General features: G+C 45.6%; 2 protein-coding genes across 9 annotated transcripts in view; both read left to right on the top strand.

Annotated features, from left to right (window-relative positions):
- The first annotated feature begins 17,993 nt into the window (after positions 1–17,993).
- Positions 17,994–42,361, top strand: KPNB1 (karyopherin subunit beta 1). Its single transcript, XM_059046511.2, has 22 exons — positions 17,994–18,454; positions 18,558–18,616; positions 20,789–20,971; positions 23,438–23,638; positions 24,541–24,693; positions 26,339–26,398; positions 26,957–27,046; positions 27,402–27,512; positions 28,253–28,354; positions 29,820–30,044; positions 31,354–31,545; positions 32,340–32,470; positions 33,526–33,673; positions 34,017–34,088; positions 35,315–35,459; positions 37,065–37,147; positions 37,785–37,892; positions 38,277–38,420; positions 38,534–38,639; positions 39,295–39,409; positions 40,288–40,449; positions 41,164–42,361. Coding segments are annotated over exons 1-22 (2,631 nt in total). The 5' UTR covers positions 17,994–18,414; the 3' UTR covers positions 41,165–42,361.
- A 9,564-nt stretch (positions 42,362–51,925) lies between these two features.
- The window catches only part of TBKBP1 (TBK1 binding protein 1), a 17,444-nt gene continuing 8,421 nt past the window's right edge, over positions 51,926–60,948 (top strand). The window contains exons 1-7 of one of the 8 annotated variants that reach the window (XM_067021021.1): positions 51,926–52,053; positions 53,965–54,224; positions 54,708–54,773; positions 55,008–55,112; positions 56,146–56,326; positions 56,937–57,109; positions 57,283–57,344. In XM_067021021.1, the coding sequence (XP_066877122.1) occupies positions 54,000–54,224; positions 54,708–54,773; positions 55,008–55,112; positions 56,146–56,326; positions 56,937–57,109; positions 57,283–57,344 (812 nt within the window). In that variant the 5' untranslated portion in view covers positions 51,926–52,053; positions 53,965–53,999. Of the gene's footprint in view, positions 52,054–52,627; positions 54,225–54,650; positions 54,774–55,007; positions 55,113–56,145; positions 56,327–56,936; positions 57,110–57,282; positions 57,345–60,948 lie in introns of those variants that run through there. The other 7 variants (XM_059046520.2, XM_067021020.1, XM_067021018.1 and 4 more) reach the window with 7 other exon arrangements.

Raw genomic sequence — 60,948 nt, 5'->3', positions numbered from 1 at the left:
AGGGAAAAGTGTTCTAGGTGGAAGAAACAGCACATGCTACGCAAGGCCTATGGCTGGAGAGAACCTGACCTACTTAAGGAACTCAAAAGAAACCCAGAATAGCTGGAACAAAGAGAGGTCTTGGGAAGGTAGTGAAAGAGGGATCTGGAGAGGTAGGCAAGGCCCAGATAGGGAGGGACTTAAGTCACGTTGAAGATTCTAAACTTTAGCTAAAGGACAATGGAAAACCATCAGTTTCCTTATCTGTAAAGTGAGAAATAATAATCTGAGTTACCAGGAAACAAAATGAGAAGAATGCAAGTGAAAGGTCTTGTAAGTTACAAAGCATGATAGGAATATTACTAACATTATGATACTACTAGTAGTAATACGCAGTGCTGCTTTCTTAAGTAACAGAAGTAACAGTTCAAATCTTCTAAGTGGGAATATGAAATTGTCTTTTTTTTTTTTTTTTTTAACCGTGCCATGCAGCTTGCAGGATCTTAGTTCCCTGACCAGGGATCAAACCTGTGCCCCCTGCAGTGGAAGTGAGGAGTCTTAACCACTGGACAGCCAGGGAAGTCCCTGAAATAGTCTATAACATATAAAACTCTGACTTAAAGGAACTGATGGAAAGGTCAGAAGTTTATTTCAGTTGAAACTTCCAGTGTGAGGGTCACGAAGCCAGGCATGAGCTGAGCTGTTTGGAGCAGGGTCATGCCATTTATGGCCACATGTATTTCTCAACTCCACACTGACTCCTCAATGCCACTTCCAGGAAAGATCAGTGTTCTGCCTCCTTCTCAAACCCACCAGAGCACAACGGCTGACACATTCTTTCCCCTTCATTTCTTCCAGCCACAGCTGGGGCCCAGCATCTCCTAGGTCAGCTTTTGTAGAAGCTGTTCCCAAAACATTACACTCTTCTGAGCTCTTCACAGCAATATAATTATCCCAGTTTGCACCTGAATTACATTTTAGGAGAAATTCAACACCTTTCCAAATCTGTGATGTTTTATTCTTACAGCGGTTCTGTGAAGCAGGCACAGACGAATCTCACAGAAATGACTTGAAATTGGGGGCCCTCCTCTCCTGTCTGACTGGCACAGATATGCTACCAGGAGAACTTAATGGTTCATTTTAGGCCATTTCCTCTTTGCCTGTAACACATTAAACTTTACCCAAGGACAGAGGTTGTGCAGGTACAGGCATTTGATTTAGGCCCCATTAACCTCTTCCCAGCCCTGGCCAAACAAACCAGACACAATTCTTCCCCAGAGGTCACTAACTACTATAATGTCCACAGTACCACACACCAGAGGTTGCAAACTTGTATTTTGTCTTTGATTTACACAATGCCTTTTAAATCTTTTTGAAAATTTAAATGCCAGCTTTAAAAAATCATGGTATTTCACATAAAAATCCAGATTGCCAGGGCTTCCCTGGTGGCGCAGTGGTTGAGAGTCCACCTGCTGATGCAGGGGACACAGGTTCGTGCCCCAGTCTGGGAAGATCCCACATGCCGCGGAGCGGCTGGGCCCGTGAGCCATGGCCGCTGAGCCTGAGCATCCAGAGCCTGTGCTTTGCAACGGGAGAGGCCACGACAGTGGAAGGCCCCACGTACCGCAAAAAAAAAAAAAAAAAAAAAAAAAAAAAATCCAGATTGCCAGCTTTTCTTTTTTTAAAAAAAAATTTTATTGAAGTATAGTTCTTATAATGTTGTGTTAGTTTCAGGTGTATCTAGTTTTTCTTGAAAAATCAAGATCTGACATCAATGTCTGGAGCTGAGTACAGACTTATGACCAGCATACTCTACCACGGTCCCCACTCTGACTAGATCCTTTATGAAGGTCCCACGACAGGCCCAGAATATCTGAGTTTGTGCACCCACCCCTGTACAGACCAGGTATCATGAATACCAAATCCCTCCTTTGTGACCCTTTCATATGAACAGGGCTTATTTACTCTGTTTGAGTGCAACTTTGGGAATGTTTTGGAGACCTTTATGTAGATGAGAAAACAAGCTTTGGCCACTCCAGTCCATCTCTGGTGGATCTTAATTATTTGCAGCTACTTCCCAAGGGTAAAGGTAAAAAGCTTTATTCTACCAGACTTCTCATAGGCCACTCCTTTCTGTTGTCTCCTCTGTTCCATTCTGGCCCCTTTGTTCATTCATTAGAAATTCAGAACTTTTTTTTTTAATACTTATGAAGGTGCTGGGACAGTGGCCTCAAATCATTTTTGGAATGAGATGGAGAATTTAAAAAATGCATTACTGGAATCTCACTTCCAAGTATATATCCAAAAGAACTGAACACAAGATCTCAGATACGTGTATACCCATGCTCAGAGCAGCATTATTCATAATAGGTAAAAGGTAGAAGCAACCTAAGTGTCCCTTGATGGAAGAATGGATAAACAAAATGTGCTACAAACAATGTAATACTGTTCAGCCTTAAGGGGGGAAATGTATCAACCTTGAGGACATATGCTAAGTGAAATGAGCCAATCACAAAGAGACACACACCGTGTGATTCCACTTACAGAAGGTATCTAGAATACTTAAATTCATAGAGACAGAAAGTAGAATGGTGGTTGCCAGGGGCAGGGGTGAGGGGAAAGTAGAGAGTTGTTCAATGGATATAAAATTTCAGTTTTGCAATATGAGTAAGTTCTAGAGATTTGTTACACAACCATGTGACTATACTTAACACTACTGAACTATACACTTAAAAATGGCTGATGGTAATTTTTTTTAACCACAGTTTTTAAAAAAGTATTTTAATGCATCACTGGGTGTCAGGAGACCTAAGTTCTGCTAGAGGCTCCAACGCTGACTTGTACAACCTTCGGCAAAGCACTCTCTGGAACTCAGGTCATCATGTGCAAAATGGGAGGGTAGAAGAGAGAATACTGAAAACACCAACCTCAGTATGGGGCAGACGGATGTGACAGTGTTGTGTGAGCAACAGAACGCTTTGCAAGTATTACATGTGGTCATCAACTCAAACTGTGGTCTCTTGTGGTGACTTAAAATTAGATTAAAAAAAAAAAAATCGAAGGTCTGTGTCAAGTGCCAGAACCTTACAGAGGAAAGAATAAGAAAGAACCTGCCCTCACACTGCTCACTAGTGGAAAAAATAAAAACAGAACTAGAAAAAAATTTACAATATAACGTGTCACAGGTCAACCTAATATGTCAGATTCAAATACATACAACTAGGGCTTCCCTGGTGGCACAGTGGTTGAGAGTCCGCCTGCCAATGTAGAGGACGCGGGTTCGTGCCCCGGTCCGGGAAGAGCCCACGTGCCGCGGAGCGGCTGGGCCCGTGAGCCATGGCCGCTGAGCCTGCGCGTCCGGAGCCTGTGCTCCGCAACGGGAGAGGCCACAGTGGTGAGAGGCCCTCGTACCGCAAAAAAACAAAAAAAACATACAACTTAACTTCCCTATTTAATGGGATGAAGGTTGGGTATACACTACATGTTGTTTGGGTAAATCAAAAGTCTCAAATTAGTTAGAACACAAGTTTAAAGCTTGATAATCTTTTCAAGGTGTTTAGCCTAAAATAAAAAAGAAAAAATGTGTGTCTGTATTGCTTAGACTCATTTTTTACTGATATTTTAATTCAACAATTAATCTATTAATGTATTAATTTACTAATTGAATTTAATTAACTTAACTCCCATTTAAATAAAAGAAGCCCTGGGTAGTTGGAACAAAGAGCACTCCTGCTGGCTGGAATGTAGTCTACAAAGAGGAAAGGCCACAAGTGCTGGGGTTGGTGGAGATCAACATCCATACTCTGTTGACACAATTATGCCTCCATAAATATTATCCACAGCCAAGCTAGTGTACTATGATTAAGCTTTGTTTCTTTCTCACTGTTTTTTTTTTTTGCGGTACGCTGGCCTCTCCCTGTTGTGACCTCTCCCGTTGCGGAGCACAGGCTCCGGACGTGCAGGCTCAGCGGCCATGGCTCATGGGCCCAGCCGCTCCGCGGCATGTGGGATCCTCCCGGACCAGGGCACGAACCCGTGTCCCCGCATCGGCAGGCAGACTCTCAACCACTGCGCCACCAGGGAAGCCCTCTTAGTTTTTTAAAACATTTTTTTTCCTGGAGTTAATCATTAATTCAAAACAAAACAAAAAAAATTTTCTTTGCAAGTATAATTTTTTAAGATTTCACCCATCTGAAAATATGCTTACTTTACTGAATTCACAATTTGGCTAATTCATAAAGTTATAGGTCATAAATAATTCGAAAACATTCCTCCACCATCTTCCAGCATGGCTGATGGGAAGCATGGTACCATTCTGACGGCTGTTCCCTTGAACGTTAACTGCTTTTCTTCTGGGAAGCTTTTAGTAACCTTCCTCTATTTACTCAATGACCTGAAATTTCTGATTTCTTTTACATCCATTATGTTGGGCACTCAGTGGGCTTCTCATTCTGGAGATGTAGGCCATTTAGTTTTGATCTGATTTCTTGAATTATTCCTTCAATGATTGCTTTCCCTCCACTTTTCTCTATTTCTCTGTAACTCCTCTTAGTTGAATGTTAATCCTCCTGGGCTACTTCTATCTTTTAAAAATCTTTTCATGCCAATTTTCCAGGTTATTTTTGGGGGGAGGGCCAGGCTGTGCAGCCTGTGTAATCTTAGTTTCCCAACCAGGGATCGAACCCGGGCCCTTGGCAGTGAAAGCACAGTCCTAACCACTGGACTGCCAGGGAATTCCCCAGCGTTTTTTTTTTAAAAAAAGGATATTATCTCAATTTTATCTTCCAACCCTTTGAGGTTATTGGTTATCATATTCTTAAGATCTGTTTTATTCCTTTTTAAAATATACATACACTTCTGTTCTTATTTCTTGGATGTAACATCTCTGTATCTGAGATTATTTATCTTTTTATAAATTTATTTTTATTTATTTATTTATTTTGGCTGTGCTGGGTCTTCGCTGTGGCACATGGGCTTTAGTGTGTGGGCTAAGATGCAGTATGTGGGATCTTAGTTCCCCAACCAGGGATTGAACCCGGGCCCCCTGCATTGGGAATGTCGAGTCTTAGCCACTGGACGACCAGGGAAGTACCTATCATCTTTTTTTTTTTTTTTTTTTAATATTTATTTATTTTTGGCTGCACCGGGTCTTAGTTGCAGCATGCAAACTCTTAGTTGTGGCATGCATGTGGGATCTAGTTCCCTGACCAGGGATTGAACCTGGGCCCCTGCATTGGGAGCTCAGAGTCTTAGCCACTGGACCACCAGGGACGTCCCCTATCATCTTTTTTTTCTTTTGTGGTACACGGGCCTCTCACTGCTGTGTTCTCTCCCGTTGTGGAGCACAGGCTCCGGACGCGCAGGCTCAGCGGCCATGGCTCACGGGCCCAGCCGCTCTGCGGCATGTGGGATCTTCCTGGACTGGGGCACGAACACGTGTCCCCTGCATCAGCAGGCGGACTCTCAACCACTGTGCACCAGGGAAGCCCCCCTATCATCTTTTTAAGTTATACTTTGTTTTGTTCTGGTCTCTGTGGTGTTTCTGTATCCTCTAAGTTCCTTTGTTTTTGTTTATTTGTTTGGTCTTTGTCTTTCATGTTAGAGATTTTCTTCAACTACCTGGTAATCTCTGACAGTCCATTCATGTTTAAGACTGAGGCACTAAAGTTTTCTGGAAGCTCTGTGTTCTGAGACAGGGCTTTGCAGTTAGACATACTATAGTGGGTTGACTTTCACTTGGGACTCTCAGCTCTTAGTGGGTTGGATAGTGTCCCCCCCAAAAGATATATCCACATCCTAATCCCCATAATCTGTGAATGTGACCTTATTTGGAAAAAGGGTCTTTGCAAATGTAACTAAGTTAGGGATTTTGAGATAAGACCACCCTGGATTATCTGGGTGGGCCCCAAACCCAATAACAAGTGTCTATAAGAGATAACACAGAGGAGAGACAGAGAGTAGAGGAGAAAGTTATGTGAAGATGGAGGCAGATTGGAGTGATGCTGCTACATGCCAAGGAACACCTGGAGCCACCAGAAGCTGGAAAAGGCAAAGAAAGAAAATGCTCCCCAGAGCCTCCAGAGGGGACGTGGGCCCTGCTGACATGTTTTCAGACTTGATTGATTTCAGACTTCTGACTTCCAGAACTGAGAGAGAATAAATTTATTTTGTTTTAAGCTACCAAGATTTTGGTAATTTGTTATAACAGCCCTAGGAGACTAATACAGTATATATAGGTATTTCTTCTTGAGCTGGTCAGTTTTCCCAAAGGATCCTCCAATCTACTGATTGTAGGGTATTAGCCTGGCTAGGAGAATCTTAGGGCCAAGTGTGACAAGGGGGCAAGGTCACACCGTCTGTTATGTAGGCTTGTTTCAGCTATACTTAGCATCCCAGAGTTCAGATTCTTTCTAGATTAGATTAACCTTTCTTTCTTCTTTAAAAAAAATAATAAATTTATTTATTTATTTCTGGCTGCGTTGGGTCTTTGTTTATGCATGCAGGCTTTCTCTAGTTGCGGCAAGCAGGGGCTACTCTTTCTTGTGGTGCGTGGGCTTCTCATTGTGGTGGCTTCTCTTGTTGCGGAGCACCGGCTCTAGGCATGCGGGCTTCAGTAGTTGTGGCACGCGGCCTCAGTAGTTGTGGCACACGGGCTTAATTGCTCTGCGGCATGTGGGATCTTCCCGGACCAGGGCTCGAACCTGTGTCCCCTGCATTGGTGGATTCTTATCCACTGCGCCACCAGGGAAGTCCCTAGATTAACCTTTCAACAAGGTGTATTAATCGTGTTTTTAAAAATTTTCTGTATTTGACATCTTGGGGCTTTGCTAGCCCTGGACAGACTGGCCCTCCCAACACTAGCCAATTCTTAGAGACAGTAAACCATTCTCCTGCCAGTGCACCTTTTATATATAAACCAACGGATCTAAAACCCTTACTCCAACCACCTACTTTATCAGGCTCTCACAATCAGAGTCACTATTCCTCTGCCCTCATCACCCCAGGGCCAGATACCAGACAACTAGAGACAGTCATTACACCCAAATGTCCACTGAAATTATTAAACTAGCCAATCCTAAGCCTGCTTACCCAGCTTCACCTGTTCCTTCCTGTGGAAACCAAACTAAAGGCTGTGGCCAAGTTGTATATCCATACAATGGAATACAACAAAAAGGAATGAACTACTGCTATGTGCAACAATGCTGATGAATCTCAAAAAAAAAAAAAAAAAGCTGAGCAAAAGAAGCTAGGCACAAAAGCGTATATGTTGCCTGATTTTATTTATAGAATTCTTTTCTTAAAAAAATTTTTGGCCACGCCAAGCAGCATGTGGGATCTTAGTTCCCTGACCAGGGATGCACGGAGTCTTAACTACTGGACCGCCAGGGAAGTCCCTAGAATCCTTTAAAAATGCAAAAGAAAGATGGCAGAAAGCAGACTGTGGTTGTAAGATGGAGGGTTGACTGCAAAGGGGCATAAGCTGTGGTACTGGTAAACTGGTTCTAAAAAAAAATTTTAAAGCCCTGATTTGTGGCACTTTACCAATTTCTGTGGTGTAAATACTCCCACCATGGTCAATTTTGAGCTACTAATGTGATATCATTAAATGTAGATTTGAGAAGAGATGTACATAAAATTGGTTCTTCTGAGCTGGTACTAGGGTACTAGCCAGCTTCAGCACGCCACTACAGAAAGAAACAAAGTGATGAAAATATCCCATATCTTGTTTTGGTCGTAGCATGGGTTTATACCTTTGTCAAAATTTATCAAACTGTACCCTTAAAATGGATGCACTTTATTGTCTGTAAATTATACTTTAAAAATTGATTATAATGTTTCAAATGAAATATCCGCAATAATCAAAATGCCCAATAAGGGACTGGTCATGTTATTGTCTGTCTTCTTGACAGAATATGATGTAGCCATTCAAACAATTGATAAAATTTCAGCAACATGGCAAAATACGTTGCTATATTATGTTTTGTGAAAACGGCAGAATAGAAAATTTCATTTTTACCATGTTTGCCTATGCAAACTCTGTGGGCAGAGGGATAATGTTCGGCTCTTCTTCCTTTTGGCCACGCGGCATGCGGGATCCTAGTTTCCTGACCAGGAACTGAACCCTTGCTCCCTACAGTGGAAGCAAGGAATCCTAACCACTGGACCACTAGGGAATTCCCTTTTGGTTTTTTTTCTTTCTTTTTTTAAAAATGAGTTTATTTTTTTCTTTGTATTTAAAAGCAGTAGATAGCAAAATGGTTGAGAGCCCAGAATCTGCAGCTGGACCGCCTGGGTTAGGCAAATCCCAGGTGTTACTTCCCAGGTGGGTGACCTTGAACTTACCTAACCTCTTTTGAGCCTTAGTTTCTTGACTATAAAAAGGGCATAATAATAGTACCTATCTCATAGGGTTGTTGTGAAGATTAAATGAGTTAATATATGTAAAGAGAATAGAACAGTACAAAGAGTAAGGGCTTTATAAATATTAGCTATTATTCTTATGAGGCAATGATACTGTTTGGACAATAAACTTACTATGTCGAACATAGAATTTATAAAACATCTGACCTCAAGAAGCAGTGGTTCTCAACTGCGGGAGTAGGAGAGTGATTTTTGCCACGAGGGGAAAATTAGCAAGGTCTGGAGAGATTTTTCTGATTGTCAGGGTTTGAGGGGGTGTGCTACTGGCAAGCATGCTGCTAAAGAATCCTGCAATGCACAGGACAGCTCCCCACAACAGAGAATTATTTGGTCCAAAGTACTAATGGCACCAAGGTTGAGAAACCTCGAGTTACAGTCTAATAGGGGACAAAAGATACGTGTATACAAAATGTACAAATGTGAGATAACAGAAAAAACATATATACATTAATCTCTGCCCCCCATTCCTGGCACATTTACCCCATCCCTGACACAGGGCTACTGAAACCCTTGTAAATTTCAAGTGTTAATACTAGGAGCATCTTTTGTTCTAATAAGGTGACTCTGGCTGGGCTCCTGGATGGCAGCTGGTCACCAGAAAGACCAAGCCATAATTAGAAGCTTGGAATTTTCAGCCCTGCCTCTTACCCCCAGCTTCTCTGAAGAGGGGAGAGGGGTTGGAAATGGAGTTAATAACTGATTATGCCTACATGAGGAAACCCCTATAAAAATCCTAATAGGGACTCCCCTGGTGGCGCAGTGGTTGAGAGTCCACCTGCCGATGCAGGGGATACGGGTTTGTGCCCTGGTCCGGGAAGATCCCACATGCCGCGGAGCGGCTAGGCCCGTGAGCCATGGCCGCTGAGCCTGCGCATCCGGAGCCTGTGCTCCGCAACAGGAGAGGCCACAACAGTGAGAGGCCCGTGTACCGCAAAAAAAAAAAAAAAAAAAAAAAAAAAAAAAAAAAAAAAATCCTAATAGTAGGGAGTTCAGGAGCTTCCAGGTGAGTGAACACGTGGGGGGCGATGCACCCCAACTCCATGGGGACAGCAGCTCCTGTGCTCAGACCCTCCCAGACTTCACCTTATGTATGTATCTCTTCACCTGGCTGTTCATCTGTATCCTTTATCATATCCTTTAATAAACTGGTAAATGTGTTTCCCCGAGTTTTGTGAGCCGCTCTAGCAAATAGACCCCAAGGAGGAGGTCATGGAGGCCTCAGATTTGTAGCCAAGACGGACAGAAGTTCTGGGTAACCTGGGGGCCTGCTACTTATAATTGGCATCTGAAGTTGGGGGCAGTCTCATGGGACTGTGCCCTTAACCTGTGGGATCTATCTCCAGGTAGACAGCATCAGAATTGAGTTAAATTGACCCTCAGTATCAGAGAATTGCTTGGTGGGGGAAAATCCCCATATATCTGATGTCAGAAACTGTTGTGAGAATAAAGGAGACACACGACAGGAAGAGAGCTGGGTTTTCCCCAAAACAACAAAGCGGATAATCAAAATTGAGTATGTACTCAATTAAATAAAGAAAAAAAGAACAGAAAGATTAGAGGAGCGCTGGCCCAGAACACAGGATTCCCTGTAACACCTGGCCAGGAAGAGAGGCCTCAGTGATCCTCAGGGTTTGTGACCCACTGGGCGTACTTCAATGATTTTCAATTTTTACCTTTTTCTTTTTTTTGTGTGTGTGTGGTAGGCGGGCCTCTCACTGTTGTGGTCTCTCCCTTTGCGGCGCACAGGCTCCGGACGCGCAGGCTCAGCGGCCATGGCTCACGGGCCCAGCCGCTCTGCGGCATGTGGGATCTTCCCGGACCGGGGCACGAACCCGTGTCCCCTGCATCGGCAGGCGGATTCTCAACCACTGCGCCACCAGGGAAGCCCTACCTTTTTCTATCGGTACTTTTTAAAAAGCTTACGTCGTTAAAAGGCTTCACTTACTTCTCCATTGCGCTACCAGTATGAAAAACCATTCAGAGCCAGTCCAAATATGTTTAGTTCATACTAATTTTTAATGCAACCTGACAACGAGTTGAACCAATTTAAAATTCTTGAAAGTACATTTTTTTTGGGGGGGTGACAAAAATGTTACATAATAATACTTCAATTTTCATTTAAAATTGAACTACGTTGAGAAGTATGCCAATATTTCAGTGGTGGATATAATTTGGGATTACAGGTGATTTCTGCTTAACTCTTCACGCTTTTCAAACTTCTCCAGTGAGAAGCATGTATTACTTTGATAATTAGAAAAAGAACAAAGGAAGAAAATAAAGGAGGACTGAATAAATGAAAGGAGAAAACGGCTGAGGGTGTCTGGTCTGTCTCCAGACTCTTTGGCAAACACAGAAGGGGGCAGGGGTAAGACTAGACAATCTGCTCCACCTCCTTCGCATCTCTTGGAGGCGCTCCTAACTCAGGATCCAGGAAGCTTTTATCTCTATATTCTTGCCTTTTTTCTTCTTCTTCTTCCTTCTCTCTATGTCCCCAGTACTGAGTCCCTTTCTGCTTTGGGGTGGAGGGGGATACAATTTTTTAAAAAATCACCTGTTGGGACTTCCCTGGCAGTCCGGTGGTTAAGACTCCGCGCTTCCAATGCAGGGGACGAGGATTCGATCCTGTGTCGGGGAACTAAGATCCCACATGCCATGAGGCATGCCCCTGGTACCTCGGCCAAAATAAAATCACGTATTTTCAGAAAATTGTTTATAGAGGCTTGGTTGTGCCAGGTGCTGCAGGGCCCTTGCCCTTGAGCTTGCAAATCCTTCTCCAGACTTTCTCCCTACCCCTTTCCCTTGATTTTTAAAACCTAATTTTTAAAATATATTTTTTGATCAAAAAAGTAATACGTGTTCGCTGAAGAAAAATTGGAATACACAGAGAAGAATAAAAAATGAATATAAAATTCATCTGTAATCCTACCACCCAGAGACAGCCATTGTTAACATTTGGTTTATACATTCCCAGTCTTTTCCCTATTCATGAATACACAGGTATAATACATGCTTCCCTTCTTTGAACCAAACAGGACATCTATGTGCAATCTGCAAAACTTTTTGAGGTATACCATACATACAGTCAGTGCAAAAAATGCATGACTCTTAGGTATACCTCTTGATGAATTTTTCACATAAATACCTACAATATTTTAACTTGTTTTCTGTACTTGGCAATCTACTATGAACATTTCCCACACGATTAAATTATCTTCTATAGCATAATTTTTAAAGGCTAACTACAATTATAATAGTCCATCAGACTAATGTATTGTAACTTATTTAACCAATCCATCACTGTTAGGTATTTAGGTTGTTTTCAGTTGTTAACCACTGCAGTAGTTTCCTATCACTACTGTAACAAATTACTACAATTTTAGTGCTTAGAGCAACACAAATTTATTCTCTTACAGTTCTGAAAGAAGTCTAAAATGGGTCAGCAGAACTGTGTTCCTTCTGGAGGCCCTAAGGCAGAAACTGTTCCTTGCCTCTTCCAGCTTCCAGAGGCTGCCAACATTCCCTGGCTCATGGCCCCACATCACTCAGGCTTTTACCTCTGTCATCACATCTCCTTTTCTGACTCTCATCCTCCTGTCTCCTTCTTCTAAGGACCTTTGTGACTACACTGGGTCCACACAGACAATCCAGGATAATCTCCCCATTGCAAAATCCTTAATTTAACCACAGCTGCAAAGTCCCTTTTGCCAGGTAAAGGAACATATTCTTGGTTTCCAGGGATTAGCACGTGAACATCTTTTGGGGAATGTTATTCAGACGACCATAGCTATGAACAGTCCACTCTCCCACTTCTTTTTCTACCTCTGCTCTTCCTTTTCTCCCTCTCACTTTTAGTGTCTACTAGTTTGTAACCCCATTTCCAGTTCCAAAATCTTTTGCTTTTCTTTCTCTCTTTATAGAATATTAAGACATAATTTATCCTTGGGAGCTCAGTGATTGTTTCTGATCTATTGACGTCTAACTTCTTCTTTCCCAAGCACCAGCCTTTCTCCCAAATCCCAATCAAGAATGTACAGTTTCTGGGAATTCCCTGGTGGTCCAGTGGTTAGGACCCAGAGCTTCCACTGCCAGGGGCCCGGGTTCAATCCCTGGTCAGGGAAATAAGATCTGTCAAGCTGGGCGGCCCAGCCAAAAAAAAAAAAAAAAAAAGTACAGTTTCCCTTGATTGTCCCCTTATGACCTGAAAGACTAAATGTTTCTAAAACTGGACACACACGACCCCTCCCCTAACCTCTACCCCACCTTCCTGCACCAACTCAGCTCCTATACATGATCTTGTTTTTACAGTGATTACTCTCAAAAATACTCAAGGCTGGAGACCTAGGACTCACCTTTCATTCTTCTCTCTCCTCTGTCTCTAATCAGCCGCTAAATCCCATCAATTATTTTGTAACTTAGCATTCCTCTAATGTTCACCTAATATCTTGGCTATTGCTAGAGTGTGTAATCAGAGGATTTTCTCCCCATCCAAACCATACTGGTTGTATGGGGGTGGATTATCCTCTCCTCCAGGAAGCCCTCTTTGACCGCCCCTTCCTGGGATAACATCTCCTCCTTCTACAGAAAAAAACCCATAATTAAGTGTCCACTATGTGCTCAGCTTTTCAACCATCTTAAAATTTAATCTTTAAAGTATGATTTTAATGTTTACAAATGAGGAAACTGAAAAGCTAAGTAACTTATGCAAAGTAACAGAGCTAGTAGATGGCAGAACTTGAACCCCAGCCTGACCAACTCCAATGTCAAGCTTTTTGCCTCTATTCCACATGACATCCCTGGAGTTATGCCCGTGGTTTAAAACTTGCCTGTTCATTAAAATCACCTGGCAGGGGTACTTCCCTGGTGGTTCAGTGGTTAAGACTTCACCTTCCAGTGCAGGGGGTGTAGGTTTGAGCCCTGGTCGGAGAGCTAAGATCCCACGTGCCTTGTGACCAAAAAACCAAAACATAAAACAGAAGCAATATTGTAACAAATTCAATAAAGACTTTAAAAATGGTCCACATCAAAATAAATAAAATCAACTGGGGGACTGATTCTGAAGCTCCACACCAGAGCTACTAAGATTCTCTGAAGGTGGAACCCAAAAATCTATTTTTAGAAATTTCTATACTCATCATATGACATATTTTATTATTTATTACTAATCAGTATGCTTAAAATACATGCTTTATTCTACCAACTAGGGGAGGAAGTACTGTCCTATTCATCTTTGTGACCCATCCAGTACCTTTATAGAACAGGCACTCAAAAATATCTGTTGGTTATTTAAATGCTAAATAAACTATGAGGTATACTGTGAGCTACACTGTAATAAGAGTTCAGAGGATAATAACAATAATAACAGCTAGCACTTACTGAACCCTCATCACATGCCAGGCCCTCACTGTTCTAAGAAATTTAATGTATTAACTTCTTAGGACTTTGCAATAATCCTACAAGGCAAGATCAGGACACAACTTGCAGGGCCCCTAGTTCAAAAATTATTAAGAATTTCAACATGGTGACAGCAGAGCATTAAACCAAGTGAGGGGCCAGCATTTCTAAGCACCTGTGTGACTGTATAGGTCTCACACCTATAAGCCAACCCTGGCTAAAACGATTATCTCCATTTTACAGATGAGGAAACTGAGACACAAAGATATCAAATAAGCATTCCCAAGATCACACTGTTAATAAGTGAAGATATAAATGTGCACTACCTTAGTTACAGAAGGCTTCATTGCAAACTATATTTACGAAGTTCTCCAGTCCTTCAAGGTTCAGCTCAAAGCCCCCTTGTCTACTAAGTACTCTCACAAGTCAGGAAAAAAATCTCTCCTTCTCCTCTGATATTTTAGCTCCATTACAGCATTTGGTTTGAACCTTTCTTATGGACTTTATCACATCCCCATGTTATACCTGAAATAACCTGGGAGGTGGGGGTACATCTAATAAATTCATGTAGCTGAATGAATGAACAAAGAAACAAACTTATGCATGACTTGAAGACTGGGAGGGACGAGGAGGGATCCTAGGCAGGGGACAGGCCTAGGATAGTGCTGAGCACTTATGCAGGATGAAATGATATGACCAGCTTGACTGGACCAATGGTACACATGGGTGCTGGTGTGGATAACACTGGAAAAGACAGTGAAGTTTTAAAGTGCCTTTTACAAAGCTAGACCATCACTTCTCACGGGCCATAAGGACGAGTTGCATGTACCCCTCTGAGGTCAGCCAGCTTTGCTCAGGAGGAAAAGGCATCAGGTCATAGCGTGATTGCTTCTCCCCTCGCAGCCAGTCTCCTCACACATAAGCACCATGGGTTAGTGAGGTGACTGAGCTGGAGAATGCCATCTGATCTCATCCATTCACCAATTCATTGTTTAACAGATACTGGTGAACATCTCCTGTCATAAGACACTTGCACCGAGCACCTTCCCTACTCCCATTCATGCTCAGATCACCCAATGGTATGGAAGAGATTCTCCCATTTCACAAGACTAAGACGTTAAGTAACTTGCTCAGGATCAGACACCAGGAAGTGGCAGAGTAAGACTGAAATCCACTTTCTCTTTTTAATTTCAGAATTTGTTCATTGGACATGAATATTCCTGTTATACAGAATAGCATATTAAAACCCATGGACTCCATACACAGCTCAAGAAATACAACCTGAAGCCCCTGTGTACCTCTCCACATTCACTAAACCACATGGCCTCCAATTCCTCCTACTTGGGAAACACTGCAAGTGGCATCACCATCCGGAAATCTAGCAGGCACCAGTGACACCTCCCTCTCCTTCCAATCAATTACCAAGTTCAATACCTATCTCTATTTCCACTATTCCTTCTACCTTTCTCCTTTCTACAAGTATCAGCTCATATCTGGATTACTGCAATGGCCTCCTAACTGGTTTCCTTGCATCTTCTCCTCTCTCTTTCTGGTCTTAATCTTCACATTGCAACCCACAACCTTTTTAAACCTTTGAGTAGCTGCCCTCTGGTCTTAGGATATAGACAAAAGCATTGGCATGCGAGGCTCTCAGATGGTCTTTCCCTTACTCAACACTCTAGCTTTATCTCAGTCCCTTGTTCCCTGTATTTTGGGTGTGCCAGCTCTCTTGCAGTTTCTTATAATCCCCCCCCAGCTCCCTCCCACCACAGGGCCTTTGCACATGTTTGTTCTTCCCTTCTCCACCTGAATAACTCTTCCCTTTCTCAAGTATGCTTTCCCTGAGCCTCCTGGCTGGGTCATTCTTTGGTAGCTCTTTTACAACTTTACATCTGTTTGTGAGATTAACTGACTGAAGTTTTTCTTCCCTAATAAGCCAAGGGCCAAGAACCACTCGCTCAGTACAAAATACATGCTAAATAGATAATAGCCAATGTATAAACAACATATACAAGATGCCAGGCAGTGTTACTAGCTCTTAACATGTATCAACTCACTAAGACCTCCTAAAAGTTGTGTATGAGGCAGGTACAATTATTAGCCCCACTTTACATAAAGCAAAGAAAATCACACAAGCTTAGAAGTGGCAGAGTTGGGTTATGAACTCAGGCAGTCAGTTTCTGGAATCTGAGTGCTAAGCACTCACATTATAGCGCCCAGTAGCATCTGCTGAATGCATGACAGTGTTGGCTGTTTTTGATAGGGACTACAGAGCAACGATCTTAGCTCAACCAAAAAATCATTTCAGTTGGCTGTGGTAGGACCTTATGCTTGACTGGAACTTTGCTGCAAAACATTTATCTTCCCAGCATTTTATTCCTGCTACTTTAAAAATCCATTTCCCCTCACCGGTAGTATCATGACTGATGTTGAGCAGAGGTGTCTCAGCAAACTGATAAAAGGACAGGAGAAACTTGGCTTGGAGTGAAACAATTGCAGATCATTTGTAGTATGGGTAATCCTCATAAAGACAATACAAAGATTTTGATGGACATCATCTCACTTAATCTTCATTGATTCCTAATAAAGTTACACACACAGGGCAGTTCTTCATCAGCTGATAGATGAAGCAAAAGGCTGAGATTAAAAGGACTGCTAAGCCACAGGAAATCAACTCGTCACAGGATGGGTAAGGAACGGTGTCCCCACACTTCCAGCTTTAGAACTCCAGATATTTCTGGCAGAGAAAGATCTCGTCTTCCTTTAAGGAATAAAGGTAACTGGCCAACCTTTCCTAATTCTTTTTGCGTGTGTGCGCTGCGTGGCTTGCGGAATATCAGTTCCCCATCCAGGGGATGAACCCAGGCCACGGCAGTGAAAGCGAGGAATCCTAACCACTAGACCACCAGGAAACTTAATTCTTGGTTGGAACTTCTCAGCAAGGACAGAGTTGCTCTTAGGTTTTCCCAGTATGGCTAGAGTAGGGCAATTATTCCACAAGCTGAAGCTATATGGTAAAAAGCTCTATAAGTTAGCTGCATCCAATTAACCCTAGATCAATATGGTGAAAATGTAACAATTCTGGAAATTCTTGACCTGGAGCCCCTGTACCAATATAAGGGGAAGTCAAGAAACTGTACGCACATTTTCTTTATGTGCATTTTGCGAAGAAAAGCTTTCATTAGTTTCTTTGAGGGCTTATAACTAAAAAAGGCTAAGAACCACGATCCTTTATGCCTGTACACACATTCTTTCTGGTTCACGGTTGTGCCTTTATAAAAGGGCCACGTTCGCAGCATGAAACATTTCTATTCTTTCAAGTACCTAATAGCTATGAATGGGAGTAAGAGGAATCCAATTGTCCAAACCACAAAAGTTAGACCTTATAACAGCACAGGCCTCAAACTATAAATAGGTCTAAAGGAACTGCATTAGCATTCACCTCCTTGGAGGAGATGCGTGTTAAGGCCAAGAGCAGTCAGGAGCGCTTGAGTCCAGCCCCAATAAGGCCACTAACCGGCTGAGTAACCTTGGACAAGGTGCATACCCTCTCTCGGCTTCAGTTTCCACATCTGCAAATTGGAAGTTGAACCGCATGGTCTTCAAGGTCCTTCCCAGGCGAAAGCCTGGTACCAAGTAGACCTAGCCATTAAAGCAGCTTCCTGTGGGCGCGGTGCAGGGTTTTAACGGTCCCCCCTCCCCCGCTCGAGCCCGCGAAACCCTCTTCAACACGCCCCTCGAAGTGACGGCACTTTCCCAACCGCAGCCCGGACACGGCTCCGCCCCTTCCCGGGGGCGTCCCGTCGTGCACTGCGCCGGGCTTCTATAGCGGTGGGGCACCTCCCGCCTTTCCGAGGCCCCGACCCCAAACTCCTCTCCCCAGTTTTTTAGGGTGCCCTATCCTATCAACGTCTAGTGTCCCAGCCAATCAAGCGGGCCCGGAGTCTTACCTTCGGTCCACCCTCCTCCCAGCGCCCAGACGGCCTCTGCTCACGGCCTTTACCAGGCCAACCCAATCAGCGGCCGGCTCTGGCCGGCCTCACCCCAATCTCCCGCCCCTCGGCCAATCCGCGCCCCCAGCCCGCTGCTCGCCCAGCCAACCCCGGGCCTTGAAACCAGCGGGCGAATGGGCGCAGGGCGGTCCTTCAACGCTGACCGCCTGGCCAATTGGGGATTCCGCGTGGCCACAGCGGCAGCCAATCGACATGTAGCGCGGTGCCGCCGCGGAGAGGTCCGGCCCGAATATCCCTCCGCCTTCCTCCCTCCCCCTCTCTCCCTCCCTGCGAGCCGCCGTTCACTCACCGCCTCCCTTCCCTTCTTTCTCCCTCCGCCACCCGAGCACCAGCCGCGCTCTGAGCTGCCCCCGGGGTCCCTCCCCCGCCGTCAGAGGAGCAGCTGCCGCCGCCGCCAGTAGCAAATTAGGAGGGAGGAAAGACGGAAAGGAGGAAGGAAGGGGAGCTGGAGCGACTACCAAGAGGGAGCCGGTGAATGGGCTTGTGGTGACCCCCGCCCCCCACCCCACCCTCCCTTCCCACCCGACCCCCAACCCCCATCCCCAGTTAGAGCCGCCGCCCGAGAGGCCGGGCCGTCGTCCTAAGAGGAGTCGCCGCCACCACCTCCGCCATGGAGCTGATCACCATCCTCGAGAAGACCGTGTCTCCCGGTAGGACGCGGGGGCCGGGGGTCGAACTGAGGTGATTGGGTGGGGGGAGGGGAAGCCCTGGCCCCTCTGACCCTGTCCCCTTTCCCACTTTCCTTCCCCCCAGATCGGCTGGAACTGGAAGCGGCGCAGAAGTTCCTGGAGCGTGCGGCCGTGGAGAACCTGGTGCGTGCCACACCGCCGTCCCCCATCCCGCCGTCTCCCCATCCCCTGCATGCGGGCCTTCCCGCCCTCCCGGAGGCCCAGGCCTCGGGAACCCACCCCGCCCCATCCCGTCCCCCTCCCCCCCCCGTCCAACCTAACCCCGCCATCGGGAAGCCGGTGGGTGTGTCCCGCCCCGGGCCCGGCAGCTGGCCAATGGCGCGGCGCGCCGGGGTGACTGCCACCCAATCGGCGTGCAGCCTGAGGGCGGCGGTGCAGCAGGAGGGAGAAAGAGGGAGGGAGGGGAGGTTAGGTTGCGCGGCGCTGCGTGTTCAGCAAGGGTGGGGGTGGGGGAGCCGGGCCTAGGGGCCATGTGGAAGCTACGAACCCCGCCGCCCGCCTTGTTGGTACCGGGGCCGGCTTCTCCTTCCTGTCCCATGGCCCCTGTGATTGTCCGCCTACTTCCCAGAGCTCTACCGTTTCCAGTCTCCCTTGGTCTGTGCTCATGGCCAGGCCTGCACCCGAATGCCTCTTAAACCATTTCCGGCAGTGTTTCTCCCTTTCTTGACTGGGTATTCCTCACCCGGGTTTTTGTATTTCCCCCCCGCGCCCCCCCGGATCAGTAGAGACTAAATCTGCACCCAGATAACAGGCTGAGGCTCATCCTTGAGATCGGGCCTGTTTCCAGAGGAAAGTTCCTCGTTTTTCATATTTTCAAATTTAAAGGGTACAGAAGAAATGAATGTTAAGTCCCCTAGAGACTGGATCTCTGTATAAAATTGTGAGATGTATTGATTGGTTGAAACAGCCTATGTGCCAGTAATGTTTCTGTTTGGATTCCCTCCTGTTGGGGGGATGGGGAGCAGAGAGAAGGGTGAATGATACTAGACATCTTTTAAAGGTAATAGTTGTAAATAACACTGTAACCAAATGGGTTCTTTTGTGTTACCTAGGCAAAATAACGCAAGAAAAAAAAGTGACAAGGCGTATTTTTATTTTATACAAACTGCCTTTGAATGGTTTTTGGTTTTTGTGTGTTTTGTGGAGTTTCGTGTTTTTTGTGTTTTTTTGCCTTTCTGTGTCTTAGTTTTTACTACTAATCTTTTTATCCTTAACTTTCCATAGAAAAGATTTTTATCCACTAGTATAGACTGATAATATTTCCACTTGGTATATATTCCTCTTTTCTTCTTTTGCTAAATTTGCAAGGAGCCTTTTCTCTTATTCCTAACATTTTATCTTATTCCCAACATTCCTAACATTCTTTAGTGGTATATAATTAATAAAACTTTTAAGAATTATTTTCCACTGTGATTGCAGGACTTGTTACTGGTAAACTATCTGCTTTTAGTTTTTCCTGTTAGCTTTTCCATTGGAGAGAGGTTTTTGCAGGAAGACTAGTGTGTGTGAAAATTTTTAAACCAAATTTTTAAACCAAACTGGGGACCTGAGCAGTACAAAAGATTGAGTATACTTTTCAAGAATCTACCGTAATGTTTAAACAACTCAAGACTAGGAACAGCTCAAGGAATAGGAACCTTTAGTGTGTCATTTTCCTTGACATTTTAATCTTTTCAGTTGCCCCCTATTTCTAAATATTTGTTATCACTCTTTCCTTATAAATCTTTTTTCACTGTTACCATTTTGCTGAAACACTGAAAACTAAACTAGAGAACACTAGCCTCCTAAGTCTGTGTTTTACATTTAGAAGTACTTCCCTCTCTTATACCTGCTTCCACAAGATCAAAAGCCACCCTGGGTGTCATTTTTTTTGGACTAAGATTTTTTTAATCTAAATTTTAAAAGTAACAATTTTACTTTCTACCCTGTCATAACATATTCATTTAACAAATACAATTTACTGAGTACCAGGTTTTGTTCTAGGTATGAAGAAGAATCCTCTACCACATTGTCAAGCTTGCTTTAATTCTGGGGGATATAATGTGAAGATTTGGGCACTCTTAGTTGATGTTGATAGGAAAACCTGTAACTCCTTGTTAAGCTGAGTCTGTGTGAGAAGATGGATGACTTCCTCATGTGCCAAATAACATTTTTATAGGAATCTTGAAGTAGATATTTTGGCATTTTCTGAAATATTATGATGTGTCCTAAAAATTTCAGGGTTTCCCCAGTTTTTTTGGTACTATTCTCAATTGATGAAATTCCTAAGAGGTATTTTCATTCACATCTTAACAGCCCACTTTCCTTGTGGAACTGTCCAGAGTGCTGGCAAATCCAGGAAACAGTCAGGTTGCCAGAGTTGCAGCTGGTCTACAAATCAAGAATTCTTTGACATCTAAAGATCCAGATATCAAGACACAGTATCAGCAGAGGTGGCTTGCTATTGATGCTAATGCTCGACGGGAAGTCAAAAATTATGTAAGTAGCTTTCATCTCCTTTTGGTCATACTAGCCTGGGGAATGTCAGTTCTTTTGTCATCTACATGGGAAAGAGCTGACAGTGGAATAGATGTCTGGGATCTAAACTTAACTTGAAGGTAAAAAATGTATTTGATATAAGTCTTCTTTCTCAAACTGTCTTTCTCCAAGTGATTCTTCCGTAGTTAACTAGCACTTAGCTCTTGCTGAACTTCTGCTGTAGATAGTTCTCATTGTTTGGTGCTTTAGGCATGGCACTGTGTGGAGTCGGAAGGGGAATTAAATGATCTCCTGGGCTTTCAAGCCCAAAGAGTTTGTGAAATAATATTATGACATTAATCGTGTTTTTATCTACTTAGCAAATAATGAGAAACTTCTAGAAACATCGGGCTTTTTGTCAAGGTGTTTAAAAAGTGAGCTGATGGATTTTTAGTTTTTATTTATTTATTTATTTTGAGGAAAATTGAATGTCACTTGTTGCACTGCATTATGGAGTTCTTGTGATTTGCTTGCTGAATTAGAAATCCATAATTCTTGCTGCAGCAAAGAACTCAGAATATATGGACGTATATGCTTAATTTTTTAAATTGGGTTCTTTAGTGGCCTGTGTTACATGGATAAGGTGCAGAGGGTAGTAAGTTGAACATCTGTGCAGTCATCAGTTGGTCCTTGGTATTTGAGGAGAAACCAGTGGGGGGATTTCTGCGTCTGTACTTGTGCTAGTCGTGGTTCTGCACATCAGTCTTCTGTTTCCTGGTTCTGGGTGTCAGCATTAGGTAAATTAGTGCTCTTTACGGCAGTAACTTCTCTTTCTAATTATGTACCTCCTTCCCTCTTCACTCTTGCATGGAGGAACTCATGACAGGAAACTAGCTTACAAAAGCCAACTTATTTTGAATCTTCTTTGGAATATGTAGAACTGTTTCTATCCACATTGGGTTTCCTTATATAATAACATTTTAATCCTCCTCTCAGTAATTTGATATAAATGAAGTTTATTCCATTAATCACTGGAAATCTTTTGTTGTTGTTTGTTTGTTTGTTTTTGTTTTTTGGTGGCATGCGGCACCTTAGTTCCCCACCCAGGGATTGAACCCATGCCCCTGTAGTGGAAGGGGTGGAGTCTTAACCACTGGACCACCAGGGAAGTCCCATAATCACTGGAAATCTTGATACTTAACTGTATTCATTCAATTTCTCGTTTTCCTCAAATTACACAATAGTAAATGAGAGAAGACATGATTGGAACTGTAGTTGACTTTGGAGGGGGGCACATCAGTCTTAACACCAAATTTTTTAAAATTTTTGAGTAAGAATTTGTATAGACATTATTGAGTTTTCATGCATGAAAAAAAATAGCAGTTATCTTGGGCTTTTTTCCCTTTCATAGCACATCTGGTAATATTTTCTCAGTGCTGGTGGTTATTTTTTAAAATGTGGGTCTGGACACAGTTGAGAGCTAATTTCTTACTCCTCTTATTTCTGATAATTGACTGTTATCATTAGGGTCACCCCTACTTTTAAAAAAATAACTTTCAGTACTCAGGATTTAGACATTTGTAATCTCTAAATCCCCTCAAGTAATATTAATTAATGGTCTTCTAGAAGCAATTTAAAGGAGAAAAGTTAAAGATAGAGTGGGATTCATTATGGTCACGTATGTACTAGGAGATGGTGCAATATAGTATAAAAGCACCCTGGATTTCTTAGTCAGACTTGGATTAATACCTGTTCAGCCCCTGCCCTTTTGGACAATTCATCTCATCCCTGCTCCCTGCCCGCTTCCCCATAACAGTTTTTGTTAAAGTTCAGTCTAGCTCTGGTAACCCTAGGGAGCAAAACCTTCATTTAGAATCAATCAGAACTGTTATTGGGTAGAGCTGTTGGGAGTGGGCAGGGTTGATGATATACCGTATAAGGGGGAAGGATGGGTATTTCATTATTATTAGCTACAAAGCAGGATACTAAGTGACCTGACCTAGTCAGCAGAGCTGGCCTGAATATCTGGCAGCTACTCTTTGTCCTGTGTTCATGCCAGGAACAGTTAACTGTTTGCCTTTTGAGTGGACTGGTTATTCTTAGTGAGTTCATTGACAGAATTAGCTGATCATGGTAATGATTAACCCAGGGTCAGTTGTGGTTTCATTCTTTACCTGTACCCATGCCTTTGCTGCTTTCTTACCTTGTGTTGAACACTGAGGTGAGGTATCTGGCTTTGGAGATTCCATTTGGAACTAGGAGATAATTGGTTTCATTTCTAGGCTCTGGGGCAGTGTTGATTGTGCTGCTGTTGGTATTGAGGCTGCTGTTTTCCCAACAGGTGGCCTATACTGTATATGCCTTTTCCGACTTTTCTGTATTATAGAAAATTCAGAGACTGATGTAAGGTATGCTGGTAGGCAAAATATATTCAAGTAGTATTAAAATTGATACCTTTTGTCTTTTTGTGTGTTTACCTGCGTACAGGTTTTGCAGACTTTGGGCACAGAAACTTACCGGCCTAGTTCTGCCTCGCAGTGTGTGGCTGGTATTGCTTGTGCAGAGATCCCAGTGAACCAATGGCCAGAACTCATTCCTCAGCTGGTGGCCAATGTCACAAACCCGAACAGCACAGAGCACATGAAAGAGTCGACATTGGAAGCTATTGGTTACATTTGCCAAGATATAGTAAGTGCTGTGTCTAACTTACATACCTCTGATTCCCTCTAGTTGTAACATGCATGGTATTAGAATTATTCTTTATCATCATGAAAAAAACCAAGCTATTGCAGAGTGTTTTGAAAGTAGGACTGCTTTATTTGTTATTTTAGACTTCTATATTTAGGTAGTTAATTTATCCTCATATTGCTAAGCATGCCCTAAAGGAAAGAGACTTAAGGTTTACAAACTCAAGATGGAAATCCCTGTATGGAGGGACATAGATATGCTCTCCTCTCCTTGATCTGATCGCTTTCTGAAGATCCTCAATGTACCAAGGATGCTGTGTTACTTTTTCAGTTACTATTTTACAGAAACAGTTTGCCAGCTTTTGCTGTAGTGGTTTAACCACTGGAGCCACAACACAGTATGTTAAATGCAGCCCTTCTTGGACTGTTGTTGCTGCTGAGGTTACTACTCTTGGTGTCTGTTTTGATATACAGATTTGATGAAGCAAAGAAGTCCACAGCACTTGACCTGGACTTAGACTCCATAGATGTGCCCAGGTGTTGATCCTTGGTCCTCAGATGTTCTGAAGCTTTACTTCAGTTGGTACAGATGGCCTGGAAAAAAACACCAGACTGCCATCTCCATTTGCACAGAAGGGGAAAAAAAAAGCCAGCATTACTTCATGCCCAGAGTCATTATGCTAAGAAGCAGAGATGAAGTTGATGAGTTTAACTTGTTTCAGTTCAATTTTGGACTACCAGACCCTGGGATATTTTGCAGGTGGTTTGTCCCTAAATGGAAATGTGTGGGAAAAGATCAGGAAAGTCTCATGATACTCTCTCAAATAGATTTTACAGTTGAAAGGACTGCTGATTAGTCATGAGCTCAATTATTATATTCACTGCACTTCTCTGCTGTTTCAGGACCCAGAGCAGCTACAGGATAAATCCAATGAGATTCTGACTGCCATAATCCAGGGGATGAGGAAAGAAGAGCCTAGTAATAATGTGAAGCTAGCGGCTACTAATGCACTCCTGAACTCACTGGAGTTCACCAAAGCAAACTTTGACAAAGAGGTAAAAGTGTCTCTTGATTAAAAGGTGTAGGTTCAGAGGGTGAGGCGTGAGAGAGAGTTAAATGAAAGTTTTGTTTTGTTTTGTTTTAAGTTTATGACTTAGAAGGTACCATCTTGTTTAGAAGCATTTATTTCCCGTCTAGTTAAGATTTGTGTTGTGTGAAATGGCCATGGAGTAGGTATTTGCCATTTCTCATCAGGCTTTTGGGAATAATGTGATCTAAAATGTTTCTAGGTTTAGGTTTTCCCTTTTGCAGTCCAAAGTGTGATTATGCTTTGGGATTTTAAAAAAAAAATTATGCAAATTGGGCTGTTTCATACTTCCTTAGGAAAGTGCTTTTGAAAATTAATACATAAAGTTTATTTTGCCTGAAAGTATTTCCCCTTATTATTTATTTTTAGTTGTGTTAAAATGTACAATAAAATAAAGTTTGCCATCTTAACCATTTTTAAGTGTAAAGCTCAGTAGTGTTAAGTATATGCACATTGTTTTGCAACAAATCTCCAGAACTTTTTCGTCTTGCAAAACTGAAATTATATTATTAACTCCCCATTTTCCCCTTTACAATCCCTGGCAACCACCTTTATACTTTCTGATTCTATGAGTTTGTTTACTCTAGACAGTTTATGTTAGTAGAATCATACTGTATTTGAATTGTCTTTTTGTGACTGGCTTATTTCATTTAGCATAATGTCTTGGGTTCATGCATGTTATAGCATGTGTCAGAATTTCCTTTTAAAGGCTGAATAATAATTCCATTATATTCGTTTGTTGATGGGCACCTTGTGACTATTGTTAATAGTGTTGCTGTGTACATGGGTGTACAAATATATCTTTGAGAAGTTGTTCCAGTTCTTTTGGATTTATACCCAGAAGTCAATTGCTGGATGATATAGTCTGAAAGCATTTTTGCATGTTTGTTGATGCTTTAGTTGGGAATTTTGCCTTTTCTTGGCCTTAAAGTGGACAAAGTAGGGAGGTCTAAGAAACCAAAGCAAACTGCAATTCTAATTGCTTGGAAAATGTAGTTCATTAGTCTTCTCCTGAATCTTACCACATTTGATCTGGGTTTGTTTGAATTCTCTTAAATTTTATTTTTAATTAAAAAAAACATTTATTTGTTTATTTATTTGGCTGCATCGGGTCTTAGTTGCGGCATGTGGGATATTACTTGCGGCATGCGCAATCTAGTTCCCTGACCAGGGATTGAAGCCGGGCCCCCTGCATTGGGAGCACGGAGTCTTAGCCACTGGACCACCAGGGAAGTCCCTCTCTTAAATTTTAAATACAAGGAAGGGGTTTTTCCTAATGTAGGGGGGGGTTGTTTTGTTTTAACCATCTTTATTTCAATCCTGTGACCTACATTTTCCTGTCTGCTTCCTTCCTCAAGTCTTGTTAGTGAAGGTCATTTGGGGGATTAAAAGATTCAGGGCCTCCTTAGAGGGCAGGTCATATAATAGACACTGGGGGCAAACTCTGTAGAGCCTTCATGGTCTCATTACTGTGTCAGGAAAACCTGCTTGATTGGTCCAGGGTTGTGTGGGTCCCTGAGGGAGTGAGAGGTTTTCTTTGAAGGGATAGTCTAGTAATCTTCATATATGTGGTTTATACGCTTCTCATTTTCTTTATTTTTATTCTTTTGCAGTCCGAAAGGCACTTTATTATGCAGGTGGTCTGTGAAGCCACACAGTGTCCAGATACAAGGGTAAGTGAGAGATCATGTGAAAATTTTGTATTCTACCTTTCCTAGGAAATGCTAACTCTAGCATAGTAGTTTGAAATGTTGGAATCTGGTGACTTCAGAAATAGGTTTGACTAATAGTGTTACGAAATAAGAATTTTTCTTCCCTGAATTGGAGAAGAGGGAAGAATAGTCCTTGGAAAGCTAACATGATGGAAGTTGTCACCCTCTTAAAAAAGATTTAAGGGAGAAATGGTTTTTGATCAGCTTTGCTATTTAATTGCTGTAGGTTGTTCAAGTGATTGTTTTCCATTGTAGCCATTGAAACAGCTTTCCTATTGCAGTAACCTAAACCTTGACCCTTAAAGCCAGTGGGAGTAACATCCAGTCTGAGGGCGTTAGTGAGTTTAGTCCTGCCAGGAGTTCCACAGATATCTTTAAAGTAAAAAAGAAGGAAAGGAAATACATTTCAATTGACCCTATAGATTATTAACCCATTTGAGTGAAGTGGTTATTTCCCTTTGTCAGATCGCATTGTTATTAAACTAAATAGTAAACTGTTTAATTTGATGTTTGCAAAAGGTACGAGTGGCTGCCTTACAGAATCTGGTGAAGATAATGTCCTTATATTATCAGTACATGGAGACATATATGGGTCCTGCTCTTTTTGCAGTAAGTATTTTTATTTTATGTAGTTGAGCATAGAGCTAATTGCAAAAGTCCATTATTCTTAGTTGCTGTTTCATCAGTTCTGTAATTTTTTATTTAATGTTGTGAAATCAAGGAAATTCCCTGAGTCTGCATATTAGATTTAAGTTCATCAGCAGTGTGCCAAGAAAACTTGTGCTACCTTTGTACTAATAAGAAGAGTATATTTTAAAAATCTGTTTCTTTTTCCTACCTTTCATTTCAGACCTAGCTTTCATAAATCTACATTTTTGAAAATAGAGTATCTGTGGTTATAGGAGGGGTCGAACTTGAACCAGCACTTATTTGGGGCCTGGGGTGTCGTGTTTTCTCTCTTAAGATCACAATTGAAGCAATGAAAAGTGACATTGATGAGGTGGCCCTACAAGGGATAGAATTCTGGTCCAATGTCTGTGATGAGGAAATGGACTTGGCCATTGAAGCTTCAGAGGTGAGCCTGGGAGAGCTGTTATTCTGACTGGGCTTTGGGACTTACCTCTTTTTGTGGATATTATTTTTCCTCTGGGAGAGCTTTATTATGACTGGGCTTAGAGGGTATCTCCATTTGTAGAGATTCTGGGTTTTCTGCTAGCCAAAGGCCCTCATGAGGGAGACAGATCAGGAATGAAGCATCTCCTGTTCTTACCAGTCAGGATTTGTTGAAAATACTAGTACTGTGAACACAAGGGGGCAGCAGGAAGTCATATTTTAACCAGGTGACATGTGATGCTGAATTATTTTCTTTTGGAAGGCCTAATGCAAGCATGGGATGTATAATTGATAGCTTACTAACTCTGGTGAAGGTATTAGATACGGAGAAAGGGGTTAATTCTGCACTCACAAATTCGAATTCAAGCTTTGTTTCCAACCTTGATTGTCTTTATGTCCTACAAAAAGCACAATCTTTGGCATCTTTATGTAAACTTCATAAATCTCTTCATCCAGAGGTCACTTAGTGAAAAAAGAATATAATTCTTAAGGTTGCCTTGGTCCTTTAAGGTAGATTATATGTATGGCCTAAAAGAATCTCATTGAAGTAGCCCACAAATGAGCGCCTCCAAAGACCACACACACTGCATGTTACCATGTGTTCCATGTATTTCTGTACAGGCCTGTGGGCAGCTCTCACTGTATGCCTTTAGTATCAGCTTGTTTGCTGCTGTCCAGAATTTGCTTTATGTTTCTCCTCAGGCAGCAGAGCAAGGACGGCCCCCTGAGCACACCAGCAAGTTTTATGCCAAGGGAGCACTACAGTACCTGGTTCCAATCCTCACACAGACACTAACTAAACAGGTGAGTTACCTTCCAGATCTAGCCAGGTGAGCTGTGAAGCCTTGTTAACGGTTGGTTTGCTGTGGAACAGTTGCCACAAAGGAACTCAGCAACTCTTGAACTAGTTGATGTTCTGTTATAGATGACTCGGGAAGAGCTGAGCTGGATCTCTAAGATCCTCTAGGCTCTGAGTAGTTTGTGACAAAATAAATGTAGTAAGACTTCATGAGGGATGTGGGTTTAATGAGTAAGTAGAGAAATTATCTTATAAGAAGTGTATCTTGGTTGCCATTGTTCCCTTTTAGCTTCATGCATCACAGTTTTTCTCGGTATGGTGTTTGGAAAGATTATTTCTGTCACCTCATCTCTTCTGGTGCATGTGAAATATCATCAAAGAACTGGCAGCGCTTTGAGGAAACAACGCTGTAACTTTGAGCACTGCAAAATTTCTTCGTACACAGGAATTTAATTTGTTTTTAAGGAAGTACATGACTCTTTTAGTATAGCAATCTTGAAAGATTATTTAGAGATATACTTAGTTTGAAATAGACTGGGTGTTCCCTTAAATTTTCATCTCATCTTTTAGTTTTACAGTTGCTATTTTTCTATCTTTGACCTTAGTATTTTCACTTTTGTATATTTTTGTTGTGCTTTTCTCATTTGGGAACAAATCATTCTTTAGGTATATAATTTTCTGAAGTTGCATGAGCAGCCTGCCTTAAATTACTCTGGTGTGAACAGCCACAATAAGAAGGATATAGCTTGAATTCTAGTTTCAAGGGGAGATCTGAATTGAATGTTTTTTAACTTTTTATTGAAATAATATTTACTAGCACACCAGAACCACACTCCCTACCCCCATCCCCCCAGTGTCTTCTTCCTGGTCGTTAACTCCTCCCTCACCTTTAACAGCATAGATTTTGACTGATGTTGAACTTTATATAAGTAGAATCATGTAGCATATATTCTTTTGTTCTGCTTTTTTTTTTTTTTTTTTTTTTCCTGTACGCGGGCCTCTCACTGTTGTGGCCTCTCCCGTTGCGGAGCACAGGCTCCGGACGCGCAGGCTCAGCAGCCATGGCTCACGGGCCCAGCCGCTCCGCGGCATGTGGGATCTTCCCGGACCGGGGCACGAACCCGTGTCCCCTGCATCGGCAGGCGGACTCCCAACCACTGGGCCACCAGGGAAGCCCTTTTGTTCTGCTTTTTACTTTATGTGTTCAAGATTCATCCTTATTGCATGTAGTTGGAATTTGTTCATCTCATTGTATAGTGCTAAGAAGTATCTTCCCTCTATCTGCATCTTGTTTAACAAAGGCTGTGCTGTGATGAATCTTTGTGGAAAGGATAAAGATATGAAGGTTTTATATTTTATTTACTTCCCCAAAGCTTATGTTGTAGTGATATTTGGGAGTAGTCAGAGGACCTTTTGAGTTAAAGGGATTCTTTGAACAAAAACTTAATTAGTGCCACATTCTTTCACTAGGATGAAAATGATGATGATGACGACTGGAACCCCTGCAAAGCGGCTGGGGTGTGCCTCATGCTCCTGGCCACCTGCTGTGAAGATGACATTGTCCCTCATGTCCTCCCCTTCATCAAAGAACACATCAAGAACCCTGATTGGCGGTACCGGGATGCAGCAGTGATGGCTTTTGGCTGTATCTTGGAAGGACCAGAGCCCAATCAGCTCAAACCACTAGTTATACAGGTGAAGCTGAGGGAGTTTGTGGGTGGAAAGTGGGATATTTATTGTTTATTTAAACTTTTTGCTTGAAGATTTGCCTTTATTTTAAGAACAAAGCTGTAAATAGTTATCCACAAAGGTTACTTCTAGTTAGCTATTTGCTGTCAGTGAGGCATAAAATATATTTCTTTTTTTATTACAAAAATCATATGACTTGAAAAATGCAGAAAAGGCCAAAAAGAAAAAGCTACCTTTAATCCCATTGCCCAGTGATAACATTATTAATTCTTGGTATTTATCCTTGAAGGTTTTTTCTGTGTGCATATATATGCAACAGAATGGAGATCTTACTGTACAAATAGTTTTAAAACTTGTTTTTTCACTAAATGCTATATCATAATTCTCCATAGTTTTTTTTTTTTTTTAATAAATTTATTTATTTATTTTTGGCTGCATGGATCTGTGTGCTACGCGTGGGCTTTCTCTAGTTGCGGCGAGCAGGGGCTACTCTTCGTTGTGGTGCGCAGGCTTCTCATTGCAGTGGCTTCTCCTGTTGTGGTGCATAGGATCTAGGCACGCAGACTTCAGTAGTTGTGGCTCGTGGGCTCTAGAGCACAGGCTCAGTAGTTGTGGCGCACAGGTTTAGTTGCTCTGCGACATGTGGGATCTTCCCAGACCAGGGATCAAACCCATGTCCCCTACATTGGAAGGCGGATTCTCAACCACTGCACCACCAGGGGAGCCCAAGAGTACATTTTTTTTTTTTTTTTTTTTTTTGCGATATGCGGGCCTCTCACTGTTGTGGCCTCTCCCATCGCGGAGCACAGGCTCCGGACGCGCAGGCCCGGCGGCCATGGCTCACGGGCTTAGTTGCTCCGCGGCATGTGGGATCCTCCCGGACCAGGGCACGAACCCGTGTCTCCTGCATCGGCAGGCGGATTCTCAACCACTGCGCCACCAGGGAAGCCCCCAAGAGTACATTTTAATTGAGCTTAGTGTATATAGCTCTCAGCCTTTCAGGAATAGCTAAATGCTGTCACAGCTGCATCCTGGGATCTTTGCCTGAGTAATTCAGCAAAGATTGCTGAAAGTATTCATACCAAACTCTTAATAAAACTGTATACTGGGATTTGGTGAAGAGAGGAGGACTTTTTCACTTTTCCAGTTACTTTTATTATATTGTTGGATATTTGTTAAGCATGTCTTATAAAATGACAAAACCATCTTGATACTTTGAGTTAAATTCGAAACATCAGTATTTCCTCTTCTGAGGTATCAGTCAGCATGAACTTTAATCTTTGTTTTGCTTTGCCAATAACTGTTGTATTTTCAGGCTATGCCCACCTTAATAGAATTAATGAAAGACCCCAGTGTAGTTGTTCGAGACACAACTGCATGGACTGTGGGCAGAATCTGTGAACTGCTTCCCGAAGCTGCCATCAATGATGTCTACTTGACTCCCCTGCTGCAGTGTCTGATTGAGGGCCTCAGTGCTGAACCCAGAGTGGCTTCAAATGTGTGCTGGGTGAGGGATTTTCTTCCTGGTGAGATGAGGAGGTTGGCCAAGCCATTGGCAAGGAAGTAGGAGGTGTGGGAGAGAAATGGGTCTACCTCACTAGAAGGCTTTTTCTGAATAGCATCTCCTTTCTAATTTCTTCAATTAAAATGTGGGGGAGATGCGAGCTGCATGACCCAGTGGGAGCTGTTGTCTCATGGTGACTGGTTCCCGAGCCATTTAGAAGAGTCATGTTAACCCAGCGGGAAAACTATCTGGACTTGGTTTTTTTTCTTCAGTTGCCTGGGGACAAGAAATTTTGATTAAGGTAGAGAGTTGCTGGCTATGAAAAGTAACCATTGCTGAGAAGGGGGTATGAGGGAAGGAAGGTAGGCAGCTCAGTGTTGAGTCAGTATAGGCTGAATGTAGTTTGTTAGGACCTTTGGAGCTTGGGGGAGGAAGGTAAAATAAGGAAGGAGTGGGGCAAAAAGGCTTTCTGTGAATGGAAAGAGAAGAAATGAAGTGGCAGGCATTCGTGGTAGGTGAAAATACTCTGCTGCTTAGAGCATTGTGCGTAGATTATTAGGCAGGAGAAACAAAATATAAATAAACATACATACATTTATTTAATTTTAAGGATAGCTGTACATGTTAAGTTGTCTTGAGATGACCTTGATAGGAAGAATTGGAGATTCACTGCCATTGGTTTATTCTTAGATCAGTTGGAAAGGAACTCTGCCCAAGGTATCTTAAGGGAAAATGAGGTAATCCTGGAGTGGGATTCTTTTCAAGTTTAATTAATATTTACTCTGTCTGGGTTTAAGGCTTTCTCCAGTCTGGCTGAAGCTGCTTATGAAGCTGCAGATGTAGCTGATGATCAGGAAGAACCAGCTACCTATTGCTTATCTTCTTCTTTTGAACTCATAGTTCAGAAGCTCCTGGAGACCACAGACAGGTAACTGATACTACACAGAAATGTGTGAAATGAGTGGTGTCTTTGCATCCAACTCCTTTTGCCTCTTGTGTGGGGACTGTTTAACCTAATCATAGAAACATTGCAGTAGGAGAAATTAAAAGAATCCTGTTCTAGATTGTTTAAATAAGAGTGAGAAAAGAAATGTAGACTTTTGACTACCTTAGAATTATACAGTTTATAATTAAAGTCAGAAAATAGTCTCATTTCTCTACAGGTAGAGAGTAATTAACCTAGAGAGGGCCCTTCATTTTGCAGTGTCTACAGTTAATAGGAATATTTGATTATGGTATAAGAGAGATAGTAGCTCTCATTATGAATTTAGTTGCCATACCAGATTACTAACCACCATTTATGATATTGGGTGAGGAACTTGTCATTAAATACAGTTGTTTTATAAATGAGCTTTGGAAATGTGTAGTTTGAAGGGGTTATAAGTTGGGGACAACCTTTAATTATTGTGATTTTGTGTAAGCTATACCTAAAGCCGTGCTCAAACCATTAGGAAGAGGGCTGGGTATCAATTCTCATGCTTCACTAGTTCATTTCTTCATCTTGCAGATGAGTGAAGAAAATTGATATATCCATTTTTTTTCTTTTTTCTGACCGCACCGCACGGCTTGTGGGATCTTAGTTCCCCGACCAGGGGTTGAACCCCAGGTCCTTGGCAGTGAGAGTGCAGAGTCCTAACCGCTGGACTTCCAGGGAATTCCCAAGTTGTCCTTTTCATAGCTATTTGTGCAACCTCAATTGTCCACATGGGTTCTTCAGCATTTTAAACTATTTTTCCTACAATTTTAGCCCATTTCCAAAAGGGCCGTTCTAAAGTTTAACCAGGTCTGGAAACCATATTGAACGTAGTCATTGGCTCAGAGATTGAAAATTTGGTTCAGGCTGTATTGTGTTTGCCAAACTCAGATCAGGTCTGCAACCATATTGGTTTCTGGGTTATTTTCAGTGAGAGAGTTTATATTATAATGATTTCTCTGTCCTTTCTCAGTTAAGGCTTTACGATTTTTGCTGTGTTTTCCTTACAGACCTGATGGACACCAGAACAACCTGAGGAGTTCTGCATATGAATCTCTAATGGAAATTGTGAAAAACAGTGCCAAGGATTGTTACCCTGCAGTTCAGAAAACGACTCTAGTCATCATGGAACGACTACAACAGGTGCTCCAGATGGAGGTGAGACTGAGGACGTTCCTGTCCTGGTGGGAAGGGTGTGGTACTTAACATAGAGCTCTAGTTTCAAGACTGTTCTCTTCTTTTCAGTGTTTAAGCATATATGTTCCCAGATATAAGTCTTGTACAAAATATGTTGCAACTTAAAATTGTATCGCTTGCTACAGTTTATTCATACCTGTGTAACACCATATACGTATATAAGCTTTTTATTTACTTTCCTGCATTAGCACCAGTAAAGATTATTTAATGGTCCTGGCAAACCCAGCAAAAATGGGAGCATTGAGGGAGTTTAGAGCCCTCTCAGAAGGTGTTTATTCAGAACATGATCTTCTTTTTCTTGTAGTCACATATCCAGAGCACATCGGATAGGATCCAGTTCAATGACCTTCAGTCTTTACTCTGCGCAACTCTTCAGGTATGATGGTGCCTTATCACTTAATAGCTCCAGGGAAGAGAATCATATCTCAGGATGACAAGTTCATTTACACACAGAACTCTGAAGATGATGTTATAGATGATGGTGGTCAGAAGCTCTTCTCAAAAGGCCTTAGTCTGATTGATTAGGAGAGTAATTTCCCATTTTCCTTTCTTGTCTGTCCATAAAAATGCAGTTTGTCTTTTGTACAATGTAGGGAAGGAAACTACTCCATTTGTGATGGTCCTCCCAGCTGTGCAGCTATTTTGTGTTAGCAACTTTTAGTCTGGTTCTCATTGGGTTGTCCAAGTGTAGCCCAGTCAGATTTGGTTCCCAGCTATGGTTCACTGAGCTAAAAATATAGCCTTGTGTTTTTACCATCATCTTTTGAAACAATTGCTGTTGGAAACTTTATTATAATTTATTTATAGTATTTGGTGTTCACAGTAGACTTTCTGCGGAGAGACTGGGAAAATTAAACTGTTAACTCCTTGCTCGTGACTGGAGTCATGGCGTGGCTGAGGAGCTATTCCCTTTTTTATCCAAGAACAGGAAAACCTTGGAACTTGTCTAGTGCTTAGGTGGGTTCTAGGTTTTAGAATTGAGTGATGCTGACTAGGTCATCTTACCTATGATTCCCTTCTCTTTTTTTACTCCAAACTTAATTTTTTAAAACATGACTGTTAAGAGGTCTTTCCTGATCTAGTAACATTAGTTGAAACAAATTAAAGGGTAGGGAGGGAAGTTTGAGGAATATTGAATTGGGAAAAGTCAGATGGGCTTCAGTTTATCAAGACAATTTCTTGACCATCATCTGTAAAGGGGTTAGGCTATAGAAAGGGTTGCTTTTTTGTTTTATGAGTAAGAACTCTAATATGACATGTCCTTCTTCAAAGCTGAAATAATTTAACTGCCATTCCAGTACAACTAGATTATGGAGGCTGCTGACAAGGATTTGTCAGACTTAAATGAAACACAGAGGAGGCGACTTTTTGCACCATGGAAGATCATCCTGTGTTTGTTCTGAATTGGGAAATAGATGAGATATTTAAATGTATGTTTCATTGTAGATGATTTGCACTGTCAAAACTTCTGAGCATAAAAAGCCTCCCCCCCCAAAAAAAAAAGAGAATTCTAGGGACTTAATTGATTTAAAAAAAAAATATATGGTGTTCTGATTGAAGGGTTTGGAATCAACAGATTCTGAACTCTTATTCATTTCACAGAATGTTCTCCGGAAAGTGCAACATCAAGATGCTTTGCAGATCTCTGATGTGGTCATGGCTTCCCTGTTACGGATGTTCCAAAGCACAGCTGGGTCTGGGGGAGTGCAAGAGGATGCCCTAATGGCAGTTAGCACACTGGTGGAAGGTCAGTGAGCCAAAATTGGGCAGGGAATGTCTTTAGAATGCAAGAGTATCAATGGCCATGAAGAATTTTTGACTGCAAAAAAGCATAGTCCCATCTTCTCACTTTTTGGGGTATTGAGTCAGTTCAGAGCTGGATTGAACATAAGTGTAAATTTGTGTATAACTGCCTTGCCACTCTCCTTGAAGTGAATGGGGAGCCAATTTGCAACTCGGATTGGCAACCTTTCTGGGGGTGGAGGGAACTGTTACCTACCTCATGTTCATCAGGTTCTTTTTTCCCCTAAAGTCTACTTGCTTTATTGAGGTTTGGCTCCTGTAAAGGATGGAGGAAGTAAAGGTTTCTATTTTCTTTCCTGGCACTTGGTACCTTCTGGTTTGGGTTGTAATGCTTTGGATTCAGGTTGACGCAATATGGTGCCTGGTATGGAATGGAATGAAACATCGAGTTCTAGGAATTAATTGATTTTCTGGGTGTTACATGTCGATAACTATGCAGAATTGCTTTGGGGAAGCCATATCTGACTTAAGGCTCCTTGAAAGGCCTTTACAAGCACATTAAAGAGCACTTCAGAAACCTGGAATGCTTCTTCAGTGGTGGTCTGTAAGGTGTTTTGTGGTGTTTTGTTTTGTTTAAACATTTATTTATTGATCTATTTATTTATTTATTTATTTGCTGCGTTGGGTCTTCGTTGATGCACGTGGGCCCCTCTCCAGCTGCGGCGAGCAGGGGCCACTCCTCGCTATGGTGCGGGCTTTCCACTGCGATGGCCTCTCCGGCTGCAGAGCATGGGCTCTACAGTGAGGCGCATAGGCCCAGCAGCTGTGGCGCACGGGCCCAGCCACTCCGTGGCATGCGGGATCCTCCCGGACCAGGGCCTGAACCCATGTTCCCCACATTGGCAGGCGGATTCCCAACCACTGTGCCACCAGGGAAGCCCTGTAAGGTGTATTACTAAGGCAGACCCATTTCTAGCATAAGGAGCCTATGTGCAACTGGTCTGGCAACATGTGATTACTCTGGCAGGGCACAGAAGTTGATTTTGGTTCCTGGAGTGGCTGATTTGGATATGAAACCCAGACAGCTTTTCTTGACTGGCTTATTAAGTAAGTCCTTGATGGAATTGGCTAGAGACCAAGCTGGCTTCCAGGAGTTCCCTGGTCTAGTGGTTAGAGTTCGGCACTTTCACTGCCGTGGCCCAGGTTCTGAGATCCCACAAGCCGCCCGGCAGGGCCAAAAAAATAGCTGGCTTCCAAAGAGGACATGTTATAATCAGATGAAGAGGTGGATAAGAGGCAATATCTCTAGCTCAGGCAATTCATAATTAATCTTGACATTCCTTGAGGGCCATACCACTTGGTAGTTTCAGCCAGAGTGAAATCCCACTCTGGAGATTTGGCATTATCTCCAGGGGTTAAGAGTTAGGCCTTTCCAGCAGTTATGAATTTGACTTGTCCAAGGCAGCCCTAAGTCTTTGTGATAGAATCTGTAATTAACTCACATTCTACCTAACTTTTGACTGGCGTGCATACATTTTGGGAGAGTAGGATGGTTATTTTTGTTCACTTCTGTGATATCCTGTGGTGCTAATAGTTTGTTTCTTTACAGTGTTGGGTGGTGAATTCTTAAAGTACATGGAGGCCTTTAAACCCTTCCTGGGCATTGGATTGAAAAATTATGCTGAGTACCAGGTAAGCTATGCTTTTCACAACAATACATTTATATTCTCATTTATACTTGGTAGTCAATGTAGTACAAAAGTCTGGATCTTGTAGCCCAGGTAGTATTTCCCTGTGTATCACCCCAAGGGTTGAGCTACTTTGTTGCCCTGAGTGTCTGAACTAGAAATAGTCAGTGAAAGACAGGATATTAGACACATCAGAGTAGCACCCTAAGAAGGGGTTTTGTTTTGTTTTGTTTTCAATAAACCATCCGCCTCTGCCACCACCATCCCTGGTGAATTGCTTTTTCTGTCCTTTCTTGGACGCGCAGGCTCAGCGGCCATGGCTCACGGAGCCAGCTGCTCCGCGGCATGTGGGATCTTCCCGGACCGGGGCACGAACCCGCGTCCCCTGCATCGGCAGGCAGACTCTCAACCACTGCGCCACCAGGGAAGCCCTGTCCTTTCTTAATGATAGCTTAGACAGTCCTAGTTCTCTTCCTGCCATATTGGTTGTTTAAAAATGAACTAATCTGAGAGAGGAAGGGTCTTTTCTTCTTTGACTTTAGGTTCAAGTGATAAAGGACTAGTAGCTGGGTAAAAAATCATGCCTTACCCCTGCAGGCAGCCTTTTCTGTTCTAGAGGTCATTTTCATGATGCTTTGCAGGTTTGTTTGGCGGCTGTGGGCTTAGTGGGAGACTTATGCCGTGCCCTGCAATCCAACATCTTACCTTTCTGTGATGAGGTGATGCAGCTCTTACTGGAGAACTTGGGAGTGAGTGTCTATACATACAATCTAATTTACCATTGGTTAGAAAGATGTTTAAACATCAAGATCCGTGACAGGGAATGTTTATGTCCCAGAATGTTGGCTGTGGGCTTATGAAGGGAACTGTTCGTTTTCACAAGATGATTCTAACCTAAGGATGTGAAGTTAATTAAAGGAACGCATGGTCAGTGCATGGAACTTGAGTGGGGCAGGTGGGGACCAGTAAAGTACAAAGGAAAAGTAAATATATAATCTCTCTATCTAGAGGTAAGCATTGCTAATCTTTGTGCATGTCCCTTAAGGTCTATACCAAACATATCGGTAGTTGCTTATTTTAAAAAGCTTTTTGAATCTTTGGACAGAACTAACTTTTTTTTTTCTCCTTGTCAGAATGAAAATGTCCACAGGTCTGTGAAGCCACAGATTCTGTCAGTGTTTGGTGATATTGCCCTTGCTATTGGTGGAGAGTTTAAAAAATATCTAGAGGTTGTATTGAATACTCTTCAGCAGGCCTCCCAAGCCCAGGTGGACAAGGTAAGTTTAAAGCTATCTTTAAGTTCAGCCCTGACTGGAGGAGCAGGACTTTTGACAAATATACACCTAAAGGCCATCAGTATGATGGAGATTCTGTTCTTTTTCTCTTACAGTCAGACTATGACATGGTGGATTATCTGAATGAGCTAAGGGAAGGCTGCTTGGAAGCCTATACTGGAATTGTCCAGGGATTGAAGGGAGACCAGGAGAACGTACACCGTTGAGTATACAACCCAGTTGACTTAGTCCATTGTGCACTTAGCCAAATGGGCTGTGTGTTCATTGTGTAGTTTACTTGTAAACTAACACCTATTGCTTGAAAGAAGGGGAGAAGGAGAAACAGGGCTCTAATGAAGGGAGTAGCTTTGGGGGAGGATATAGACTATTATTTCTGATCCCTGCTTCTTCAGCTACCTTGCTTCACATTTCTTGAGCATGGCAAGGGATGGGATCCAGCAAGGCTGTTGCTGCTGGTTGCATATGTACCAACCCTGAGTGGGAGTTCCCTAACCCCCACCATGCATCTGAATAGAAGGATTGGGGGGGATTAGATTTCCTCTATCACCTGATGTTTTTGTTATTGATTGGGGAAATATTTGTACTTCACTCCTTTGATATTACAGGCTTAGAGGAAAGGTTCCATTTGTGCTTCTACAGATATATATATCTGCTTATAAGAATAGGAGTATCTGCCTCTTCTGTTGACTTAGAAGAATGACACCTTAATCTGAGGAAGAATAATTTGGTATAATAGTATGCAACTAGTTCTCCAGCCCAAAACTTGCCTGATGGGAGGAGAGTATTTGGGAATTTTGAAACAGGGTGTAGTCCTGCCAAATGTGAGACGACTTCATCAGACCTCTTTCTTTTATAGCGGATGTGATGCTGGTACAACCCAGAGTAGAATTTATTCTGTCTTTCATTGACCACATTGCTGGAGATGAGGATCATACAGACGGAGTAGTAGCTTGTGCTGCTGGACTGATCGGGTAGGTTATACCCTGCTTCTGATAGCTGAATAGAACGTGTCACAGAAAATGAGAAAGACGTGTAACAAAGAATATTGAGAGTAGCCTGGATGGCAGTTACCCACCTTTCTGGCACAGAGGGGATTTCTTTCTTTAATAGAACCCATCATATGCTGTTTTGAGTTCTCAGATAATAATTCATTCCAGAACTTAGCTCTAATCTCATTTCAGACCCTCCAGATTTCTAATTTCTCCCCACCAAACCCAATGAAGTGAGGTATAGAAGCAGCATCAGATCTGTGTCCATCCCATATTTTGATGTTGGTCAACAAATTGCCTCTGTTTAGCCTCCTCTACTGAGGGTTCCTGAGGTATCATTAGAAGAAAGAACATTGGTTTTGAGCAGCTCAAAGGCCTGGAGTCTGGGCTTCCCTGGTGGTGCAGTGGTTGAGAGTCCGCCTGCTGATGCAGGGGACGTGGGTTCATGCCCCGGTCCACAAAGACCCCACATGCCGTGGAGCGGCTGGGCCCGTGAGCCATGGCCGCTGAGCCTGCGTGTCCGGAGCCTGTGCTCCGCAGCGGGAGAGGCCACAATAGTGAGAGGCCCACGTACTGCAAAAAAAAAAAAAAAAAAAAAAAAAAAGACCTGGAGTCTAGTTCTGATTTTACCATGAATTAGCTGTGGAACCTTGGGTAAGTTAGTCTACTTTTTTAGACCTCATTTTTTTTTACTCTGTTGAGGGCAGGTGTTAGACTTACTTATCTTTAAAATTTCCAGCTTTAAAAAGTAGGTAAATACCAAGAAACCTATAGCTAGCTTAGCACTGGTTTGGAAGGTTCTAAATATGATCTTGTTGTAGGGCCAGGAGCCCATTTTCAGGTGTGTTTACTTTGCACAGGGACTTGTGTACAGCATTTGGGAAGGATGTACTGAAATTAGTAGAAGCTAGGCCAATGATCCATGAACTCTTAACTGAAGGACGGAGATCGAAGACTAACAAAGCAAAAACGCTTGCTACATGGGCAACAAAAGAACTGAGGAAACTGAAGAACCAAGCTTGGTAAGAGCTTGTCTCCACTGCCCTCTTTCTTCTGCTTTCTTGGGGAGGAGGTACATTTTCTTTAGACTGTTCTGACAAGGGCTTTCTTTAGGTGTTTTGTTTTGTACTCTTTCCCATATAGTGCTTCTGAGCCAGGCCTTTGTTCCTCAGCCTTGTAATAGTGGAAGGGTCAGGCAGCCAGTCTTTCCTTGAGCCAAATTTTTGGTTCCTCATGGTGATAAAGAACAGAACTTACATGACTAGAATTCACTGAAGTCCCCAAATCATTTTGGACCTTAATAAAGTCATCGATAAAGGCATTTTCCCTAAATTCTTTCTACTCTTTATTTCTTTCCTCATGTTCTTTTCTTTCTTTACTGCAGTGCTTTGAGACATTGTTTTCCTTTACAGAAGATACCCAAAGTCGGAGTTGTCTGACCTCTGCTTTGAAATGTAGTTTTAATTTATTTTCCTCTCACTTACTGACTTATCTTACACCACAGATTCAGTAAAATTGGCTATTTTGAGTTTTATCTTTTCAGTTTCCCACCCTTCGTAAGTGCTAATGAGAGCAGGTAGATGGCACATAGGAAAATAATAAAAATAATCAGTCCTTGAAAAGTTGACAAATTCCATTCAAGTCTATAAGCACTTAATTGTAGGAATCAGAGAGGTGTTTTGCTACTGGCTATATGGGAATCTCAAAAATTGACCTTTTTTCTAATCTGTTTTTAGATCTGTTACCATTGGGATGATAACCTGAGACCCCCACTGGAAATCTCCAATCTTTTGAAAAACCCGGAAGTGAGGAGTGTGCACGGATGCTGAATGTTTGGGAATGAGAGGATGAGTGAGTGAGGCTTGAAAACACCACATTGAAAATCCTGCCACAGCAGCAGCTGCAGCCATCAACAGCAGCGCTGTTAGTGAGCTAAGTAATCACTGACTTCGTAGAAAACCATAATGTTGGCCATCTTGGAAAAGAGAAAAATGGTGGATTTACTTGCTTAAAAAAAAAAAAAAAGAAAGCTCTCTCTTCCCACGAGAGGCTAGAACTAGCTTTTCTGTCTTTTGGCCGGTGCCGAGTGGAATGACTAGTTTGGGGGAGAGGAGGAGGGACTGGGTTCAGCTGTGGTGCTTTGTTGTAAAAGGCATCCTGGCCTTTGCTACTGATGAGAAAGATGGAGCCTGGGTCTCAAGCCCACCTTTGGTGTACCTTTGCCACGTGGTACAGGTACTGTATGTGTGCTGGCTGAAAGGAGGGTGAGGGATTCTTTACAGTCTGAGAATGAGTGTGTGTGAGTGAGGCGGTATCCACATTCTCAACTTCAAGTCATTGCAGTTTCTTTTTCCCAGAAAAAAAGGGGTTAGGATGTTGCATTTTATGAAACTAACTGAAGTTCTGTCTACTGATGCAGCACAAGAGATATAAGAGAAAAAAAAAGGAAAGACGCTCTTAGGTTTTGTTTTTTGGGGTTTTTTCTTTTTTTTTTTTTTTTTTTTTTAATTCTAGGGAAAACACTGACGAATGGTCAGAGCTCCCACCCTGATCTTTTCATCAAGGCGCCTTTCCTAATAATATGGTTCAACTGTGAATGTAGAAGTGGGGGGGGGGACTCTGGAGTTAGAGGATATAGAAAAAATAAAAATACAATTATTACAAATAAAGAATGCAGACTTCGAAAACAAAAGAAAGCCACAACCCAAACAAACCAAAATTTAAATGCTCATAATTGGCAGCACAAAAGTTCTCTCCTGACATGTATCTTGGCAGTCTGAACGCCCCCAGAAAATTGTGCCAAAGAGTTTAGAAAACAAACATACCATAAAAGTAAACACACACAAACAACAAATTTCAGGTAACTCTTTTGGATTGCAAACAAGGATAAATTTAATGTTTAAACAATCTGATAAAATAACCATTTGGAAACTGCTTGGCCTTCTGTTCTCTTTTATTTGATTGATTATAATGCGGTATTGGTCTCTTGCTGCACTTCAAAACCAAGTAATCAAAACAAAGGAATATATGTGTGTGTGTATATATATACACATATATATATATGCTAGAACTCTTGTGATGAAAATGGCACTTGAAAAAGGTTATATTTTTCCACTGAAGTTGAAGATTAATAAAATGGTGTCAAAACATTCCCCTGGTCACACGCTGTAATATTTTTTTTTAAGTGTGATGTGCTATGATAATGATAAATCAGACTTAATTATTTTCCCTTTTACAAGGAAACAGGGCACCCTGAATTTTGGTTTTAGACTTTTTCAGCAATAAGGAGGGATGTTGGTAAGCTTTGATCCCCTTTTGGTTTTGCAGTTATTAGGAGTTTTTGCTGGCATTTTGAATATGCTGCTTTCAAAAGCACCAAGAAAGATTTTTAAATTGCTTCCAGGTATTTGGAGGATTAAAAAGCAAGACCTTAATTTCCCACTCTCATTTCCATTCTAGCAAAAAATATGGGCTTACATGTTTCTCTTTGCCAACTCCCTGTTCAAGCCTTCCATTCATAAGTGGGATTGGCTCAGTTTTGCCCACCCATACGGCAGCATCTCTAATAGCTCTTGTACAGGGTATCAGATATTGTGCCTTTTGGTGCCAGGTTCAAAGTCAAGTGCCGATCTATGAACCAGTGTACAAAAAAAAATCCAGGTGTTTGAAGGAAAAGACACTCCATTGTGAATAAAGAGCTCACACCAGCTCCTGAGCCCTCTGAAGAGACCTGGCCCTATAATGCCTTGTTTAAATTTTAGTTGTTCTTGAGGGAAAGGGTGATGATACTAACCATTCCTGATAAGGGTTGGTCAGGGCTTAGGGAGGGGGCAGGAATATTGGGGAGGAAAAAAAATCTGATCATTCCTCAGTGCTACCCATTTCTGTCCTGTGTGGGCTGCTTAGCTAGACAGCAGGAGAATAAAGTACACCGAGAACCGTAATGAAAACAAAACCCGTGTGTTTTGTCATGTTTTGTTCCAGGGAAGCAGTTGACAAGTGCTGTTACTAATGCTTTCTCCCAGATCCACTCAGTGATGGAGAGGAGGAAAATGGGCTGGTTGGACTGTGGTCTTGGTGCCTCGCAGTTACTCTGCACTGGTTATGCATTTATTACCCTCTTTTCTAGTTACCTTTGGCTAGTGGGTCTTCCCACTAGGTATTTGTCCTTAATTGTACCACCTAAGGCAAATGGATGCAAAATGCATTCTGCCCACTCACTGTCTGGGCCTTCCCCACTCTAGTCTGCACATTCCTTCAAGAATGTAGTTACCGTCTGGTAAGATGTCAGTGCAAATGTGAAGAAAATAGGCATTGGACTAGGCTTTGGTTTGCCACAAGTGGCAGCTGCCTATATCAATTACAATTACATTTATTAATTTTGCTTTTCATTTTCCCAGTTCCTCTCAGCTCCCTTGTTGAAATGTTGAGATTTTGGCTGTCAGAGGCAACTGCAACATTGCCTTACGGACTTGTGGAGGAGGGGAACTGCTCAGTGTAGTGTTTTCATTTTCAGAACCAAGTAATAATCTAGTCACTCATATATAAGAAGTGTGTCAGTCCAACTTTAAGAAAAAAATCCAAATCCAAACTCCATCATCAGCTTTTGACAGCATCTTGGATTTTGAAACAACTTCAGTCTGTAATTGGCATTCAGAATGCCCTTGGCATGCCAGTCTGTGATGGCAGTAAAGACCTGTTAAAACACTTGAGCCCAACTTTATTAACCAAAACTGATACCACCACCTTTATCTTCTAAATAAAGTCCGCTTTATTTTTATTTTCAACATTTTGCCGCTTCATTTTTGGTTCCAGATGGTGTCACCTCCTTGGAGGTGAAATGAGTTGTTTGAAAGAAGCTGGTGTGTGTGGTGATAGATGTGTGAGTTGGGGAGAGGAAGGACACATCTGTCTTAAAAATTAACTCTCCGTAGTACAATGGGAAATGAATGAAAGTTTTCTCCAAATGAGGTAGTGAAAAATGACTACGTGAGGAGGTTTCCTGTCCAGAGATCTGAAACTGCTGGAGACTGTCCTCTGTCTTGTGCATCTTTTTCAGGCTAATGATCTGGTCTGTTTAATGGCTTATCCAAAGGTTGGGTTTTTACTTAGTTTGCAGCGTGTATTTAATTTCTACTTCCACTTTTTCCCCCCAGAGACTTGTAGAGGATAGAACACTGACTTGAGATTAAGAAACTGGGTCCTTGCCTTCACCCTGCTGTTTATTAGTGCAGTGAGATGCCTGCAGGCTACTTTATGAAAAAAATGCACTTTCTTAGTTTATGTTGGGCAAGTAAAATGAGGGCAGACCTTCATTTTCCTACCTTAGCCTCCATGTGGCCTTTCACCATTTCTAATTGCACACCCCTGCAGTAAGAAATTTTTGATCATGCGTACCCCCATGTGCTGATAAATTATATACCTGTACTACTGTACCCATATATTGTGTAATAAGACACAAAAATAGATAATTAAAAAGCAATTATATGAAAATAAATATAAATAGGAGTTCTAATATTTTCTTTCTGTACCCAGATTTGGAGAGTACTGGGTTATAGAGGGTAACTTGTAATTCTTGATTAGATTGCGTTAAATATTTCTCCAATGAAGGTATACTTAAGAGGAAAAATGGTATCGGTTCATTATCAAATGGTAAGGAAGAACTGCTTCTCCTAAGAATTTTTTTTCCAGCAGTCCTGGTAATTCCCCGTTCCCATATACCCGCCTCCTCAACAAACACTGAAAAAGGACATACAGTACAAGGCTACAGTTCCACCTGGCCTCATCAAGGATTCCAGCTTGACCTGTCTGATGTGAAAAACAGTAAACACTGAGAAGATTTTATGTTTTGTTATATCTTAATTCCCACAGCAACCGTAACAGTCAGATTTCCGTATAGGGGAATATATATATAGGAATGAGCAGAAAGATGAATTTATCAGACCAAGGTCACATGGAGCTCGAATTCAAACCCAGTTCTGTCATACAAAACCCAAGCTTTCCTCACATTTGTCCTAGACAGATGCTGTCGGTATCTTAGTAATACAAAGCAAGGATCCATGCTGCACATATTTATGCTATGCCATCCATTTCCTTCACAGCACTGTCTAAAGGTGTATTTGTTGCTTATTTATTGCCAGTTTTCCCAACTATAATGAAAGCTCCCAAATTTGGTGACCTTGACTGTCTTTCCCCAGCTTAGAGCAGTGCCTGACATACAGCAGACCCTCAGTATTTGTTGAACTAATGACATGTCAGTAGAGTTCAGGGAGTTTCTGAAATGGCATCACTTAGCCTTTGAGGGGCAGAGCATCCAGAAACCTGGGAATGGCAGGGCCTCAAGACACTTGGGCTCCTAACTCTTACCCTCCTCATTTGCTGGATGACTTCAGGCTAGCCTCTTAACCTTGGGTTAACTGGAGGAATGGGAACAGGATTAGTCAATAATTAGACATACAGTGTTGATTTTATGCACTTACCAGATGCCAGGCTTGTAATAAGCATCTAATATAGAATAATGAAAGTAACCCTCATCAACCCTTTAACAAAAGCACCATTTTAGTCCCAGTTGACAGATGAAGAAGGAGAAGCACAGAAGGGGCAAGAATCTTGCCAGAAGTCACATGGGCTAGCCAAGCAGTCCCGACTCCATAGGCTGTGCTTGTCCTGCTGGGCTGTTGCAGACTGTGCTATGCAGGGTTAGAGGATGAGCAGATGAGCCTCTGCTCCCAGCAAGCTTCCAGGTAACAAGCAGGGAGAGCCCTGGATGAAGGGGCTTTGGAATTAAATGGCAAAGTCATTTTGCGGTAATTCTATAGTGAAGTCCATTGTTAACCTTTGTCAACATATCAGACTCAATTCAAGGGTTGGTGGAGGTGGCATATTTCCCTAAAGCCAACTTTCCTCCCAACTGGGATGTGAATCATCTCCCTGCACTTCTGCTTCATCTTCCCTCTGAGCTAGAAGCTTTTGGGAACCAGGGTGGGGGGGCAGCGTGGATTTTGGTGCCTGGTGGCCCAAAAGGCCACAGGCTGCTGAGTAAGCTCCACGTCTGAATAACCCCTGCACTGTCAGCCGGCCCTGGGCAGTGCAGCACGGGTAGGAGGCCTGAGCTGTTTCCTCTCCCAGGTGCTCCTAAGCCATAAGTTCCTGAGCTTAGCTGTGTGTGTGAAACATACCTTCCTGTTTGAAAGCAAAGTACATCTCAGCTTTGGTGCCCAGCCTGAGCTCTGGATGCAGAGGGGCAGCCTATCACCATCCTGAGGAAAAGAATTAAGACATGGCTTCGGGGCTTCCCTGGTGGCGCAGTGGTTAAGAATCCACCTGCCTGGGGCTTCCCTGGTGGCGCAGTGGTTGAGAGTCCGCCTGCCGATGCAGGGGATGCGGGTTCGTGCCCCGGTCCGGGAGGATCCCACGTGCCGCGGAGCGGCTGGGCCCGTGAGCCATGGTCACTGAGCCTGCGCGTCCGGAGCCTGTGCTCCTCAACGGGAGAGGCAGCAACAGTGAGAGGCCCGCATACCGCAAAAAAAAAAAAAAAAAAAAAAGAATCCACCTGCCAATGTAGGGGACACTGGTTCAAGCCCTGACCCGGGAAGATCCCACATGCCTCGGAGCAACTAAGCCCGTGCGCCACAACTACTGGGTCTGCGCTCTAGAATCTGTGTGCCACAACTACTGAGCCCACGAGCCACAACTACTGAAGCCCACGCGACTAGAGCCAGTGCTCCACAGCAAGAGAAGCCACTGCAATAAGAAGCCCACACACTGCAGCAAAGAGTAGCTCCCTGCTCACGCAACTAGAGAAAGCCCGCACACAGCAATGAAGACCCAATGCAGCCAAAAATAAATATATTTTTAAAAAAATTCAATACAGGCATACCTCAGAGATACTGCAGGTTCCATTGCAGACCACTTCAATAAAGTGAATATCTCGATAAAGTGAGTCATGCCAATTTTTTGGTTTCCCCTGTGCATAGGAAAGTTATATTTAGGGACTTCCCTGGCAGTCCAGTGGTTAAGACTCCACGCTTCCAACGCAGGGGCCGCAGGTTCAATCCCTGATCAGGGAACTAAGATCCTACATGCCCCGTGGTGTGGCCAAAAAAAAAAAAAAAAAAGGTATATTTACTATAGTCTTATTAAGTGTGCAAAAGCAGTATGTGTAAAAAAACAATGTACAGGGCTTCCCTGGTGGCGCAGTGGTTGAGAATCCGCCTGCCGATGCAGGAGACACGGGTTCGTGCCCTGGTCCGGGAAGATCCCACATGCCGCGGAGCAACTAGGCCCGTGAGCCATGGCCGCTGAGCCTGTGCGTCCGGAGCCTGTGCTCCGCAACGGGAGAGGCCACAACAGTGAGAGGCCCGCATACCGCAAAAAAACAACAACAACAACAAAAAAAACAATGTACATACCTTAATTTTATTTTTTTATTTATTTATTTTTTTAATTTTTATTTTTTTTGCGGTACACGGGCCTCTCACTGTTGTGGCCTCTCCCGTTGCGGAGCACAGGCTCCGGACGCACAGGCTCAGCGGCCATGGCTCACGGGCCCAGCCGCTCCACGGTATGTGGGATCTTCCCAGAGCAGGGCTCGAACCCGTGTCCCCTGCATCGCCAGGTGGACTCTCAACCACTGCGCCACCAGGGAAGCCCCATACCTTAATTTTAAAATAATGCTGTTGGGGGACTTCCCTCGTGGTCCAGTGGCTAAAACTCTGCACTCCCAATGCAGGGGGCCCAGATTCGATCCCTGGTCAGGGAACTAGAACCCACATGCCGCAACTAAGAGTTCGCATGCCACAACTAAAGACTCCGCCTGCCACAACTAAAACCCGGAGCAGCCAAATAAATAAATATTTTAAAAATAATAATAATGCTGTTGGAAAAATGGTCCCAATAGACTTGCACAATGTAGGGCTGCCACAAAATTTCCATTTGTAAAAAACCTAGGGGTAAGACCGGAATAAAGACACAGACCTACTAGAGCATGGACTTGATATGGGGAGGGGAAAGGGTAAGCTGTGACAAAGTGAGAGAGTGGCATGGACATATGTACACTACCAAACGTAAAACAGATAGCTAGTGGGAAGCGGCCGCATAGCATAGCACAGGGAGATCAGCTCGGTGGTTTGTGACCACCTAGAGGGGTGGGATAGGGAGGGTGGGAGGGAGGGAGATGCAAGAGGGAAGAGATATAGGAACATATGTATATGTGTAACTGATTCACTTTGTTATAAAGCAGAAACTAACACACCATTGTAAAGCAATTATACTCCAATAAAGATGTTAAAAAACAAAACAAAACAAAAACCACGCAGTATCTGAGAAGTGCAATAAAGCGAAGCACAATAAAACAAGGTATGCCTGTAGACTAATTTTTAGTTGTTTGGGAGAGAGCAGAAATGAACATAGTCGTGGAGAATATGAAGCACAAATAGTTATAAACTTTCCACCCAAACCTTGCAAATTTGATTGGAGGATGTGCATTACTTCCACAGGAATTGGAGGATCTGGGGAAGGAATGAGAATTTCCACCACTGCCCAAACCTCTGATTTGATGGAAGACTAGCAGCTACAGTTGGAATCCCAGGATGGTTGAACAGCAAACCCAAATTTTCTAGGATCTAGAACTGAAGGGCTAAGGTGGCAACCGGATCCTGCATTGTCACATGTGTCTAATCAATTTTTCTGCCGGCCTGATTCTATCTGAGTCATCTGCGTTTTATTTTCATTCAATTTTTTGCCAGCTGCTAACGCTACCTCCTCCTACTCTTTTCAGGCAAGAATGGGACAGGAAGGTTACAGTGTTTCTCCAAAGCAAGGGTCCTGGGAGTGGGAAACAGTCTCCCCCTGATGGTTTCCAAGGAGGAAACATGAAGGGGTGACTTGGCTCCTGCTTCTGCACTGTCTCTCCTACCAGTAACTACTGGAGGCAGGTCCTCTCACAGCACCTGTGAATGCCATTTACAAATGTCGCACAACTCGAGCCTGACCAGCTGTCCACCACATTCCCTCTTCTCCTCTCACTTCCCTCTACCACCCTTCCCCTTTCACCAGGACCCTGGGTTTTACCTTTTTCTGTCTCTATCATGATGAGCCCTGATAATATCATGGGTTCTTAGAAGGAATTCAGACCAATCTCCAGTTTTCTCAGATGAAGTAACAGGCCTACAGAGGTGAGAGTAACTTATCCAAAGTTACACAACTTCATTCACTTATTCATTCAACCAGGAACACTCCTTCCTACCCTTTAAGATTTAGCTTAAACATTAACTCATCAGAGAGAACTTCTCTACTTTATCTAAAGCAGATACCCCCCTCCAATTCTTCCCTATTGTTGCCCCTTGTGTCTTTTTACTTTTTATCATAATTTATAATTGTTTCATTTATTAATCTTTTTTGTCTGACTCCTCTACTAGAACACAAGCTCCAGGAGGGCAGGAGATACATGTTTGTCCTTCAGAGACATGCTCATCACTGTATTCTCAGCATCCAGTACATAATAGGTGTTCAAGAAATCTTTGTTGAATAAGTAAGTGTATAGAGAACAGGTACTATCTGGGCACCTAGGGCTATGAAGACAGATGGAATACAGTTTCTGTTCTCAAAACTGTCTGTCCAATATGAGCAACAGAACCAGAAAACAGGGAGAATGCAATGAGATCAGGTCTAGATTCCAGGGAGGTATTTTGGGGGCACCTGAACCAGGCATAATCTCTGTTGGACTTCTGCTACCAACTGCTTAGAATCCTAGATAAACCACTGGGCGGTGCCCAGCTGGGTGACTCAGGCCTGTACCCTGAGCAGCCCAGCAGCATCAGGACCTGACAACTCATCCTGTAGAGTGTGTGCTTAGATGGTACCTGGACCCATTACCCTTTTCAGTGAGGGAAGGTTTGCCAGTCAGTTTCAGGCCAGTTGATGGCCAAATCCACACTCATTGAGGCCTCAGAGACAACCCCACTACCTTTAAGCCCAGCCTCCAATCTTTTGCCTAGTCTTCTAAGTTTTAGAAGAGAACCTGTGCAGCCTTAAGGGAGATGACACCTGTGGATAGCCTTTATATCTAAAGGGCAGGTGGGTTGTCCCACACGGCTCAGAGAAAGCTAGTGTTCTGGACTGTAAAAGGCTAGCAGGAGCAACTGGAAGGGAACCCAGCAGGAGAAGGAGGAGGAGGGGTGCCAGTGAGAATCCCTTTCTTTGAAAATAAAGAGTACACAGCCCCTGCTGGCTCTCCTAGGAGGAGCTCACCTTCCAGCCCAATCTTCTCCCTACAGTGGGACAAAATGGGAGCTGCTGCTTCTCAAAGCTCACAGCAAGCAAGAAACCTTTTCTCCTGCCCCTTCCAGATTCACCACCCACCTCCTCCAGGAGCCAAAAAGATAGGCTCAGGTTCCCAGCAGCCTGAACCCTCTCTCCAGATGGGAGGCTTCAAGCTAAATTCTGAGCCTACCAAAAGCCCCCTCCTTAGCCTATACTCTCTTTCCAGGGTTGGCTTGTTAGGGGTTAGCCAGAGTCCTCCAGAGTTTCCCTTGATCATTCCCTACCTGCATCCAGGCTGACCATGCCTCTGCCCATGGTTTTTTAATCCATCAGGGAATAACCAAAATGACTTATTAACACCTCCCTGAGGATTCACAGAGCATCTTTAGTTCTGATCCCCATTCCTCTCCCACGGTTGCCCAGGTCAGGAATTAACGCCAATTTAATTCAGAGAGGTTAAGTAACTTGCCCAAGGTCACACAGTGGGAAAGTGGCAAAAACTTGTGACTCCTGCCCAGCAGTTTGACAGGTCCTCAAAAATAATCTTTGTGGAAGGGTGAAATCTGTTGTTTGTTCATTTCACTGGCCTGTGGGTGCGTCTGTGTGTTGGGGGGAGGGGATTGTGTGTGGGAGAGGAAAGCTGTCCCCCTTCCTAATGAACTTTGATCTTCTTAGCTCACTCTCACTTCCATAGAAGTTACTGATTTAACTCTGATCTCTCCGACTGGACCCTAAAGTCATTCTATTCGTTATCATTGTAATGCCCACTCTCCCAAGAGCTATGAAAAGTAGGTCTAATATTTTCCTTCTCAAAAGATCAAAGACCAAAACAATCCAAATAAAGAACCTCACTTTCCCCAAAACATACAGCCCCAAAGCAAATTCCAAAGCACCTCCTGAGCCCCGGCGCTGTCCGCAGACTCCCCCACACACGCCGCCACGCCACACTGCGTTGGGAGGCGTCGGGGAGGGGGCGCGGAGCATGGGCCGCGCAGCAGGGAGCTGGTGGGCGCCGGGCGCGCTGCCAGGCGGGGCCGCACGCCGGGGTCCGGCCGCCCCTCGCCACGTGGTGGTGGCCGCGGCGGGGTCCGGGGCGCCTTCCCAGCCGGAGAAACCCGGAGCAGCCGGCGGGGGGGTGGGGGGGAAGGAGGGGGAGGAGGAGGCGGCGGCGGCGGCGGAGGAGGAGGAGCGGGGCGGGAGCGAGGGAGGGGGTTGGGGGGAGGGGTGGGGGGTGGGGAGAGACCCGGCGGCGACAGGGCGAGAGCAGAGCGCGGTGCCAGGGGGGTGGGGGCACCGGTGCCCATCTGGGGAGGGAGCAGGCGGAGGGGGTAAGCTGCGATTACCAGCAGGAACCGGCAGCAGCTGTGAGTCCCGGCTGGGCTGGGCGGGGGGAGGGGAACGGCGTCCAGGGCCGGCCCCTGTGGGTCGCGGGGTGGACCGGAGGAGGGGGCGGGAGGTTGGCCCGCAGCTGGCCCAGGGTGGCGGGGAGGGGAAGGGTCCGGCGTTGGCAGCCCGCATTCCCCCTTTCCCCCTCCTCCGCCGCTCCTCAGGCCGCACCGCCTCCAGAGCCCCTTCCCCGGCCCGGCGACGGTGGACTGGGGCCCCGGGGCTCGGCCGGCAGTGGAGGAGGGGGCTGCCTGGTCTCGGCCCCTGAGAGGGGAGGGGCGACAGTTTCTGTCCGCCGAGCTAAAGGGGTTTAAAGGGCGGCTCTTAAAGGGACCGCAGAAGGGACCCGGGGCCGAGGAGGCACCCCCCTCCCCATCCGCCTGCTGTCGCTCTCGCGCGGGGTCGCTGGGCCGAGGGAGGGATGCAGAGGAAGCAAACACTGGTCGCGGCCGCCTAGGGGCCAGAGCCCCGGCTAGTGGGGTTGGGCCCAAGGTGGCCGGCCAGCCGGGGGTCTGGGCGGGTGTGGTGAGCGCGGACGAGCGGAGTTTGGGGAGAGGGAGGGGATGGGCCTGGGGAGGAGAGGGTTAAAGGCGGGGCCAGCCGTACAAATACGCGCACAAACTCCTTACTCAGACCGGGTCACAAGAGTTTCCCTGGCACTTAAGGCGGGGCAGTTGTTGGGGCCTGGGCCCTCTCCACCCCAGGCTCCTGCTGCCCGATTTTGGGAGGTCGCGGACCCCACTGCCTCAACTCACACCTTGGGAGCCCCCTCTCCTACGCGCACACACTCTCTGGCTCGCGCGCACACACCTCGGACATTCCCATAGTGCCTCACGTGACACACGGCCCCGAACGTGCCCACCCTTCACACACGCTCACGCACGCGTGCACACACGCGCACACAAACACACATGGCCTCCTGGCCACTTCCCTACTCCCTCCGCCCGCCCGCAGCCCCGCTAAGGCACTCATTGACTGTGACACACCTACACTCATTCACAGACACACACATTCCCCCCACACATGCCAACCACAGACACACATTCATAAACAGGGCCAGGAAAAGTACACACGCACCCCCTCGCCTACTCTTTCGGGAGCCCTGAGTCATTCCTGACCCCTCTCAGGGCTCCCCATTTCCCTCTGTGCAGGCACACAGACGGGGCTTCGTAATTCTCTGTCAGCACTCTCCACCTGCGCCTGGCCCTCTCCCAGAGCCCCCTTCCCCTCTGTGTACCCTCAGACACTCAGCCGATGACCTCCTGTGGGTCCCAGGTCAGGGGTGAGGAGGGCCTGGAGGGTTGCCACAGCTGCCAGTGTGAGTGGGGGAAGCACTTCCTTTTCCTGAACTCTGGGATCCTAGAGGAGGAAGCCCGGGAGTTGGGCGGGGGCCCAGCAGAGGATGTTCTGACAGTGGTGGGGCTGATCCTCCCAGAAGCACTGGGCCTTCCTTAGGGAGGAGCCAGGGGTGCCAGAGGCCTGGCATGAGGAGCTTGGAAGAGAGGTATTTGGGGAAGTGAGGCCTGGGGTGGAGAAGGGGCTGAGGAGTGAGTCAAGGCAGGCCCCATCTGGGCCCTGTGTGCTGGGAAGGCAGCCCTCTCCTGTCCACAGTTCTCCCTGGGTTCTGAAAGGAGCCCTTCCCTGCTGCTGGCCTCGCTTACTTGTCCCTATTTGTCACTGCTCCCCCCCCCACCTCCGTCTGGTCCTAGCTCCTTCCCCCAACGGCAGCAGAGAAGAGAAGATGGGTCTGGGAGGGGTCTGTGAAACACGGGGGCAGGACCAGGCTGCATCTCAGCTGGCCGCAGAGCTCCTCAGACCAGGACAAGGGGTATTAGGGACAAGCTCTGGGCCACCCTCTCCACCATTGCTCGTTGCTCCTGCTCTCCCAGGAGGCCCAGGGCAGGCCGTGGCCCAGGCCCTTGCCATGGAGTCCATGTTAGAGGATGACATCAGCATCCTGACCCAGGAGGCCCTGGGGCCCAGTGAGGTGTGGCTGGATGCCCCTGGAGACCCCTCGCTGGGGGGGGACATGTGCTCCGCCTCCCACTTTGCCCTGATCACGGCCTACGGAGACATCAAAGAGCGGCTGGGGGGCCTGGAGAGGGAGAATGCCACCCTCCGCCGCCGCCTCAAAGTCTACGAGATTAAGGTCAGAACCTGGAGATGACGGGGGTCTGGCTGTGTGTGTGACAGGGGAGGGGGCTGCTGGGTGGCAGGAACTGGGGATCCGGCAGAGATTCCAGGGATCCAAAAGAGGGGTCAGGGTACAGACTCTTGGGAACTTGAGGATCCCTCACAAGGGATGTGGCTGTTCTGGACGGATGGGAACTCTGGAGACCCCAGCACCAATCAGGAAAGGATCAGGAGGGATCCGCTTTGGAGTGCTGGACCTTGGATCTAAAAAAGATCTGGTTGGTGGGAGACGCCTACAGGGCCATAGGAATCAGGATGTACAGATCCCACATCTGTACTCCCACATCTGGAGTGGGGAGGGAGAGGCGAGGATTCTGATGCAGGTTGTGGGATGGGGACACAGCAAGGCTGAAGCTCTCCTGAGGGCCTGCCCCACCCGCAGTACCCACTGATCAATGACTTTGGAGAGGAGCACGGCTTCTCTTTGTATGAAATCAAGGATGGCTCCCTGCTGGAGGTGGAGAAAGTCAGCCTGCAGCAACAGCTCAACCAGTTCCAGCATGAGGTGAGCCCTCCCTGAGCTCTTTGCTCCAGTCGATTTCTGATAACGTCCCCAGCCTCTGACCTTCCATCTCCTGGATCAGAGATGGCTATGGTCCTCCCTAGAACTAGCTGCAGCTCCTCCTACCCCTCCACTGGGTGCTGGGAGTGGGGATGGGAGGCACAGGGTGCTGCTCTGCCCCCAAGTCAAGATGGGCCTGACTCTGGCTGCATTCCACCCCCTCCGGGCCCCATCCAGTTGCAAAAGAATAAGGAGCAGGAAGAACAGCTCGGGGAGATGATCCAGGCTTACGAGAAGCTCTGCGTGGAGAAGAGTGACCTGGAGACGGAGCTGGGGGAGATGGTGAGGTCCAGGGAGCCCGGGTGCTTGAGGGTGTGACCTTGGCTATGTGCTTGTGGAATGCACCCCACTGTATTCGTGTCTGTCCATGAGTGAGTGCCCGTTTGGCCTGGTGAGTGGGGTTGTATGTATCATACAGGTTGTGAGTGACTCTGTGTACATCCTGGCCATGCAGTGACAGGAGGTGACTATATGAGTAGCCCTGTAGAACACTGTGAATCTGTGTGTACGTTTGGTGCTCACACTGCGTTGACCCTGCGCCTATAGCACTGAGCTGGAAGGCTGTGTGGGTGAGGGCAGAGGTGACTGAAAGTGTTCGTGGCTGCTGGGATGGGCCTTGGCCTGCGCGTGATTCTGAGTCGGTATAGCCATGCCTGTGAGCAGGAGGGCAGGTGTCGGAATCAGGAGGCATAGTCTCTTGACGACTCCTAGCTGTGAGCTGGGTCAAGTCACTTAGCCTCTGTCCTGCCTCTGAAAAGTGGGGCAAATAATAACATTGCTGAGCTGTTGGGCATTCGTGTAAAAAATGCTTTGACTTAACAATCACAAACACGGGCACTTAACTGTGTGCCAGGCATCATTCTTATCTCTTTAGATATATTTACTCATTCTAATCCTCATAACAAACTTACCTAAGAGGTAGATGTGGTTAGCCCCATGTTATATGTGAGGTAGGTGAAGCCCAGGGTGGTTAAGTGACATATGCAAATGGAAATTATTATGCTCCTGAGGTGTGGGGGGGTGTCTGGACAGGGGGCTGAGTGTTCTTATAAGTGTCTCTGCATGTTAGTGACAAGGAAGAGGCATTAACTCTGACCTTGCAAGGGGCAGTAGCCAGAAACATCTGCATTGTAGTTGCTGGGAGAGGAGACTCATGGCCGCTTGGAGAGTGGAGTTGGGATATGTGACCTGGGGTCTCTGCTCAGTTTAGGGTGGTGATGGATACCCAGACATGGAGAAGTTCTGGGTTTGGGCGGCCCACAGGGGTGCCCTGACCTGATGCAGACCCTCACCCCTTTGTCTCCACCCCGCATAGCGGGCCCTGGTGGAGACCCACCTGCGGCAGATCTGTGGTTTGGAGCAGCAGCTGCGGCAACAACAAGGCCTCCGGGATGCAGCCTTCCCCAGTCTGAGCCCCCCACCTGCCCCTGCCCCGCCCGATGCTGATCTGGACCTGCACTACTTGGCATTAAGAGGTGGATCTGGCTTGAGTCACGGTGAGATCTCAGCCACCCCTGATTTCCATACTCTGAAGTTCCCAAGCCAGCCCCCCATTTCAACACCATTGGACACCTCCAGTGTTTCAGACTGATAGTCAACACCCCGTTACAATGTCTTAAACTTCTCCCATAATCACCTCATCCCTCCTTACCAACTGTCCCCTCACCTTATCAACTATTACCCCAGTTTCTCCCACTGACATCCCCCCCCCTTAACTCCTTCATTCCCAGGCTCTCCCATGCAATTCCTGTATGTGCCAGCAGAGGGCGGCCCCACCCAGAGTCCCCTCCGCCAGTCTTCCGTTGTGATTAGGAGTGGCCCCTGAGGATACTTTCAGACTTGAGTCTGGCTGGGGAAGCCCTTCCAGAGCCTGTCTTATTTCTCCCCTGGCCTCCAGAAAGATTAGAAAAAGCAGCTCAGCCCATCGTTCCCCTCTGCCCTCAGTAGAGGTCTCTCTCTCATCCTGGGATATCTACCCTCTGGATGTCGGTCTTGGATCCTTCATGCTGCAGTTCTCACCTGTTTCACTTTGTATTGATCTGGGAGTGGGTGGAGGGTGTCCAGCAGCTGGTTCCAGCCTGACATTGTCCTTTCCTCTTCCGGCAGGCTGGCCAGGCCCCACGCCAAGTATGAGTGAGCTGGAGCGGCGGCAGCTAGAAGAGGCTCTGGAGGCTGCCCAGGGAGAGGCCCGGGGGGCTCAGCTTCGGGAGGAGCAGCTCCAGGCCGAGTGTGAACGGCTGCAGGGGGAGCTGAAGCAGCTGCAGGAGACCCGGGCCCAGGTAAAAAGGGGGGGCGCTGACCTGGGGCCCCTGCTCTGGCACCTGGGGGCTGCTGGAAACAACTTTAGAGATCTGGGACTTCCTCACTGAGTACAGACCAGCCCTGGGAATGGTAAAGAAGGGAAGTTTAGGCAAGGTGAGGTTGGGGTCTGACTGCTCGATCTTTCCCTTAGGATCTGGCCTCCAACCAGTCAGAGCGTGACATGGCGTGGGTGAAAAGAGTTGGGGATGATCAGTAAGTCACTCTGTAATCCTCTTCCTCTTAACCTCTGTACCCCCAGGGATGGCATTTTCCAGGTTCCCCCTTTGATTCTCTCCTCCCCCTCCACATTGTTTGGGGGACCTCTCTTCCACGCTGTCAGGACTGTGAGGTTTGGGTTGCTTGTGGGGCTCTGCGCCCTTCACAGGAAGGAGGCGAGCTTCTGGAGGTGCTCAAGTTCTGGGAGGTTCCCTTTGCTTTCCTCTGGCACCCAGGTCTGTGTCTTCTCGAGGTGTCAGGTGTTGAGAGAGACTTCCTCAGCAGCTTTTCTGCTATGTTCAGTGTCCCCTGGTGAGTTTTGGGGCCTCTCTGGGGCCCATTTTCTATCCCAGTAACCAGGCCCAGCCACTTGGGTTAACCCTCTCCTCCCTGACAAGAAGGAAGGAGATGGTCTCTTTTAGGATTTGTGATGCCTCGTCTCCTACCTCAGGAGAGAGAAAGCTTGAGGCTTAGGAGAGGATGGACTTCCTTGAGTTCATACAGCAGCATGCAGGGAATTAGAACGTATTACGCTGGGGTGTCCCTTGGGGATCCTGCCATTAAAGAGAGGCAGCAGTAGGTGGGGAGGGAGCTATGTCAGTGTGGAGCCCAGTCCTCCGGGGCAGCATTGGGCAGCCAGGGAGAGGGGGAGCGCAGCCTGGCAGCAGTGAGCCTGGTGCCTTTCACATCCGCACCCGAACTCATCCTCTCCCACTTTCTGAGAAATAGAGCACAAACCTCCTTCCGCCTAAGCCTTCTCCCCTAAGATGAGACGTGTGGCACAGACTCCCTACGTTCATCAGAGGGGAAGACTGAGGCCCAGCGAGGGCAGGAGCTAACCCTTCACCACACCACACACCCAGCTCCAGGACCCCCGGTCCTCCTCCCAGCAGGCTCCCTCCTCACCTTCCTCCCGGCTTCTGGCCGGTTGGGGGTACCTCTCACCTCCCTCTGCACCCTGGGGTGAAGGCCTGGCTGGGGCTGTGATAGCTGGGGAGTGAGAACCCAGTGTGTGGGACTGATGGGTGGGACCCCTCAGCTGTTAGGGGCCTCTGCAGAGAGGATCCACCCTAGCTTGTGGCTGGGACTCAGGGTCCATCCTAGCCCATGTGCCCAGACCCAGAAAGCACGCACGCACACACACACACACACACACACACACACACACGTTCTAGAATCCTAGCTTGCCCCTAAAGTCACACCATGGGGCCCTTTATGGCTCACTGAATCCAACGCCCTCTTAGAAGACCAGCAGTGAAGCCTCCCTCAATTAGTTGAACCCAGAGAGAGGATTTTTTTTGTCTGGAGTCCCAACAGCCAGGTTTCAAATCTCAGGGACCCCTCCTGGGATGCCGAGTGGCTTAGCTTTGCCCACTTCACCTGTCTGGCCCCAGGTTTCCCTCATGGGCTCAGAGGTCCGTCGTTGCTGGGAGAAGTGGCAGAAGGTGATGTGGGGGAGGCAGAGAAGAGGGGGTGGGTCCCGAGGGGCCACGTGAGTGAGTGAGTAGAAGAGAACCCCTCTCACAGATGCTTTTGGAGGTCATATCGTCTATGCCACTAATTCTGGCCCGGACAGCCCCTTTTCCTTCGCACCCCAATGCACGCCCCCCCCCCGACCCTGTCCCTTTGGCCAGAGGGAGCTGGGTTCTGCTCTGGGGCTGGTCTTACCAGAGGTGACCTCCGGCTCCTCCCCTCGATCTCCACGGCTTGGGCTCTGCATAAGGGCCTCCTGGACGTCTACCCCTAGAGCCGGCTGGGCCCTGCCTGCCCAGCTTCACACTTCACACTTCTGTGGACAGCCTCAGCTTGGCAAGAGTTAATTCTCAGAGGAAGTCCTCACTCCCCCGGGTAGTTTTATTTTCTTATAAACTCAGCTCCTTTTGGTAATAAGCCGCTTCCCGAGTGCTCCCTCCCCGTCCTCCCACCTGAGGAGGCCTCAGTCACCTGCTCTCAGCTCCCTTTCCCCCACCAGCCCCTCCTTTTCCTTCTACTTCTGCCTAACCCTCCAGGCTCGTGGGAATTTTACACGCGGACCTTCCTAGGAGAGGATTGCAGGGGTGGATTATCCAGATGGAGGTGTGAAGGCTAAAGAGGGAGCCACAGAGATTCCTGAGTCCAGCCGAGTCCTCTGTGGGAGCCCTGTGTACCCCGGAGAGGTGCCCCCGTCTCAGTGTGGATGCCTCCGGGTGGCCAGTTTCACTGTGGGAGTCCTGGCTGTTCCCACGCCCTCCCTCCTACCACCACCGCCTCTATTGATTCCCCTCAGTGAGCCCCCCAGGTGCTGAGGGGGCAGTCCTGGGAGGCAGCCCCCGCCCCAAGGCTTCCGGTCCCTCCCATCCCAGCCCCTGGCTCACAAGTGCAGGTCATCAATGTTCCTCTGAAAATGGGCGCCCAGACCAAGCTGCCACCCTCCAGGTCTGACCTCCAGTCAAGATTTCCCTGCTGTTTGGTCAGCCCAGCATCTGGTGGTCGCTGCCCAGGGAGACAAATTGCCCCAGAGGAAGAGCCGCTGAGGGTGACTCGGGGGCCAAAGGCAATAATGAAGGAGGAGGTAGGAGTGGAGAGCACCTGCTCCTGAGGATGTGCAGGGAGCTGAGGACCCCAGGAGGGTCCCAGTCAAGTGAGAGGTGCAGAACCCATGGCCTCCTTCCCTCTGGGCCCCACTCAGGGTCACAGGTCCTGAGTGCAGCCTTCCTGAGGGTGTGGCCAGCGCCCAGGGTGGAAGGGAGATTGTGGAGAGGGGGCTCCCTTGAGGGGGCTCAGTGAGGGGAATGAGGGCCAGTTAGGGAGGGGGTACATCCATGAGGGGAGCACCCTGTGAGAAGATGGAGACTTGGTACGAGTGATGAGGGGGGGACTAGAGGCCTGTCTCCCCAACGTGGGGGGCTCAGTGTTGCAGCCTGGGTGCTTTTCCGCCCACTCCCCACCCCTCTCTCCACCCACAAGCCTCTGCGTGGGCTGCGGTTAGTGGTGGGGGAGAAGTGTGAACTCGGAGAGAGAGGATGGAAACTCTGCACAGAGGTCAAGGGCAGAGTGGGGGGGGTCAGGACGGAAGTCGGAGACCCCCGTGTACCCTGAGCTTAGTCTCATGCCCCAGAACCAGCGGGCCCAGGGCCTCCCCCTTCACGCTTCTCACCCTCCCTACTTCCTTTCTTTCAAATTTCCTTCAGCCTGGGTACCCGGCCCACAGGAATTAAGCCCTGAGCACTTGCAGCCTCGGGGCTCCCCAAGGGTGGGGAGGGGTTCTGAAGTTGGGGCCCACCACGCCCGCCTAATTGTGGTCTGAGGGGTTGGTGGGCTTTGAACTGCCTCTGACCCTTTCCCTGCCAGGGAGGCAGAGAGCAGCTCTAACCCACGCTCTCTCACTCGATGGGGAACTCCACGTCCTCCCCTCATTCAAACCAAACTCACTGAGCTGGTATCTCCAGAAAAGGATCAAAACTGGTTTCCCCCTTTCTCCACCCATCTCCTAGACGCTTCCCTGAGTCTTCATCCACAGCAGACACTCCGGGGCAGTTTACCTACAAAATCTCATTTGACTCTCACCAAAAAATGTGTGACAGTATTGTCCTCTTTTGCAGCTGAGCAAACCAAGGTTACA

Source organism: Kogia breviceps, chromosome 19 (assembly GCF_026419965.1).
Source record: "Kogia breviceps isolate mKogBre1 chromosome 19, mKogBre1 haplotype 1, whole genome shotgun sequence".
NCBI lineage: Eukaryota > Metazoa > Chordata > Mammalia > Artiodactyla > Physeteridae > Kogia > Kogia breviceps.
The sequence above is the reverse complement of the archived record's forward strand: the minus strand, read 5'-3'. Positions and strand labels throughout refer to the sequence as shown.

Excerpts from the sequence above, each read along its gene's own strand:
- KPNB1 (XM_059046511.2), top strand. The coding sequence starts at position 18,415 with ATGGAGCTGATCACCATCCTCGAGAAGACCGTGTCTCCCG. Across the intron at positions 20,972-23,437 it reads GACGGGAAGTCAAAAATTAT|GTTTTGCAGACTTTGGGCAC; the intron begins GTAAGTAGCTTT and ends ACCTGCGTACAG. Across the intron at positions 27,047-27,401 it reads TGGGTCCTGCTCTTTTTGCA|ATCACAATTGAAGCAATGAA; the intron begins GTAAGTATTTTT and ends TTCTCTCTTAAG.